The 72,089-nt window shown below is 42.0% G+C and overlaps 2 pseudogenes; both read left to right on the forward strand.

The window, feature by feature from the left end:
* Positions 1-50,474: 50,474 nt before the first annotated feature.
* On the forward strand, positions 50,475-55,256 carry LOC125538944 (annotated as a pseudogene).
* On the forward strand, positions 54,164-57,692 carry LOC125537362 (annotated as a pseudogene).
* Positions 57,693-72,089: the final 14,397 nt, after the last annotated feature.

Genomic DNA, 72,089 nt, shown 5'->3' on the forward strand with positions numbered 1-72,089 from the left:
TTGCCTGAAGAAGTTTGGAATGCAAGACTGCAAAGGTTACATGACGCCAATGCCAGCTAAACACCATCTAGTTCCCAACAACAATGGTAAAGAGTTCGATCAAAAGGTATACCGCTCCATGATTGGTTCTTTGCTTTATTTATGTGCATCTAGGCCAGATATCATGCTTAGTGTTTGCATGTGTGCCCGATTCCAAGTGGCACCAAAGGAATCACATCACTTAGCTGTGAAGCGAATTCTTCGATATTTGTCTCACACCCCAACACTAGGATTATGGTATCCAAAGGGCTTAGAGTTTGATCTAGTTGGATTCTCGGATGCTAATTATGCTGGTGACAAGGTGGATCGCAAGTCTACATCAGGCACATGTCACTTTCTGGGACGATCACTTGTATGTTGCTCTTCAAAGAAGCAGAACTGTGTATCTCTCTCCACTGCTGAATCTGAATACATTGCTGCTGGATCTTGCTGCGCTCAGCTTCTATGGATGAAGCAAACACTCAAAGACTATGGCATTCATCTGAAGCAAGTGCCACTCTACTGCGACGATGAAAGCGCCATCAAGATTGCTAACAACCCAGTTCAACACTCGAAGACAAAGCACATTGAAATTCGTCATCACTTTCTCAGAGATCATGTTATGAAGGAAGATATTGATATCATACACGTCAACACTGAAGAGCAACTGGTAGATATCTTCACAAAGCCCTTGGATGAGAAAAGGTTTTGCAAGTTACGGTGTGACCTAAATATCTTGGAATCCTCAAATGTCCTATGATCAGGCACACATCCTAACACTTATGCATGTTGATGACTTAGATGTGCAACACATGAAGTAAAGTATGTCTTCAATCAATGAAGACTTACATTCTGAGTGTGAATACATTAACATGGAATCTGACTTCGGAGCGCCACGATACTTGTGCGCCGTGTCTGGGTCCAATACTTCCTATACGGTGGGTGCCACCACCAAATTCTTCCCTTAGAAGTGTTTTTCTCATGGTGTTACATTTGCAAAGTCGTCGCATTTTGTTTGTCTTCAATGTTAACATGGCCTCATGTTTATCTTCAATATATTGATTTAGTTTCTGTCCTCTACAGCATTCACTTATAGCTATGTCTTCACGTTGAATCTTTTGAACTAAGTGAATGTGATCGGACCCTAACCTTTCTATGCTTCCGTCTTAAGTCTATCTATCCAAATCATATGCATTCTATTGAAACTGTCAAAACGTCTTCTCTGCGTCCTTGTTAGCAGAAGACACAGAGACAAACATTAATCCGTATTCAATGCTCACTCCTTTTTGCCTGAAACCTGGAGAAGTGGGAATGACCACCCGACAATCCAGGCGTGCGTGGGAACATGGAACAACCTCCAATGTGTTGCATGATCGCCACGTGTCCTTCATATGTGAACCGCCAGGGGCACCTGCGTAATAACGCTGTGCCGTACCTGTCTCTATAAATTCATGCCTCACCCCAGTCATTATCTCTTCTTCCACTCTCGCACAAACCCTAGCGCCACCGCTAGCACTCGACGACGCTGGCGACGAAGCGCTTAGCTGTCGCGACCTCACCGACGCCGTCCTCACGCCGGCCACGGACATCGTCTTCTCCGCCATCGCCGTAGGTGTCCTCCATCGCCAAGTTAGGGCACGGAAGATCGAACTGCTCGGCTTCCTCTCCCACTCCGTCTAGCAGTTCCTCGTGTGGTAAATAAAACCTCCTTTTTACAGTCTTTTTGATCCGATAGATTCATCCTTTTCAACCACAAGTGGTTTCTATTCCCACAAGTTGGATCTATCTCATTCTGCATCTCATAGCATGCCTAGTATGTTCACTTATGCTTCACAAAGTAGTTAGATTCCTCACTTGTACTTATTCGTGGATTCGTACAAATCTAGAACCAACTCTCTACATATGAGTGAATGTCTTCGCACTATGAGGTCAATGTCTTCTAAACTGATTTATCTTCAAAATCTTCTGAGAATGCATATGACCTCTTCCCCTTCCCTCGCACCTTTAATGCTGTCATAGGTACATGTCCGTGGGAGAATCCCTTGGTTCTCATAGTCTGCATTCATTTGCAGAGTTCTTACAACATCATATAAATTCTCTTGAAGCCAGTTCTTGTCTGACCAGTAGACGGAAGACTTTGACAGTGTTGAAGCCTTTCAGTCTAAACTTCATGGCAACAAAGAAATATGCAAGGAAGGGTGGCGGACAGCGCCGTGGAAACACCTCAAGAGATTTGCCTCCTGACCTCTATGAGCTGTACAAGACAGATCCAGAGGAGGACTACAATCAGCGGAAAACCCGAATCCAATGGATTCGAAGATATTGGGCAGAACAATGGTACAAGTACAGGTTCGTGACCCAGGAATATGCTGAGAAGAATGCCATCAAGCGACCCTGGGGAGACATCTTGTACAGAAACCTTCAACCCAGGTCCAGAGCTGAAGCCATTGAACAAGGCTTCTATCCTTGCATGGTCCGTGGACCACAGCCTGCAGATGCAGACCCATCTTCATTACTATGGTGCCGTGACGACAATCTGTTCACACGCAACTTCCAGTTTGCCAAGAACTCGGCCAAAGAAAACAAGAAGTCACGGGGATTAGACTTCAATCCAGGCCCCTCTGCTCCTCCTGCTGACGGCACACGCGAAGCTGAATCCAATCTGGTTGGGCCCTTCTATAACTTAGAAGGTCTCATCACACACATAAAGGTTCAAGGGGCAGTCGTGGATCAACCTGCAGACGACGCTGATTCTGACGAAGCGCCTGCACCACCGAAGCCAAAGAAGCTGAAGAAACCTAAAGCTTCGAAGCCTTCGATCCCCTGCACCAAAGGTTTCACGGGTGAAGCCTCTGGCCACTGCACCTCCTGAAGACAGTGTGCAGTCTGAAGATTTTTCACGCATCTCCAAGCCCGCCAAAGTGAAGAAGCCCATGCAACCCACTGGTCAAGCACTGACCCCTGCAGCTGTTTTGCAAAATGAAAATGACGCCATTGATCTGTCCAGTGATGATGATCTTGGCGATGACGTTCTTGAGCAGTTGATCAAGAGAAAGCAGGAGGCATAAATCTTCAATGACCTTCCTCTCTTTGATGTGGAAATCTTAAACAAGTTCATTGATGAGTGGTTCGACAGCCCAAATGTCAGCTTTGATGATCTTCAGCTTCCAATTGGCCTCAGCGTCGCCTTCCATGGAGCCATTGCTCCTGAGCTGGCTCTAGCTCAGAAAATTGTTGAGCTGAAGCATAAGATCGATTATGAAAAGGCTCAGTTCAAGGAGCACATGGCCAAGCTCAATGTTGAAGACATTCAAAACTTCAAGGTCATGATGCATGAGCTCAAGGAAGCCTTCCACAAGAAACGCGAAGAAGCCAAAGGTTCTCGTGAGCGCATGAAGGATCTTGCTGCCAAATGTGTTCAAGGATACAATGAAGCTAAAAAGCACAAGGCTTTGGGGCGACCAGGCATCGAACCCAGAATGGCTGCCAAGAAGAAGAAGAAGCCAGCTGTGGTAGAACCAGAAGCATCAAGGCAGGAAGAACCTCACATTGTCTTCCCAGCCAGTATGACAGGCTCGAAGCCTAAGGTCCCGACAGTGGCTTCAGAACTCAAGAAAACAAAGGCAGCTGAAGCCGAAGCCAGAAAACGCAAGACCAAAGCCACCACTGATGATGCTCCCCCAACCAAGAAACGAAAGACCAAGAAGAGATATCGGGCTGCTCCCACAGAGCCCCTTGAGGCCGAGCCAATCTCTGTGGCTCGTCCTGCGTCCGAACATCGAGAGTGCCAGTTGCTAGTTCATGAGCCTGCTTCCACAGAGGCTCCTGAAGTTGAAGACAATCCAGTTGTTGACCCCACCGCAGCTGAAGACATTGGTCCTCACGACAATGTTGAAGATGATGAAGTCCTTCCTCAGATCGAGCGCAATTTGGTATCATCGCCTGTGCTCACGCACAGCGAGCTCATCAGCATTGGTCGTCCTCTGACACCAACTGCTCAGGATGCATCATGGGCTGATCACCCACAACAACAAGACACCCCAAGTGCTCCCCAACCACAAGATGACGATGACTTTGAGGCCCAGCCGACTCCATCTCCACAAGCGTCACCGGCATTCCGCAGGCTTCGCAAAGGATCAAGGCCCCAAGTCCCTCCAACTGTGAACGTCTCTGAGTCTGAAGCCAAAACAGCTAAAGATATTCCGGCTGCATCAGCCGATGAAGAAGAAGAACCAAGAGTTGAAGTAGAAAGAGTTGCTACACCCGTCCCACCAAGATGTTGTTCTTGAGGAGAACATGTCCGACCCTCCAGCTCCTGAAGTGGAGGTTAACAATACTGAGGTGGCCACCAACATCAACACTGAAGCCAATGACGTTGTCATGGCTCAAGCTAATGTGGCGCCTGAAGCTAATGCGGTGCCAGAAGTGCATGCACCTGAAGCCACTGCAGCGCCCGAAGCCAATACTGAAGCACCTGAAGCCAATGTGGCCCCTGAATCCCATGTCAACAACAATGCCAATGCTCCTGTACCCCCTCCAAGACCTCATACAATTGAGCTGGCATTTGATCATGGTCAGCCTGTTATGGTCCGATGGCCCATTCTGGTTCCTCCACCTGCTGTGGGTCCACAATTTGACTATCGTGTCGAGCACAGACCTCATGTCCAGAAGCCCAAGCCAAGACTTCCAAGATTCCTAGGCACTGCAACCTCTCCTGGGGTCTTCAATGTAAATGGCTTCGTGGCACATAACACCTTCTTCAACAGCGCCAAGAACCCTTACACCAAACCTCGCATTTCATCGGACCGGTTCTGGAGCTATCAGCAGCGCAGCTACTATTCCTGCATCTTATACAATCAAGGGCGCATCTTTCCCCATATGTGTCTTGACACTGAAGCTCTAGCTGGCCTGCCCTGTCTAGAAGAAGCGTTGGATTGCTTCAGAGACGCAGGACTCCTGAAATTTGTCACAGACAAGGAACACTGGAATGAAGAGCTTCTGTTACAGTTCTATGCAACTCTTCACATTCGCGGCTACAACAGGGATCCAAAGACTTGGGTCCTTGAGTGGATGATAGGCAATGTCCATCATGAAGCCAAAGCTCTTGATATCATTGAGCTCACAGGCCTGCCCACTCCTGGTGAATATTGTGAACCAGGTTGTCAACAACACCAGAATGCTTTGGAGAGCATTTTTCAGAAGCCAGAACCCAACATGAGCCAAATGTTGAGCATGATGAAGCCTTTGCCTCACGACGCTGACTACCCATCTGCATTCTTTGTTGAAGACCTAGAGTATCTGCCTCGCACCATTTATCATATCATTAGAAAAACTCTATGGCCTGTCAAAGGACATTCATCTACAGCGAAGTTTGAAGGAGCAATGAAGACCTTGATTTTCTATATCTTCAATGGCATCAGCTTCAATGCTCAAGACTTTTTCAACAAACAATTGGCTGCATCTGGCTCCGACATTTTTGGGTTGAAGTTCTATGCTCCATGGATAATCTGTCTTATCAAGCTTCATTCTGCCATCAACTATCAGCCGTCTGCGCGCAATCATCTTGTATTTTTGCCAGAGGTTGATCTGTCTGTTGAAGCTAGCCTGCTAAGGATCCCATTTATCTTCACAATGCTGATCATCAAAGCTTCACCCAGCCCATTGAAGGAGTTCAGGCAGTCTCGCGTGTTTATCCCTGGGCTGGCAATACACGTGCCCCTCACGCTCAAACTGACGCCACTGGAAGCACCATTGCCCAAAGGCCTCGGAAGCGATCACGTGTTCTTAATGACCGAGAGCTTCTCGTCGCGCTTCATCAGAAACAGGACAAGCATCACACCTGGCTTAAGCGTCAGATGCAAAGCCTCTTGGTGGATGTCAATCACATTCGCAATCTTGCCACCAAGAATGCCTTTGTTACACATGAAACCTATCGGAGGTCTTGGAAGAGCTTAACATTGCTTAGTGCTGAAGCTGATCTGCAGGACGATGGCTTCACCGAAAGATTCAAGTTTGACTCAACTCCTCCATGGAATGCTCACTTGCGTTGGACTCCCTCACTTGAAGACTCTGACTATTTGTCCTCAACTGCGACAGTGAATGCCAGAGTCATCGATGATCAAGATGATGCAACTTCACCTCCTCCAACTTTAGCGCGTGTCGACACTGCACCAAGTTCTTATGCACCACCGGTCCTCAACGACGACCCTGCTGCCTCGCCTGCACCTCATGGGAACGAGTAGGCGCTCTATGTCTTCCAACCTTTTTGGTCCTTACTGACAAAAGGGGGAGAAGCATATGAGTTGATAGTCTTCAAGCGGGTCCATATGGGTGGTTGCTTTACCTTTTACTACTTTTGCCAAGTGCTTACAACTCTCACGTTTTGATCATTTGGTTCTTTGAGTTGTAACACTTAAACTCGATGGTCGTCTGCTACTTATTTGCTATTCTGTGATGCGATGATAAATTCCACATGTGCGATGATAACTTCTGCACATAGGTCATTTTGCAGACGTCCATTTTTCATTATGCATGTCATTATCTTCGTTATATCAAATCATGCATGATGAATTGTCATCATAAGTTGAAGAGGATCTCCACAAGTACAACATGCCATGTGCATTTGCATTCCAAAAGCAAATTACTTATATGCACATCTTCAGGGGGAGCCTTTGCCACTTATGAAGACAATAACCTATCCTTTACAATTTCACATATTTTATTCCCTGTTGAAAACTTCAACCAGTTTGTCATCAATCACCAAAAAGGGGGAGATTGTAAGTGCATCTAGTGCCACCCCTAGTTGGTTTTGGAGTATTGACGACAAACCTGGTTGAGGGACTAATGTGTTTGTGAGAATTGCAGGATAACACAGGTAGAAGTCCCTCATTGATTCGGTTTTCCTACCAGAGATGACCCCTAAAAATGTATGAAGACACTGAAGTCAAAGGTGGTATGCGAAGACATTCACATTGAAGACTATGACAAGAGAAGACATTGCGTGAAGACTATGGAGCGCGAAGACTTAGTTGTTTCGTCATTCTTTTTCTTCTTTGTTGAGTCATAGGAACCACCGTACTGTTAAGTGGGGTCCAAGTGAACCAGTCAGAATGACTGAAGTGATGCTTAACCAAAATCCTATGTCTTTGAGCGAAGACAATGGGAGCAAATCTTATCCAGAGCTGGATAAGTCAGCTTTGCTTGTAGCCCAAGTAAAGTTGACGTGTGTGTTTGAAATCTGACCATTGGAACACGTGTCAGTTCCTTAGTGACCCAGGGTCATTTCGGACAAATCAGGTCGGGTTGCCTAGTGGCTATAAATAGCCCACCCCCTACAACCATAAATGGTTGGCTGCTCAGAGTTAGTGTACGGCTTTTTTCGTTTGAGATCAACCCACCTTGAAGCCTTTGAGAGAGAATTCCTTGCGAGGACAAAGCCCTAAACACCCAGAGCCAAAGAGTGTTAGGCATCACTGAAGTCTTCCTGTCTGTGTGATCTGAAGACTTATTACACTTGAGGACTGTGAATCCTCCAGCCGGTTAGGCGTCGCGTTCTGAGCATCCAAGAATCATTGTGGATCGCTGGTGAACGAAGTCTGTGAAGGTTTGGAAGTCTACCTTGAAGACTTACCAGAGTGATTGGGCGAGGACTGGGTGTCCTTAGCTCAAGGAGAATAAGGTCAGGACACGGTCTTCTGAGTTGAATCTCAGCCTCCCTAATAAGACGTACAGTTGTCACAGCAACTGGAACTGGTCCAACAAATCATTGTCTTCAACGAGTCACTAGTTCCATTCTTCCCATCTCTTTATTTGCAGATTGGTCCTTGTGAAGTCATTGCCTGTTTGCATTATCTATTTGTCTTCACTGTGTGACTGCATGTTCTGTTTGGCTTCGTACTATCTTCCATCCTGATCTATACTGCCTAGCTGCTATTAGTCTTTGTGCCTTCATCTCATTGAATACTTGACTATGGCTTGCTTAGTGTAGTCTACCTTCCGCTGCATGGTAATAGGTTTGTTTGTTTCTATCGTTTGTCTTCGAAACTTCCATGGTTTGAAGACTTTCATAAAAATCGCCTATTCACCCCCCTCTAGTCGATCACTAGCACTTTCAATTGCAAGCAAGAATATCTCTAGTTGCTTCTTCACTCATAACATAACCTTCTGGTACCTTAGGCAATTCATATCTAGGAAGGCTAGTTCTAGCAGATGTTTCAGGTGTTTCAGTTTCAAGCTCATCATCAGATTCAACAACATCATGTTGTATAACTCTAGCAATTTGTCTATCAAGAAATTCACCAAGTGGCACATCATCATTATCAAGCAAGGTACTAGCATCATCATAAGCATCATTCATAGTAGAAGTAGCATCATCAATAACTTGCGGCATATCAGGATTAATAGCATGTGGTGGTGTTGCAAGTTTACTCATAACACAAGGTGAATCTAAAGCAGAACTGGATGGCAGTTCCTTACCTCCCTCGTCTTACAGGGATAAATCTTAGTCTTCAGATCTCTCAGATTCTTCATAGTGATAATATGATAATAATCCCAAGTGACTCAACAAATATAGCTATGCTCCTCGGCAACGGCGCCAGAAAAAGGTCTTGATAACCCACAAGTATAGGGGATCGCAACAATTTTCGAGGGTAAAGCATTTAACCCAAATTTATAGATTTGACACAAGGGGAGCCAAAGAATATTTGAAGGTATTAGCAGCTGAGTTGTCAATTCAACCACACCTGGAGATTAATTATCTGTAGCAATATGATCAGTAGCAAAGTAGTTTGATAGTTTTGATAATAGTGACAGCAGCAACGGTAACAGTAACAGTGATAGCAGTAATTTGTAGGAAGTGTAATACTGATGATAGAAATAGTAACACAGCAAGATCAATAAGGATAAATTCGTAGGCATTGGATCGGTGACTTGTTGGATGATATTCATCATGAGACAGTTATAACCTAGGGCGATACGTCACTAGCTCCAGTCCATCGATATAATGTAGGCATGCATTCCGTAAATAGTCATACATGCTCTATTAAAAAAACTTGCATGACATCTTTTGTCCTACCCTCCCGTGGCAGCGGGGTCCATATTGAAAACTAAGGGATATTAAGGCCTCCTTTTAATAGAGAACTGGAACAAGGCATTAACACATAGTGAATACATGAACTCCTCAAACTACGGTCATCATCGGGAGTGGGCCCGGTTGTTGTCACTCCGGGGTTGCCGGATCATAAACGTAGTAGGTGACTATAACTTGCAAGATCGGATCTAAAACATGGATATAATGATGAATTCATAAACGGATCAGATCTGAAATCATGGCACCCGGGCCCAAAGTGACAAGCATTAAGCATGGCAAAGTCATAGCAACATCAATCTAAGAACATAGTGGATACTAGGGATCAAGCCCTAACAAAACTAACTCGATTACAAGATGAATCTCATCCAACTCCTCACTGACCAGCGAGCCTACGAAGGAATTACTCACTCCTGGTGGGGAGCATCATGGAATTGGCGATGGACATAGGTTGGTGATGACGAAGATCGAAGACCGCCCTCTCCGGAGCCCCAAACGGACTCCAGATCTGCCCTCCCGGGGAAGAACAAGGCTTGGCGTCGTCTCCGTCTCGTGGATCGCGATAATTCTTTCTCCCTGATTTTTTCTGGAAATATGTGATTTTATAGTATCAGGGGGGTCGTCAGCGAGGCCACCAGGTGGGTACAACCCACCTGGGCGCGTCAGGAGAGGGGGGCGCGCCCTGGTGGGTTGTGCCCACCTAGGGGCCCCTCTCCGGTGGGTCTTGGCTCCATAAATTCTTATTACTGGTATAAAAAATCCTCAAAAAGTTTCGTTCCATTCCGAGAACTTTTATTTCTGCACAAAAACAACACTATGGTAGTTCTGTTGAAAACAACGTCAGTCCGGGGTTAGTTTCATTCAAATCATGCAAATTAGAGTCCAAAACAAGAGGAAAAGTGTGAGAAAAAGTAGATACGTTGGATACGTATCAGACGGCACATGAGGCGGCGGAGGAGGCGCGGGCGCCGATCAGCTTCCACGATGTTCTGGTGATCCAAGCCAGGCGAGTGGCATCATACGGATCGGGAACAACAACAACCCGCACGCCACCAGGTCCAAGGACAGAGCTACGCTGCCTACAGGAGGAACAGTGAACTCCAAGGACGGCGCGGCGCCATCCAAGACACCCACGCCGGCGCACACGCCACCACCATCTCAGGTCGTGCGTGACGAGCAGCACCACGACGCCGGCAGTTCCGGACGTTCCCACGGCAAAGCCCCTTGCACATCATTCTCAGGATGTGTAGGGAAACATCCATGCGAGCATGCTGGCGAAAATAGGCCACAACTGCAGGATCGTGATGGAGTTCCTTCTGGCTCTGTCAAGAGTAAGAGCTCCGCCCGATCTTTGCGCCACGCCATGCCAAATACACCTACAAAGGCCCTGGCATGAGCACAGTTGCTCCTAGACTCCCCCCTACGGCGGAAAAGATGCAGGAGTGGAGAGCTACCATATGGAGACTCCTTAGCTTCACCAATGATGACAAGCCACAGCAGGCGGGGCCCTCTCGCTAGCAGCCCACCGCACCAGTGTGTGTGATACGTCCATTTTGCATCATGCTTTTATATCGATATTTATTGCATTATGGGTTGTTATTACACATTATATCACAATACTTATGTCTATTCTCTCTTATTTTATAGGTTTACATAAAGAGGGAGAATGCCGGCAGCTGGGATTCTGGATTGGAAAAGGAGCAGATATTAGAGACCTATTCTGCACAACTCCAAAAGTCCTGAAACTTCATAGAGCATGTTTTTGGAATATAAAAAAATATTGGGTGAAGAAAGTACCAAAGGGAGCCACCACCAACCACAAGGGTGGAGGGCGCACGCCCCGACCTTGTGGGGCCCCTGGCAGGCCTCTGGCACCCATCTCTCGCTATATGGTGTGTTTTGACCTGGAAAATATCAGAGAAAAGCTTTTCAGATGAAGGGCCGCCGTCTCGAGGCGGAACCTGGGCAGAACCAATCTAGGGCTCCGGCGGAGCTGTTCTGCCAGGGGAAACATCCCTTCGGGAGGGGGAAATCGTCGCCATCGTCATCACCATCGATCCTCTCATCGAGTGGGGGTCAATCTCCATCAACATCTTCACCAGCACCATCTCCTCTCAAACCCTAGTTCATCTCTTGTATTCGATCTTGGTCCCAAAACCTCAGATTGGTACCTCTGGGTTGCTAGTAGTGTTGAGTACTCCTTGTAGTTGATGCTAGTTGGTTTATTCGGTGGAAGATTATATTTTAAGATCCTTAATGATAATTAATACTCCTCTGATCTTGATCATTAATATGTTTTGTGAGTAGTTATGTTTGTTCCTTAGGACATGGGAGAAGTCTTGTTATAAGTAATCATGTGAATTTGGTATTCATTCGATATTTTGATGAGATGTATGTTGTCTCTCCTCTAGTGGTGTTATGTGAACGTCGACTACATGACACTTCACCATTATTTGGGCCTAGGGGAAGGCATTGGTAAGTAATAAGTAGATGATGGGTTGCTAGAGTGACAGAAGCTTAAACCCTAGTTTATGTGTTGCTTCGTAGTTGCGGATGCTTGCGAGAGGGGTTAATCATAAGTGGGAGGATTGTCCAAGGAAGGGCAGCACCCAAGCACCAGTCCACCCACATATCAAATTATCAAAGTAACGAACGCGAATCATACGGGCATGATGAAAACTAGCTTGACAACAATTCCCATGTGTCCTCGGGAGCGCGTTGCTTTATATAAGAGTTCGTCCAGGCTTTTCCTTTGCTACAAAAAGGATTGGGCCACCTTGCTGCACCTTAGTTACTTTTGTTACTTGTTACCCGTTACGAATTATCTTATCACACAACTATCTATTACCGATAATTTAAGTGCTTGCAGAGAATACCTTGCTGAAAACCGCTTGTCATTTCCTTCTTCTCCTCATTGGGTTCGACACTCTTACTTATCGAAAGGACTACGATAGATCCCCTATACTTGTGGATCATCAAGACTCTTTTCTGGCGCCGTTGCCGGGGAGTGAAGCGCCTTTGGTAAGTGGAATTTGGTAAGGAAACATTTATATAATGTGATGAAATTTACTGTCACTTGTTACTATGGAAAATAATCCTCTGAGGGGTTTGTTCGGGGTATCTTCACCTCGACCGGAATCACAATTAGCTACCCCTCAACCTACTGCACCTACTAAAAATATTTATTATGAAATTCTTTCGGGTATGATAGAGAAACTGCTAGCTAATCCTTATGCAGGAGATGGAACATTACATCGCGATATGCACCTAATCTATGTGGATGAAGTTTGTGGGTTATTTATGTTTGCAGGTATCCCTGAGGATGTTGTCAAGAAGAAGGTCTTCCCTTTATCTTTGAAGGGAAGGGCATTGACATGGTATAGGCTATTGGATGATATTGGAACATGGAACTACAACCGATTGAAATTGGAATTTCATCTGAAGTTTTATCGTATGCATCTGGTTCATCATGATCGGAATTATATATATAATTTTTGGCCTCGTGAAGGATAAAGTATCGTTCAAGCTTGGGGGAGGCTTAAGTCAATGTTATATTCATGGCCCAATCATGAGCTCTCAAGAGAAATTATTATTCAAAAAATTTATACTCGGCTTTCTCATAATGATCGATCCATGCTCGATACTTCTTGTACTGGTTCCTATATGAAGAAGGATATTGAATTCAAATGGGATATATTGAAAATAATTAAACGCAGCTCTGAAGATTGGGAACTCGAAGAAGGTAAAGAGTCAGGTATAAACCTTAAGTTTGGTTGTGTTAAATCTTTTATTGGTACCTATGCTTTTCGTGATTTTAGCACTAAATATGGACTTGACTCTGAGATAGTAGCTTCTTTCTGAAGGAAATATGCCCTAGATGCAATAATAAAGTTATTATTTATTTCCTCATATCATGATAAATGTTTATTATTCATGCTAGAATTGTATTAACCGGAAACATAATACATATGTGAATACATAGACAAACATAGTGTCACTAGTATGCCTCTACTTGACTAGCTCATTGATCAAAGATGGTTGAGTTTCCCAATCATAGACATGAGTTGTCATTTGATCAACGGGATCACATCATTAGGATAATGATGTGATTGCTTTGATCGACATGAGATTATGCAACTCCCGAATACCGGAGGAACACTTTGTGTGCTACCAAACGTCACAACGTAACTGGGTGATTATAAAGGTGCTCTATAGGTGTCTCCAATGGTGTTCATGGAGTTGGCATAGATCAAGAATAGGATTTGTCACTCCGATTATCGGAGAGGTATCTCTGGGCCCTCTCGGTAATGCACATCACTATAAGCCTTGCAAGCAATGTGACTAATGCGTTAGTTATGGGATGATGCACTACGGAATGAGTAAAGAGACTTGCCAGTAACGAGATTGAGCTAGGTATTAAGATAACAACGATCGAATCTCGGGCAAGTAACTTACCGATGACAAAGGGAACAATGTATATTGTTATGCGGTTTGACCGATAAAGATCTTCATAGAATAGTAGGAACCAATATGAGCATCCAGGTTCCGCTATTGGTTATTGACCGGAGACGTGTCTCGGTCATGTCTACATAGTTCTCGAACCCGTAGGGTCCGCACGCTTAAAGTTCTGTGATGATCGGTATTATGAGTTTATAAGTTTTGATGTACCAAAGGTAGTTTGGAGTCCCGGATATGATCACGGACATGACGAGGAGTCTCAAAATGGTCGAGACATAAAGATTGATATATTGGAAGCCTACATTTGGACATCGAAAGAGTTCCGGGTGAAATCGGGATTTTACCGGAGTGCCGGAGGGGTTACCGGAACCCCCGAGGGTTAATGGGCCTTGTTGGGCCCTAGTGGAGAGAGCGAGGAGCCGGCCAGGGCATGCCGCGCCCCCCCTCCCCCTCTGGTCCGAATTGGACTAGGAAGGGGGGGGGCGGCGCCCCCCTTTCCTTCTCCTTCTCCCCTTCCTTTCCCCTCCTAGTAGGAGTAGGAAAGAGGGGAGTCGTACTCCTACTAGGAGGAGGACTCCTTCTCCTGGCGTGCCCTACAGGGTCGTCCGGCCTCCCCCCTTTGCTCCTTTATATACGGGGGCAGGGGGCACCCTAGAACACACAAGTTGATTATTGATCTCTCCCAGCCGTGTGCGGTGCCCCCTCCACCATAATCCACCTCGGTCATACCGTAGCGGTGCTTAGGCGAAGCCCTGCGACGGTAGTGCTACCTCTTGAGCTTGCGTTGGTTTTCCCCGAAGAGGAAGGGATGATGCACAAAGTAGCGTAAGTATTTCCCTCAGTTTTTGAGAACCAAGGTATCAATCCAGTAGGAGGCCATGCTCAAGTCCCTCGTACCTGCACAAAACGATAGCTACTCGCAACCAACGCGATTAGGGGTTGTCAATCCCTTCAGGTCACTTATGAGAGTGAGATCTGATAGATATAATATTTTTGGTATTTTTGGTATAAAGATGCAAAGTAAAAAGTAAAGCAAGATTAAAGTGATGGAGATTGATATGATGAGAATAGACCCGGGGGCCATAGGAGATGCAAAGTAAAAAGTAAAAAAAACAAATAAAGTGATGGAGATTAATAATGAGAAAGACCCGGGGCCAGGTTTCACTAGTGGCTTCTCGCATAAGTATTCTATGGTGGGTGAACAAAACTGGAGGAATTCAGAATTGAGCATATATGATATCTAGGTATGATCATGTATATAGGCATCATCCGAGACAAGTCGACCGACTTGCTCTACTACTTACTCCACTCATCGACCGCTATCCAGCGCATCTAGAGTATTAAGTTAAAAACAGAGTAACGCCTTAAGCAAGATGACATGATGTAGATATTCATGCTATGAAAAACCCCATCTTGATCCTCAAGTAATACGTGCCTTGCTCCCTTCTGTCACTGGGAAAGGACCGCAAGATCGAACCCAAAGCTAAGCAATTCTCATGGCAAGAACAAAATCTAGTGCCAAACCAAACGTAATTTGAAGAGACTTGCAAAGATAACCAAATATAATTTCAGAGAAGATTCAAATATTATTCATAGATAGACTTGATCATAAACCCACAATTCATCGGTCTCAACAAACACACCGCAAAAAGAAGATTACATCGAATAGATCTCCAAGAGAGGGGGAGAACTTTGTATTGAGATCCAAAAAGAGAGAAGAAGCCATCTAGCTACTAACTATGGACCCGAAGGTCTGAGGTAAACTACTCACACTTCATCGGAGAGGTTATGATGATGTAGAAGCCCTCCATGATGACTGGCCCTCTCCGGCGGAGCTCCGGAAAGGCCCCAAGATGGGATCTCGTGGATACAGAAAGTTGCGGCGGTGGAATTAGGTTTTTGGCCCCGTCTCTGATCGTTTGGGGGTACGTATTGTATATATAGGAGGAAGAAGTACGTCGGCGGAGCATCGAGGGGCCCACGAGGTAGGGGGGCGCGCCCTTGGGGGGGCGCCCCCCACCCTCGTGACGCCTCTCTGATGCCTTGGCGTAGGGTCCAAGTCTCCTGGATCACGTTCGGTGAGAAAATCACGTTCCCGAAGGTTTTATTCCGTTTGGACTCCATTTGATATTCCGTTTCTTCGAAACACTGAAATAGGCAAAAAACAACAATTCTGGGCTGGGCCTCCGGTTAATAGGTTAATTCCGTTTGGACTCCGTTTGATATTCCGTTTCTTCGAAACACTGAAATAGGCAAAAAACAACAATTTTGGGCTGGGCCTCCGGTTAATAGGTTAGTCCCAAAAATAATATAAAAGTGGAAAATAAAGCCCAATATAGTCCAAAACAGTAGATAATATAGCATGGAGCAATCAAAAATTATAGATACGTTGGAGACGTATCAGGCATCCCCAAGCTTAATTCTTGCTCGTCCTCGAGTAGGTAAATGATAAAAATAGAATTTTTGATGCGGAGTGCTACTTGGCATAATTTCAATGCAAATCTTCTTAATTGTGATATGAATATTGAGATTCGAAAGATTCAAGACAAAAGTTTGTATTGACATAAAAATAATAATACTTCAAGCATACTAACAAAGCAATTATGTCTTCTCAAAATAACATGGCCAAAGAAAGTTATCCCTACAAAATCATATAGTCTGGCTATGCTCTATCTTCACCACACAAAGTATTTAAATCATGCACAACCCCGATGACAAGACAAGCAATTGTTTCATACTCTAACTTTTTCAAAACTTTTTGAATCTTCACGCAATACATGAGCGTGAGCCATGGATATAGCACTATTGGTGGAATAGAATGGTGGTTGTGGAGAAGACAAAAAGGAGAAGATAGTCTCACATCAACTAGGCGTATTAACGGGCTATGGAGATGCCCATAAATAGATATCATTGTGAGTGAGTAGGGATTGCCATGCAACGGATGCATTAGAGCTATAAGTATATGAAAGCTCAAAAAGAAACTAAGTGGGTGTGCATCCAACTTGCTTGCTCATGAAAACCTAGGGCAATTTGAGGAAGCCCATCATTGGAATATACAAGCCAAGTTCTATAATGTAAAATTCCCACTAGTATATGAAAGTGATAACATGAGAGACTCTCTACTATGAAGATCATGGTGCTACTTTGAGGCACAAGTGTGGTAAAAGGATAGTAACATTGTCCCTTCTCTCTTTTTCTCTCATTTTTATTTTTATTTTTATTTGGGCCTTTTCTCTTTTTTATGGCCTCTTTTTATTTGGGCTTCTTTGGCCTCTCTTTTTTAATTTTATTTTTCGTCCGGAGTCTCATCCCGACTTATGGGGGAATCATAGTCTCCATCATTCTTTCCTCACTGGGACAATGCTCTAATAATGATGATCATCACACTTTTATTTTTCTTACAACTCGACAATTACAACTCGAAACTTAGAACAAAATATGACTCTATATGAATGCCTCCGGCGGTGTACCGGGATATGCAATATGACAATGATGGAGTGTGTCATAATAAACGGTGGAAAGTTGCATGGCAATATATCTCGGAATGGCTATGGAAATGCCATAATAGGTAGGTATGGTGGCTGTTTTGAGGAAGGTATATGGTAGGTGTATGATACCAGCGAAAAGTGCGCGGTATTAGAGAGGCTAGCAAAGGTGGAAGGGTGAGAGTGCGTATAATCCATGGACTCAACATTAGTCATAAAGAACTCATATACTTATTACAAAAATCTAGAATTTATCAAAGCAAAGTATTACGCGCATGCTCCTAGGGGGATAGATTGGTAGGAAAAGACCATTGCTCGTCCCCGACCGCCACTCATAAGGAAGACAATCAATAAATAAATCATGCTCCGACTTCATCACATAACGGTTCACCATACGTGCATGCTACAGGAATCACAAACTTTAACACAAGTATTATTTAAATTCACAACTGCTCAACTAGCATGACTTAAATATTATCACCTCCATATCTCAAAACAATTATCATGCTTCAATCTTTTCTTAGTATTCAGCACACTCAAAAGAAAGTTTCACAAATCTTGAATACCAAGCATATTATTGTTAAGCAAATTACCATGCTATTAAGAGACTCTCAAAATAATTTAAGTGAAGCATGAGAGATCAATAGTTTCTTTAAAAAAAATCCACCATCGTGCTCTAAAAGATCTAAGTGAAGCACATAGAGCAAAATTATAACGCTCAAAAGATATAAGTGAAGCACATAAGCAAAACTACTTAGCTCAAAAGATATAAGTGAAGCACATAGAGTATTCTATCAAATTTTAATTCATGTATGGCTCTCTCAAAAGGTGTGTACAGCAAGGATGACTATGGAATACTAAGACACAAAGACACAAATAATACAAGACGCTCCAAGCAAAACACATATCATGTTGGTGAATAAAAATATAGCTCCAAGTAAATTACCGATGGAAGTGGACGAAAGAGGGGATGCCTTCCGGGGCATCCCCAAGCTTTAAATTTTTGGTGTCCTTGGATTATATTGGGGGTGCCATGGGCATACCCAAGCTTAGGCTCTTTCCACTCCTTGTTCCATAATCCATCAAAAGAATTCACCCAAAACTTGAAAACTTCACAACACAAAACTTAAAGTAGAAAACTCGTGAGCTCCGTTAGCGAAAGAAAACAAAAGACCACTTCAAGGTACTGTAATGAACTCATTATTTATTTATATTGGTGTTAAACCTACTGTATTCCAACTTCTCTATGGATTATAAACTATTTTACTGACCATAGATTCGTCAAAATAAGCAAACAACACACGAAAAACAGAATCTGTCAAAAACAGAACAGACTATAGTAATATGTAGATAGCACAAGATCTGGAACCCCAAAAATTCTTAAATAAATTTCTGGACATGAGGAATTTATCTATTAACCATCTTCAAAAATAATTAACTAAATATCACTCTTCAAATAAAAATGACAGCAGTTCTCGTGAGTGCTAAAGTTTCTGTTTTTTACAGCAAGTTCAACAAGACTTTCCCCAAGTCTTCCCAACGGTTCTAATTGGCACAAACACTAATTAAACACAAAAAACACAACCAAAACAGAGGCTAGATAATTTATTTATTACTAAGCAGGAGCAAAAAGCAAGGAATAAAAATAAAATTGGGTTGCCTCCCAACAAGCGCTATCGTTTAACGCCCCTAGCTAGGCATAAAAGCGAGGATAGATCTAGGTATTGCCATCTTCGGTAGGCAATCCATAAGTGGCTCTCATGATAGTTTCATATGGTAATTTTATTTTCTTTCTTGTAAAGTGTTCCATGCCCTTTTTTAATGGAAATTGAAATCTAATATTCCCTTCCTTCATATCAATAATCGCACCAACCGTTCTAAGGAAAGGTCTACCAAGAATAATAGGGCAAGAAGGATTGCAATCTATATCAAGAACAATGAAATCTACGGGCACATAATTTCTATTTGCAACAATAAGAACATCATTAATCCTTACCATAGGTTTCTTAATAGTGGAACCCGCAAGATGCAAGTTTAGAGAGCAATCATCAAAATTACGGAAATCTAGCAAATCACACAAAGTCTTGGGAATAGTAGAGACACTAGCACCCAAATCACACAAAGCATAAAACTCATGACCTTTAATTTTAATTTTAGTAGTTGGTTACCACTCATCATAGAGTTTTCTAGGGACAGAAACTTTCAACTCAAGTTTTTCTTCATAAGATTGCATCAAGGCATCAACAATATGTTCGGTGAAGGCTTTATGTTGACTATAAGCATGTGGAGAATTTAGCACAGATTGCAACAAGGAAATACAATCAATTAAAGAGCAACTTTCATAATTAAATTCCTTGAAATCCAATATAGTGGGTTTAGCAACATCTAGATTTTTATTTCTTTCAATCCCACTTTCATCAATTTCATCATAAAGATCTAAATACTCCGAATTTTTAGAACGCCTTCTAGGTAAAGGAAGATCATATTCAGTTTCATCAAGATTCATATTGCAAAACAAAGATTTAATAGGTGACACATCAATAACTTTTAGATCTTCATCTTGATTTTCATAGGAATTGGAAGAACACACTTTAATAAAGGCATCTTTGGAAGCACGCATCCTATCGGTTCTTTGCTTGCACTCATCAATGGAAATTCTCATGGCTTTGAGAGACTCATTGATATCATGCTTAGGAGGAATATATCTAAGCTTTAAAGAATCAATCTGAAGAGAAATTCTATCAACGTTCCGAGCCAAATCATCAACTTTAAGCAATTTCTCTTCAAGCAAAGCATTAAAATTCTTTTGCGAATTCATAAACTCTTTAACACTATTCTCAAATTCAGAGGGCATCTTATTATAATTTCCATAAGAGTTGTTGTAGGAATTCCCATAATTATTAGAAGGATTACTAGGATATGGCCTAGGATTAAAATTCCCTCTATAAGCGTTGTTACCAAAATTATTCCTACCAACAAAATTCACATCCATAGATTCATTGTTATTCTCAATCAAAGTAGACAAAGGCATATCATTAGGATCAGAAGAAACACTCTTAGTAGCAAATAATTTCATAAGTTCATCCATCTTTCCACTCAAAACATTGATTTCTTCTATCGCATGTACTTTTTTATTAGAAGATCTTTCAGTATGCCATTGAGAATAATTAACCATAATATTATCTAGGAGTTTAGTAGCATCTCCTAAAGTGATTTTCATAAAAGTGCCTCCCGCGGCCGAATCTAAAAGATTTCTAGAAGCAAAATTCAATCCGGCATAAATTTTTGTATAATCATCCACAAATTCAAACCATGAGTAGGGCAATTACGTATCATTAATTTCATTCTCTCCCAAGCTTGTGCAAAATGTTCATGATCAAGTTGCTTAAAGTTCATAATACCGTTTCTAAGAGAGATGATCTTAGCGGGAGGGAAATACTTAGAGATAAAAGCATCTTTGCACTTGTTCCAAGAATCAATACTATTTTTAGGCAAAGACAAAAACCAAGCTTTAGCACGATCTCTAAGCGAAAAAGGAAATAGCTTCAATTTAACGACATCATTATCGACATCTTTTTTCTTTTGCATATCACATAAATCAACAAAGCTATTCAGATGAGTAGCAGCATCTTCACTAGGAAGGCTGGCGAATTGATCTTTCATAACAAGATTCAACAAAGCAGTATTAATTTCACAAGATTCAGCATCGGTAAGAGGAGCAATCAGAGTGCTAAGGAAATCATTATTATTGGTATTGGTGAAGTCACACAATTTGGTAGTATCTTGAGCCATCGCGATAAATAAGCAATCTAACACACGAGCAAACAAAAAAGGCAAGCGGGCAAAAGAGGCAAATAGAGAGGGAGGATAGAGAGAGAGAGAGGGCGAATAAAACGGCAAGGGTGAAGTGGGGGAGAGGAAAACGAGAGGCAAATGGAAAATAATGTAATGCGAGAGATAGGTATTGTGATGGGTACTTGGTATGTTGACTTTTTGCGTAGACTCCCCGGCAATGGCGCCAGAAATCCTTCTTGCTACCTCTTGAGCTTGCGTTGGTTTTCCCCGAAGAGGAAGGGATGATGCAGCAAAGTAACGTAAGTATTTCCCTCAGTTTTTGAGAACCAAGCTATCAACACAGTAGGAGGCCACGCTCAAGTCCCTCGTACCTGCACAAAACGATAGCTACTCGCAACCAACGCGATTAGGGGTTGTCAATCCCTTCACGGTCACTTACGAGAGTGAGGTCTGATAGATATAATATTTTTGGTATAAAGATGCAAAGTAAAAAGTAAAGCAAGATTAAAGTGATGGAGATTGATATGATGAGAATAGACCCGGGGGCCATAGGTTTCACTAGTGGCTTCTCTCAAGAGCATAAGTATTCTACGGTGGGTGAACAAATTACTGTTGAGCAATTGACAGAATTGAGCATAGTTATGAGAATATCTAGGCATGATCATGTATATAGGCATCACGTCCGTGACAAGTAGACCGAAACGATTCTGCATCTACTACTATTACTCCACTCATCGACCGCTATCCAGCATGCATCTAGAGTATTAAGTTAAAAACAGAGTAACACCTTAAGCAAGATGACATGATGTAGAGAGATAAATTCATGCAATATGAAATAAACCCCATCTTGTTATCCTCGATGGCAGCGATACAATACGTGCCTTGCTGCCCCTTCTGTCACTGGGGAAGGACACCACAAGATCGAACCCAAAGCTAAGCACTTCACCCATGGCAAGAACTACCAATCTAGTTGGCCAAACCAAACGGATAATTCGAAGAGACTTGCAAAGATAACCAACCATACATAAAATAATTCAGAGAAGATTCAAATATTATTCATAGATAGACTTGATCATAAACCCACAATTCATCGGTCTCAACAAACACACCGCAAAAAGAAGATTACATCGAATAGATCTCCACAAGAGAGGGGAGAACTTTGTATTGAGATCCAAAAAGAGAGAAGAAGCCATCTAGCTACTAACTATGGACCCGAAGGTCTGAGGTAAACTACTCACACTTCATCGGAGAGGTTATGATGATGTAGAAGCCCTCCATGATGACGGCCCTCTCCGGCGGAGCTCCGAAACAGGCCCCAAGATGGGATCTCGTGGATACAGAAAGTTGCGGCGGTGGAATTAGGTTTTTGGCTCCGTCTCTGATCGTTTGGGGGTACTTATGTATATATAGGAGGAAGAAGTACGTCGGTGGAGCATCGAGGGGCCCACGAGGCAGGGGGGCGCGCCCTAGGGGGGGCGCCCCCCACCCTCGTGACTGCCTCTCTGATGCCTTGGCGTAGGGTCCAAGTCTCCTGGATCACGTTCAGTGAGAAAATCACGTTCCCGAAGGTTTCGTTCTGTTTGGACTCCATTTGATATTCCGTTTCTTCGAAACACTGAAATAGGCAAAAAACAACAATTCTGGGCTGGGCCTCCGGTTAATAGGTTTGTCCAAAAAATAATATAAAAGTGGAAAATAAAGACCAATATAGTCCAAAACAGTAGATAATATAGCTTGGAGCAATCAAAAATTATAGATATGTTGGAGACGTATCAGGTAGCTTCATCAACATCGTCACCACGCCATCGTGCTAACAAAACTCTCCCTCGAGCTCTACTGGATCGTGAGTTCGCGGGACGTCACCGAGCTGAATCTGTGCTGAACACGGAGGTGTCGTACGTTCGGTACTGAGGATCGGTTGATCGTGAAGACGTACGACTACATCAGCCGCGTTGTCATAATGCTTTCGCTTAACGATCTACGAGGGTACGTGGACGACACTCTCCCCTCTTGTTGCTATGCATCATCATGATCTTGCGTGTACGTAGGATTTTTTTTGAAATTACTACGTTCCCTAACAGTGGCATCCGAGCCATGTTTATGCGTAGATGTTATATGCACGAGTAGAACACAAGTGAGTTGTGGCGATACAAGTCATACTGCTTACCAACATGTCATACTTTGGTTCGACAGTATTGTTGGATGAAGCGGCCCGGACCGACATTACGCGTACGCTTACGCGAGACTGGTTCTACCGACGTGCTTTGCACACAGGTGGCTGGTGGGTGTCAGTTTCTCCAACTTTAGTTGAACCAAGTGTGGCTATGCCCGGTCCTTGAGAAGGTTAAAACAACACTAACTTGACGAACTATCGTTGTGGTTTTGATGCGTAGGTAAGAACGGTTCTTGCTCAGCCCGTAGCAGCCACGTAAAACTTGCAACAACAAAGTAGAGGACGTCTAACTTGTTTTTGCAGGGCATGTTGTGATGTGATATGGTCAAGACATGATGTTATATTTATTGTATGAGATGATCATGTTTTTTAACGGAGTTATCGGCAACTGGCAGGAGCCATATGGTTGTCGCTTTATTGTATGCAATGCAATCGCCCTGTAATTGCTTTACTTTATCACTAAGCGGTAGCGGTAGTCGTAGAAGCAATAGTTGGCGAGACGACAATGATGCTACGATGGAGATCAAGGTGTCGCGCCGGTGACGATGGTGATCATAACGGTGCTTTGAAGATGGAGATCAAAGGCACAAAAGTGATGATGGCCATATCATATCACTTATATTGATTGCATGTGACGTTTATCCTTTATGCATCTTATTCCGCTTTGTTTGACGGTGGCATTATAAGATGATCTCTCACTAAATTTCAAGGTATAAGTGTTCTCCCTGAGTATGCACCATCGCCAAAGTTCGTTGTGTCGAGACACCACGTGATGATCGGGTGTGATAAGCTTAACGTTCATCTACAACGGGTGTAAGACAGTTTTACACATGCAGAATACTCAGGTTAAACTTGACGAGCCTAGCATATGCAGATATGGCCTCAGAACACTGAGACCAAAAGGTTGGGCGTGAATCATATAGTAGATATGATCAACATAGTGATGTTCACCATTGAAAACTACTCCATCTCACGTGATGATCGGTTATGGTTTAGTTGATATGGATCATGTAATCACTTAGATAATTAGAGGGATGTCTATCTAAGTGGGAGTTCTTAAGTAATATGATTAATTGAACTTAAATTTATCATGAACTCAGTACTTGATAGTATTTTGCTTATCTATGTTGTTGTAGATAGATAGCCCGTGCTGTTGTTCCATTGAATTTTAATGCGTTCCTTGAGAAAGCAAAGTTGAAAGATGATGGTAGCAATTACACGGACTAGGTCCGTAACTTCAGGATTATCCTCATTGCTGCACAGAAGAATTACGTCCTGTAAGCACCGCTAGGTGCCAGGCCTGCTGCAGATGCTGCTGATGACGTTAAGAACGTCTGGCAGAGTAAAGCTGATGACTACTCGATAGTTCAGTGTGCCATGCTTTACGGCTTAGAACCGGGACTTCAATGACGTTTTGAATGTCATGGAGCATATGAGATGTTCGAGGAGTTGAAGTTAATATTTCAAGCAAATGCCCGGATTGAGAGATATGAAGTCTCCAATAAGTTCTACAGCTGCAAGATGGAGGAGAATAGTTCTGTCAGTGAACATGTACTCAGAATGTCTGGGTATCATGACCACTTGACTCAACTCGGAGTTAATCTTCCTGTTGATAGTGTCATTGAGAGAGTTCTTCAATCACTGCCACCAAGCTACAAGAGGTTCGTGATGAACTATAATATGCAAGGGATGAATAAGACAATTCCCGAGCTCTTCGCAATGCTAAAGGCGACGGAGGTAGAAATCAAGAAGGAGCATCAAGTGTTGATGGTCAACAAGACCACTAGTTTCAAGAAAAAGGGTAACCAGAAGAAGAAGGGGAACTTCAAAAAGAACGGCAAACAAGCTGCTGCTCAGGAGAAGAAACCCAAGTCTGGACCTAAGCCTGAGATTGAGTGCTTCTACCACAAACAGACTGGACACTAGAAGCAGAACTACCCCAAGTATTTGGCGGATAAGAAGGATGGCAAGGTGAACAAAGGTATATGTGATATACATGTTATTGATGTGTACCTTACTAGAGCTGACAGTAGCACCTGGGTATTTGATACTGGTTCTGTTGCTAATATTTGCAACTCAAAACAGAGACTACGGATTAAGTGAAGACTAGCTATGGACGAGGTGACGATGCGCATGGGAAATGGTTCCAAAGTCGATGTGATCGTTGTCGGCACGCTACCTCTACATCTACCTTCGGGATTAGTTTTAGACCTGAATAATTATTATTTGGTGCCAGCATTAAGAATGAACATTATATCTGGATCTTGTTTGATGCGAGACGGTTATTCATTTAAATCTGAGAATAATGGTTGTTCTATTTATATGAGTAATATCCTTTATGGTCATGCACCCTTGAAGAGTGGTCTATTTGTGTTGAATCTCGATAGTAGTGATACACATATTCATAAGGTTGAAGCCAAAAGATGCAGAGTTGATAATGATAGTGCAACTTATTTGTGGCACTGCCGTTTGGGTCATATTGGTGTAAAGCGCATGAAGAAACTCCATACTGATGGACTTCTGTAATCACTTATTATGAATCACTTGGTACTTGCGAACTATGCCTCATGGGCAAGATGACTAAACCGTTGTTCTCCGGAACAATGGAGCGAGCAAAAGATTTATTAGAAATCATACATACTGATGTATGTGGTCTGATGAATATTGAGGCTCACGGCGGGTATCGTTATTTTCTCACCTTCACAGATGATTTGAGCAGATATGGGTATATCTGCTTAATGAAACATAAGTCTGAAACATTTGAAAAGTTCAAAGAATTCCAGAGTGAAGTGGAAAATCATCGTAACAAGAAAATAAAGTTTCTATGATCTGATCGTGGAGGAGAATATTTGAGTTACGAGTTTGGTCTACATTTAAAACAATGCGGAATGGTTTCGCAACTCACGCCACCCGAAACACCACAACGTAATGGTGTGTCCGAACGTCGTAATCGTACTCTACTAGATATGGTGCGATCTATGATGTCTCTTACTGATTTACCGCTATCGTTTTGGGGTTATGCTTTAGAGACGGCTGCATTCATGTTAAATAGGGCACCATCTAAAGCCGTTGAGACGACGCCTTATGAACTGTGGTTTGGCAAGAAACCAAAGTTGTCGTTTCTTAAAGTTTGGGGTTGCGATGCTTATGTGAAAAAACTTCAACCTGATAAGCTTGAACCTGAATCGGAGAAATGTGTCTTCATAGGATACCCAAAGGAGACTGTTGGGTACACCTTCTATCACAGATCCGAAGGCAAAACATTCGTTGCTAAGAATGGACCCTTTCTAGAGAAGGAGTTTCTCTCGAAAAAAGTGAGTGGGGGGAAAGTAGAACTTGATGAGGTAACTGTACCTGCTCCCTTATTGGAAAGTAGTTCATGATACGTCTCCAACGTATCTATAATTTTTGATTATTCCATGCTATATTATATCCTGTTTTGGACATTATTGGGCTTTATTATACACTTTTATATTATTTTTGGGACTATCCTATTAACCGGAGGGCCAACTCAGAATTAATATTTTTTGTCTATTTCAGAGTTTCGCAGAAAAAGAATATCAAACGGAGTCCAAACGGAATGAAACCTTCGGGAACGTGATTTTCGGAACGAACATGATCCAGAGGACTTGGACCCTACATCAAGAAAGCAACCAGGAGGGCACGAGGTAGGGGGGCGCGCCTACCCCCCAGGCACGCCCTCCACCCTCATGGGGCCCACGTTGCTCCACCGATGTACTTCTTCCTCCTATATATACCTACGTACCCCCAAATTACCAGATACGGAGCCAAAACCCTAATTCCACCGCCGTAACTTTCTGTATCCGTGAGATCCCATCTTGGGGCCTTTTCCGGAGCTCCGCCGGAGGGGGCATCAATCACGGAGGGCTTCTACATCAACACCATAGCCTCTCCGATGAAGAGTGAGTAGTTTACTTCAGACCTTCGGGTCCATAGTTATTAGCTAGATGGCTTCTTCTCTCTTTTGGGATCTCAATACAAAGTTCTCCCCCTCTCTTGTGGAGGTCTATTCGATGTAATCTTCTTTTGTGGTGTGTTTGTTGAGACCGATGAATTATGGGTTTATGATCAAGTTTATCTATGAACAATATTTGAATCTTTTCTGAATTATTTTATGTATGATTGGTTATCTTTGCAAGTCTCTTTGAATTATCAGTTTGGTTTGGCCTACTAGATTGATCTTTCTTGCAATGGGAGAAGTGCTTAGCTTTGGTTTCAATCTTGTGGTGTCCTTTCCCAGTGACAGTAGGGGCAGCAAGGCATGTATTGTATTGTTGCCATCGAGGATAACAAGATAGGGTTTATTTCATATTGCATGAGTTTATCCCTCTACATCATGTCATCTTGCTTAAAGCGTTACTCTGTTCTTTTGAACTTAATACTCTAGATGCATGCTGGATAGCGGTCGATGTGTGGAGTAATAGTAGTAGATGCAGGCAGGAGTCGGTCTACTTGTCTTGGACGTGATGCCTATATACATGATCATACCTAGATATTCTCATAACTATGCTCAATTCTGTCAATTGCTCAACAGTAATTTGTTTAACCACCGTAATACTTATGCTCTCGAGAGAAGCCACTAGTGAAACCTATGGCCCCGTGTCTATTTTCCATCATATTAATCTTCTGTCAACAAGCTATTTCCTTTTCTGTTTATTTTGCTTTCTTTACTTTGCATCTTTATCATAAAAATACCAAAAATATTATCTTAGCATATCTATTAGATCTCACTTTCGTAAGTGACCGTGAAGGGATTGACAACCCCTTTATTGCGTTGGTTGCGAGGATTTTATTTGTTTGTGTAGGTGCGAGGGACTCGTGCGTGGCCTCCTACTGGATTGATACCTTGGTTCTCAAAAACTGAGGGAAATACTTACGCTACTTTGCTGCATCACCCTTTCCTCTTCAAGGGAAAACCAACGCAGTGCTCAAGAGGTAGCAAGAAGGATTTCTGGCGCCGTTGCCGGGGAGTCTACGCAAAAGTCAACATACCAAGTACCCATCACAAACCCTTATCTCCCGCATTACATTATTTGCCATTTGCCTCTCGTTTTCCTCTCCCCCACTTCACCCTTGCCGTTTTATTCGCCCCCTCTTTCCGTCCGCCTTCCTCCTTCTTTTTGCCCCTTGCACTTTCTGCCGTTATGTCTGAAATTGGGGAAGTTATTGTCGATATGGACAATAATAATATCATGGAAAATTCTGATGCTCCTGCTAAAGAACCCCCTATCTTACATACAAAAAAATTCCGAATTGGTAGTGGTAATATTATTGGAAAAGGAGCTATCCAAGATTTCTTTACTTGTGCCGATGCTTTGCCTTCTATGGGTAGTTCTATTCTTTATAGAAGTATTAGTCTTGCGGACACTATCGCCATGCTTGTAGTTGAACGTGAAAGACAATTTATGCACATGCATCCTTCCATACAAAGGATTTTCCTAGAATTTTCTAAGCATTCTTCTGTTAAGCGTGCCGCTACTATATTTTTGGCTCATGAGTTTAGATTTATAATAAAAGAGGCCAAAGAAATATTTGCACATTATAGGGTGGACGCTGGTCGTCCTCCCATAGAGGCTATCCTTTTTGATCAAGAAGAAATAATGCGTTTTCAATCTCTAGACTTTGTTGCTTTCAATGAAAATCTTAGAAAAAGGGTTCCTACCAATGTTCTAGTTGATAGAATTTCTGAACTTAATAATGATTTGGCTATTCGAAATAATGAGCTAGGATATTCTATCGAGTATAGGCTCACAAAGTTCTGTCAAAAGATTGCTTATAATGATGAATTGGTTGTGCAATACGAAGGGCCAAAGGAGGAACCTATACCTCCTAAAGTTGATCTTGGGGACTTTGGTCCCATTAAATTTAGACCTTTTGATTACTTTTGCTTGCCTCAAAGAAAACTTGCTGCCGAACGTAGAGAATATGAAATGAGTTTTAATGATCTATCCTATTATTATGGCGATACCTAGATCTATCCTTGCTTTTATGCCTAGCTAGGGGCGTTAAACGATAGCGCTTGTTGGGAGGCAAACCAATTTTATTTTTATTCCTTGCTTTTTGCTCCTGTTTAGTAATAAATAATTTATCTAGCCTCTATTTTGGTTTTTTGTGTGTGTTTAATTAGTGTTTGTGCCAAGTAGAACCGTTGGGAAGACTTGGGGAAAGTCTTTTTGATCTTGCTGTAAAAAACATAAACTTTAGCGCTCACGAGAATTGCTGCCATTTTTATTTGGAAAGTGATATTTAGTTAATTATTTTTGCAGATGATTAATAGATAAATTCCTCACGTCCAGTAATTTATTTTAGAATTTTTTGGGTTCCAGAACTTGCGTTAGCTACAGATTACTACAGACTGTTCTGTTTTTGATAGATTCTGTTTTTCGTGTGTTGTTTGCTTATTTTGATGAATCTATGGCTAGTAAAATAGTTTATAAACCATAGAGAAGTTGGAATACAGTAGGTTTAATACCAATATAAATGAATAATGAGTTCATTACAGTACCTTGAAGTGGTGTTTTGTTTTCTTTCGCTAACGGAGCTCACGAGATTTTCTACTTTAAGTTTTGTGCTGTGAAGTTTTCAAGTTTTGGGTGAAAGATTTGATGGATTATGGAACAAGGAGTGGCAAGAGCCTAAGCTTGGGGATGCCCATGTCACCCCAAGATAATCTAAGGACACCTAAAAGCCCAAGCTTGGGGATGCCCCGGAAGGCATCCCGTCTTTCGTCTACTTCCATTGGTAACTTTACTTGGAGCTATATTTTTATTTACCACATGATATGTGTTTTTCTTGGAGCGTCTTGTATTATTTGAGTCTTTATTTTTTAGTTTTCCACAATCATCTTTGCTGTACACACCTTTTGAGAGAGACACACATGATTCGGAAATTGTTAGAATACTCTATGTGCTTCACTTATATCTTTTGAGCTATATAGTTTTTGCTCTAGTACTTCACTTATATCTTTTAGAGCACGGTGGTGGATTTGTTTTATAGAAAAAATTGTTCTCTCATGCTTCACATAGATTATTTTGAGAGTCCTACAAAACAGCATGGTAATTTGCTTTAATTATGTTAGGCATTCAATATTAATAAAAAAATTCTTATGAGTGTGTTGAATACTATGAGAAGTTTGATACTTGATAATTGTTTTGAGATATGGAGATGGTGATATTAGAGTCATGCTAGTTGAGTAGTTGTGAATTTGAGAAATGCTTCTGTTAAATTTTGTGATTCCCGTAGCATGCACGTATGGTGAACCGTTATGTGAAGAAGTAGGAGCATGAATTATTTATTGATTGTCTTCCTTATGAGTGGCGGTCGGGGATGAGCGATGGTCTTTTCCTACCAATCTATCCCCCTAGGAGCATGTGCGTTGCTTTGATAACTACTAGATTTTTGCAATAAGTATGTGAGTTCTTTATGACTAATGTTGAGTCGATGGATTATACGCACTCTCACCCTTCCACCATTGCTAGCCTCTCTAATACCGTGCACCTTTCGCCGATATCATACACCCACCATATACCTTCCTCAAAACAGCCACCATACCTACCTATCATGGCATTTCCATAGCCATTCCGAGATATATTTCCATGCAACTTTCCACTGTTCCGTTTACTATGACACGCTCGATCATTGTCATATTGTTTTGCATGATAATTTAGTTGATATTGTATTTGTGGCAAAGCCACCGTTCATAATTCTTTCATACATGTCACTCATGCATCATTGCACATCCCGGTACACCGCCGGAGGCATTCACATAGAGTCATATTTTGTTCTAAGTATTGAGTTGTAATTGTTGAGTTGTAAGTAAATAAAAGTGTGATGGTCATCATTTTTAGAGCATTGTCCCCAGTGAAGGATGATGGAGACTATGATTCCCCCACAAGTCGGGATGAGACTCCAGACTAAAAAAAAGAGGCCATAAAAAAAGAGAAAAGGCCCAAATAAAAAAAAATTGAGAAAAAGAGAGAAGGGACAATGCTACTATCCTTTTACCACACTTGTGCTTCAAAGTAGCACCATGATCTTCATGATAGAGAGTCTCCTATGATATCACTTTCATATACTAGTGGGAATTTTTCATTATAGAACTTGGCATGTATATTCCAATGATGGGCTTCCTCAAAATGCCGTAGGTCTTCGTGAGCAAGCGAGTTGGATGCACACCCACTTAGTTCCTTTTGTTGAGCTTTCATATACTTATAGCTCTAGTGCATCCGTTGCATGTCAATCCCTACTCACTCACATTGATATCTATTAATGGGCATCTCCATAGCCCGTTGATACGCCTAGTTGATGTGAGACTATCTTCTCCCTTTTTGTCTTCTCCACAACCACCATTCTATTCCACATATAGTGCTATGTTCATGGCTCACGCTCATGTATTGCGTGAAGATTGAAAAAGTTTGAGAACACCAAAAGTATGAAACAATTGCTTGGCTTGTCATCGGGGTTGTGCATGATTTAAATACTTTGTGTGGTGAAGATGGAGCATAGCCAGACTATATGATTTTGTAGGGATAACTTTCTTTGGCCATGCTATTTTGAAGAGACATATAATTGCTTAGTTAGTATGCTTGAAGTATTATTATTTCTATGTCAATATTGAACTTTTGTGTTGAATCTTTCGGATCTGAATATTCATACCACAATTAAGAGAATTACATTGAAATTATGCCAAATAGCATTCCACATCAAAAAATCTGTTTTTATCATTTACCTACTCGAGGACGAGCATGATTTATGCTTGGGGTTGCTTGATACGTCTCCAACGTATCTATAATTTTTTATTGTTCCATGCTATATTATATCCTGTTTTGGACATTATTGGGCTTTATTATACACTTTTATATTATATTTGGGACTAACCTATTAACCGGAGGCCCAACCCAGAATTGTTGTTTTTTTGCCTATTTCAGAGTTTCGCAGAAAAAGAATATCAAACGGAGTCCAAACGGAATGAAACCTTCGGGAACGTGATTTTTGGAACGAACATGATCCAGAGGACTTGGACCCTGCATCAAGAAAGCAACCAGGAGGGCACGAGGTAGGGGGTGCGCCTACCCCCCCAGGCGCGCCCTCCACCCTCGTGGGGCCCATGTTGCTCCACCGACGTACTTCTTCCTCCTATATATACCTACGTACCCCCAAACTACCAGATACGGAGCCAAAACCCTAATTCCACTGCCGTAACTTTATGTATCCGTGAGATCCCATCTTGGGGCCTTTTCCGGAGCTCCGCCGGAGGGGGCATCGATCACAGAGGGCTTCTACATCAACACCATAGCCTCTCCGATGAAGAGTGAGTAGTTTACTTCAGACCTTCGGGTCCATAGTTATTAGCTAGATGGCTTCTTCTCTCTTTTTGGATTTCAATACAAAGTTCTCCCCCTCTCTTGTGGAGATCTATTCGATGTAATCTTCTTTTGTGGTGTGTTTGTTGAGACCGATGAATTATGGGTTTATGATCAAGTTTATCTATGAACAATATTTGAATCTTCTCTGATTTCTTTTATGTATGATTGGTTATCTTTGCAAGTCTCTTCGAATTATCAGTTTGGTTTGGCCTACTAGATTGATCTTTCTTGCAATGGGAGAAGTGCTTAGCTTTGGGTTCAATCTTGCGGTGTCCTTTCCCAGTGACAGTAGGGGCAGCAAGGCACGTATTGTATTGTTGCCATCGAGGATAACAAGATGGGGTTTATTTCATATTGCATGAGTTTATCCCTCTACATCATGTCATCTTTCTTAAAGCGTTACTCTGTTCTTTTGAACTTAATACTCTAGATGCATGCTGGATAGCGGTCGATGTGTGGAGTAATAGTAGTAGATGCAGGCAGGAGTCGGTCTACTTGTCTTGGACGTGATGCCTATATACATGATCATACCTAGATATTCTCATAACTATGCTCAATTCTGTCAATTGCTCAAAAGTAGTTTCTTTACCCACCGTAATACTTATGCTCTCGAGAGAAGCCACTAGTGAAACCTATGGCCCCCGGGTCTATTTTCCATCATATTAATCTTCTGTCAACAAGCTATTTCCTTTTCCGTTTATTTTCTTTCTTTACTTTGCATATTTATCATAAAAATATCAAAAATATTATCTTATCATATCTATCAGATCTCACTTTCGTAAGTGACCGTGAAGGGATTGACAACACCTTTATTGCGTTGGTTGCGAGGATTTTATTTGTTTGTGTAGGTGCTAGGGACTCGTGCGTGGCCTCCTACTGGATTGATACCTTGGTTCTCAAAAACTGAGGGAAATACTTACGCTACTTTGCTGCATCACCCTTTCCCCTTCAAGGGAAAACCAACGCAGTGCTCAAGAGGTAGCGGTTCATCACAGAAATCGGTTCTTGTGACACCTACACCAATTAGTGAGGAAGCTAATGATAATGATCATGAAACTTTAGATCAAGTTACAGCCGAACCTCGTAGGTCAAGCAGAGTAAGATCCGCACCAGAGTGGTACGGTAACCCTGTTCTAGAAGTCATGTTACTTGACCATGATGAACCTACGAACTATGAAGAAGCGATGGTGAGCCCAGATTTCGCAAAATGGCATGAGGCCATGAAATCTGAGATGGGATCCATGTATGAGAACAAAGTATGGACTTTGGTAGACTTGCCCGATAATCGGCAAGCCATCGAGAATAAATGGATCTTCAAGAAGAAGACTGACGCGGACGGTAATGTTATTGTCTACAAAGCTTGACTTGTTGCAAAAGGTTTTCGACAAGTTCAAGGAGTGGACTACGATGAGACATTCTCACCCGTAGCGATGCTTAAGTCTGTCCAAATCATGTTAGCAATTGCCGCATTTTATGATTATGAAATTTGGCAAATGGATGTCAAAACTGCATTCCTGAACGGATTTCTGAAAGAAGAGTTGTATATGATGCAACCAGACGGTTTTGTCGATCCAAAGGGAGCTAACAAAGTGTGCAAGCTCCAGCGATCCATTTATGGACTGGTGCAAGCCTCTCGGAGTTGGAATAAATGTTTTGATAGTGTGACCAAAGCATATGGTTTTATATAGACTTTTGGAGAAGCCTGTATTTACAAGAAAGTGAGTGGGAGCTCTGTAGCATTTCTAATATTATATGTGGATGACATATTGCTGATTGGAAATGACATAGAATTTCTGGATAGCATAAAAGGATACTTGAATAAGAGTTTTCCAATGAAAGACCTCGGAGAAGCTGCTTATATATTGGGCATCAAGATCTATAGAGATAGATCAATTGGACTTTCACAAAGCACATACCTTGATAAAGTTTTGAAAAAGTTCAAAATGGATCAAGCAAAGAAAGGTGATACGTCTCCAACGTATCTATAATTTTTGATTGCTCCATGCTATATTATCTACTGTTTTGGACATTATTGGGCTTTATTATCCACTTTTATATTATTTTTGGGACTAACCTATTAACCGGAGGCCCAGCCCAGAATTGCTGTTTTTTGCCTGTTTTAGGGTTTCGAAGAAAAGGAATATCAAACGGAGTCCAAACGGAATGAAACCTTCGGGAACGTGATTTTCTCAACGAACAAGACCCAGGAGACTTGGACCCTACGTCAAGACACAAAAGAGGAGGCCACGAGGTAGGGGGGCGCCTACCCCCCCCCCCCAGGCGCGCCCTCCACCCTCGTGGGCCCCCTGTTGCTCCACCGACGTACTCCTTCCTCCTATATATACCTACGTACCCCCAAACGATCAGATACGGAGCCAAAACCCTAATTCCACCGCCGCAACTTTCTGTATCCACGAGATCCCATCTTGGGGCCTGTTCCGGAGCTCCGCCGGAGGGGGCATCGATCACGGAGGGCTTCTACATCAACACCATAGCCCTCCGATGAAGTGTGAGTAGTTCACCTCGGACCTACGGGTCCATAGTTAGTAGCTAGATGGCTTCTTCTCTCTTTTTGGATCTCAATACAATGTTCTCCCCCTCTCTTGTGGAGACTATTCGATGTAATCTTCTTTTTGCGGTGTGTTTGTTGAGACCGATGAATTGTGGGTTTATGATCAAGTCTATCTATGAACAATATTTGAATCTTCTCTGAATTCTTTTATGTATGATTGGTTATCTTTGCAAGTCTCTTCGAATTATCAGTTTGGTTTGGCCTACTAGATTGATCTTTCTTGCAATGGGAGAAGTGCTTAGCTTTGGGTTCAATCTTGCGGTGTCCTTTCCCAGTGACAGTAGGGCAGCAAGGCACATATTGTATTGTTGCCATCGAGGATAACAAGATGGGGTTTTCATCATATTGCATGAGTCTATCCCTCTACATCATGTCATCTTGCTTAAGGCGTTACTCTGTTTTTAACTTAATACTCTAGATGCATGCTGGATAGCGGTTGATGAGTGGAGTAATAGTAGTAGATGCAGGCAGGAGTCGGTCTACTTGTCTCGGACGTGATGCCTATATACATGATCATACCTAGATATTCTCATAACTATGCTCAATTATGTCAATTGCTCAACAATAATTTGTTCACCCATCGTAGAATACTTATGCTCTCGAGAGAAACCAGTAGTGAAACCTATGGCCCCGGGTATATCTTCATCATATTAATCTTCTTGCATTACTTAGTTATTTCCTTTGCTTATTTCCTTTGCTTTTATTTTACTTTGCATATTTATCACAAAAATACCAAAAATATTATCTTATCATATCTATCAGATCTCACTCTCGTAAGTGGCCGTGTAGGGATTGACAACCCCTTATCGTGTTGGTTGCGAGGATTTATTTGTTTTGTGCAAGTGCGAGGGACTCGCGCGTAGCCTCCTACTGGATTGATACCTTGGTTCTCAAAAACTGAGGGAAATACTTACGCTACTTTGCTGCATCATCCCTTCCTCTTCGAGGAAAACCAATGCAATGCTCAAGAGGTAGCAAGAAGGATTTCTGGCACCGTTGTCGGGGAGGTCTACGCAAAAGTCAATATACCAAGTACCCATCACATACCCTTATCTCCCGCATTACATTATTTTCCATTTGCCTCTCGTTTTCCTATCCCCCACTTCACCCTCGCCGTTTTTTTGCCCTCTCTCTCTATCCTCCCTCTCTTTCTCTATTTGCCTCTTTTGCTCGCTTGCTTTTTATTTGCTTGTGTGTTAGTTTGCTTGTTTGTCAAGATGGCTCTACCTAAATTTGGTGACCTTCACCTTAAAAGGTTAGAAGAGATCGAAAGCAATGTCAGGAGTTTTATGGTTTTGCAATTTGAACATAATAGTTTCTTCAGAAATGAGCTTAAGGAACAGAAAAGTTTTATGAGTTTTATGAATAAAGAGCTTGATGATATGTCTAAAGAATTCAATGGTTTAAGATCCCAGATTGCTCATCTTGAGAAATTGACTGCTGAAATTTCGGATAGGCAGGCTACCTTAGTTAATAGGATGGCCGCTAAACCGGATTGCTATGAAAATAAAGATGAAGATCTAAAAGTTATTGATGTGTCCCCTATTAAATCTTTGTTTTGCAATATGAATCTTGATAATGATGGGACTGAATATGATCCACTTTTACCTAGAAGGCGTTCCAAGAATTCGAATTTTTTTGATCTTCATGCTAAAATTGATAAAAGTGGGATTGAAGAAATTAAAACCCTAGATGTTGCTAAACCCACTATTATGGATTTCAAGGAATTTAACTATAAAAATTGCTCTTTGATTGATTGTATTTCCTTGTTGCAATCCGTGCTAAATTCTCCTCACGCTTATAGTCAAAATAAAGCGTTTACTAAACATATCGTTGATGCCTTGATGCAATCTTATGAAGAAAAACTTGAATTGGAAGTTTCTATCCCTAGAAAAGTTTATGATGAGTGGGAACCAACTATTAAAATTAAAATTAAAGATCAACAATGGTATGCTTTATGTGATTTGGGTGCTAGTGTTTCCACGATTCCAAAGACTTTGTGTGATTTGTTAGGTTTCCGTGATTTTGATGATTGCTCTTTAAACTTGCACCTTGCGAATTACACTATTAAGAAACCTATGGGAAGAATTAATGATGTTCTTATTGTTGCAAATAGAATTATGTGCCCGTATATTTTATTGTTCTTGACATAGATTGCAATCCTTCATGTCCTATTATTCTTGGTAGACCTTTCCTTAGAACGATTGGTGCAATTATTGATATGAAGGAAGAAAATATTAGATTCCAATTTCCATTAAGGAAAGGTATGGAACACTTTCCTAGAAAGAAAATTAAAATACCTTATGAATCTATTATGAGAGCCACTTATGGATTGCCTACCAAAGATGGCAATACCTAGATCTATCCTTGCTTGTTATGCCTAGCTAGGGGCGTTAAACAATAGCGCTTGTTGGGAGGCAACCCAATTATATTTTTATTCCTTGCTTTTTTCTCCTGTTTGGTAATAAATTTTTTATCTAGACTCTGTTTTGTTTGTGTTTTTTGTGTTTAATTAGTGTTTGTGCCAAGTAGAACCGTTGGGAAGACTTGGGGAAAGTCATGTTACACTTGCTGTAAAAAACAGAAACTTTAGCGCTCACGAGAACTGCTTCCATTTTTATTTGAAAAGTGATATTTAGTTAATTATTTTTGAATATGATTAATAGATAAATTCCTCACGTCCATAAATTTATTTTAGAATTTTTGGGGTTCCAGATCTTGCTCTAGCTGTAGATTACTACAGACTGTTCTGTTTTTGACAGATTCTGTTTTTCGTGTGTTGTTTGCTTATTTTGATGAATTTATGGCTAGTAAAATAGTTTATAAACCATAGAGAAGTTTGAATACAGTAGGTTTAACACCAATATAAATAAAGAATGAGTTCATTAAAGTACCTTGAAGTGGTCTTTTGTTTTCTTTCGCTAACGGAGCTCACGAGATTTTCTACTTTGAGTTTTGTGTTGTGAAGTTTTCAAGTTTTGGGTAAAGATTTGATGGATTACGGAACAAGGAGTGGCAAGAGCCTAAGCTTGGGGATGCCCATGGCAACCCCAAGATAATCTAAGGACACCTAAAAGCCAAAGCTTGGGTATGCCTCGGAAGGCATCCCCTCTTTCGTCTACTTCTATCGGTAACTTTACTTGGAGCTATATTTTTATTCGCCACATGATATGTGTTTTGCTTGGAGCGTCTTGTATGATTTGATTCTTTACTTTTTAGTTCACCACAATCATCCTTGCTGTACACACCTTTTGAGAGAGCCATACATGATTTGGAATTTGTCAGGATACTCTATGTGCTTCGCTTATATCTTTTGAGTTATATAGTTTTTCTCTAGTACTTCACTTATATCTTTTAGAGCACGGTGGTGGATTTGTTTTATAGAAACTATTGATATCTCATGCTTCACTTAGATTATTTTTAGAGTCTTAAATAGCATGGTAATTTACTTAAAATCCTATTATTCTAGGTATTCAAGATTAGTAAAATTTTCTTATGAGTGTTTTGAATACTAAGAGAAGTTTGATGCTTGATGATTGTTTTGAGATATGGAGGTAATAATATCAAATTCATGCTAGTTGAGTACTTGTGAAATTGAGAAATGCTTGTGTTAAAGTTTGCAAGTCCCGTAGCATGCACATATGGTAAACGTTATGTAACAAATTTGAAACATGAGGTGTTATTTGATTGTCCTCCTTATGAGTGGCGGTCGGGGACGAGCGATGGTCTTTTCCTACCAATCTATCCCCCTAGGAGCATGCGCGTAGTGCTGAGGTTTTTGATGACTTGCAGATTTTTGCAATAAGTATGTGAGTTCTTTATGACTAATGTTGAGTCCATGGATTATACGCACTCTCACCCTTCCATCCTTGCTAGCCTCTTCGGTACCGTGCATTGCCCTTTCTCACATTGAGAGTTGGCGCAAACTTCGCCGGTGCATCCAAACCCCGTGATATGATACGCTCTTTCACACATAAACCTCCTTATATCTTCCTCAAAACAGCCACCATACCTACCTATTATGGCATTTCCATAGCCATTCCACAATATATTGCCATGCAACTTTCCACCATTCCTTTTATCATGACACATTCATTATTGTCATATTGCTTAGCATGATCATGTAGTTGACATAGTATTTGTGGCAAAGCCACCATTCATAATTGTTTCATACATGTCACTCTTGGTCCATTGCATATCCCGGTACACCGCCGGAGGCATTCATATAGAGTCATTTTTTGTTCTAGTATCGAGTTGTAATCATTGAGTTGTAAATAAATAGAAGTGTGATGATCATCATTTTCCTGAGCATTGTCCCAAGTGAGAAATTATATAAAAAAGAGAAAGGCCATATATGTAATAAAAAAGGAGAAAGGCCAAATAAAAAAATGAGAGAAAAAGAGAGAAAGGACAATGTTACTATCCTTTGCCACACTTGTGCTTCAAAGTAGCACCGTAATCTTCATGATAGAGAGTCTCTTGTTCTGTCACTTTCATATACTAGTGGGAATTTTCATTATAGAACTTGGCTTCTATATTCCAACAATGGGCTTCCTCAAGTGCCCTAGGTCTTCATGAGCAAGCAAGTTGGATGCACACCCACTTAGTTTCTTTTGTTGAGCTTTCATACATCTATAGCTCTAGTGCATCCGTTGCATGGCAATCCCTATTCCTTGCATTAACATCAATCGGTGGGCATCTCCATAGCCCATTGATTAGCCTCGTTGATGTGAGACTTTCTCCTTTTTGTCTTCTCCACATAACCCCCTCTCATTATATTCTATTCCACCCATAGTGCTATGTCCATGGCTCGCGCTCATATATTGCGTGAAAGTTTATAGGTTTGAGATTACTAAAGTATGAAACAATTGCTTGGCTTGTCATCGAGGTTGTGCATGATGAGAGCATTCTTGTGTGACTAAAATGGAACATGACTAAACTATATGATTTTGTAGGGATGAACTTTCTTTGGCCATGTTTTTTTGAGAAGACATAATTGCTTTGTTAGTATGCTTGAAGTATTATTATTTCTATGTCAATATGAACTTTTGTCTTGAATCTTTCAAATCTGAATATTCATACCACAATTAAGAAGAATAACATTAAAATTATGCCAAGTAGCACTCCGCATCAAAAATTCTGTTTTTATCATTTACCTACTCGAGGACGAGCAGGAATTAAGCTTGGGGATGCTTGATACGTCTCCAACGTATCTATAATTTTTGATTGCTCCATGCTATATAATCTACTCTTTTGGACATTATAGGGCTTTATTATCCACTTTTATATTATTTTTGGGACTAACCTATTAACCGGAGGCCTAGCCCAGAATTGCTGTTTTTTGCCTGTTTTAGGGTTTCGAAGAAAAGGAATATCAAACGGAGTCCAAACGGAATGAAACCTTCGGGAACGTGATTTTCCCAATGAACAAGACCCAGGAGACTTGGACCCTACGTCAAGACACAAAAGAGGAGGCCACGAGGTAGGGGGCGCGCCTACCCCCCAGGCGCGCCCTCCACCCTCGTGGGCCCCCTGTTGCTCCACCGACGTACTCCTTCCTCCTATATATACCTACATACCCCCAAACGATCAGATACGGAGCCAAAACCCTAATTCCACCACCGCAACTTTCTGTATCCCCGAGATCCCATATTGGGACCTGTTCCGGAGCTCCGCCGGAGGGGGCATCCATCACGGAGGGCTTCTACATCAACACCATTGCCCCTCCGATGAAGTGTGAGTAGTTCACCTCAGAGGCTCAGACCTACGGGTCCATAGTTAGTAGCTAGATGGCTTCTTCTCTCTTGTTGGATCTCAATACAATGTTCTCCCCCTCTCTTGTGGAGAACTATTCGATGTAATCTTATTTTTGCGGTGTGTTTGTTGAGACCGATGAATTGTGGGTTTATGATCAAGTCTATCTATGAACAATATTTGAATCTTCTCTGAATTCTTTTATGTATGATTGGTTATCTTTGCAAGTCTCTTCGAATTATCAGTTTGGTTTGGCGTACTAGATTGATCTTTCTTGCAATGGGAGAAGTGCTTAGCTTTGGGTTCAATCTTGCGGTGTCCTTTCCTAGTGACAGTAGGGGAAGCAAGGAACGTATTGTATTGTTGCCATCTAGGCTAAAAAGATGGGGTTTTCATCATATTGCATGAGTTTATCCCTCTACATCATGTCATCTTGCTTAAGGTGTTACTCTATTTTCATGAACTTAATACTCTAGATGAATGCAGGATAGCGGTCGATGAGTGGAGTAATAGTAGTAGATGCAGGCAGGAGTCGGTCTACTTGTCTCGGACGTGATGCCTATATACATGATCAAACCTAGATATTCTCATAACTATGCTCAATTCTGTCAATTGCTCATCAGTAATTTGTTCACCCACCGTAGAATACTTATGCTCTCGAGAGAAGCCACTAGTGAAACCTATGGCCCCCGGGTCTATCTTCATCATATTAATCTTACATTACTTAGTTATTTCCTTTGCTTTTATTTTACTTTGCATCTTTATCACAAAAATACAAAAAATATTATCTTATCATATCTATCAGATCTCACTCTCGTAAGTGGCCGTGTAGGGATTGACAACCCCTTATCGCGTTGGTTGCGAGGATTTATTTGTTTTGTGCAGGTGCGAGGGACTCGCGCGTAGCCTCCTACTGGATTGATACCTTGGTTCTCAAAAACCAAGGGAAATACTTACGCTACTTTGCTGCATCATCCCTTCCTCTTCGGGGAAAACCAACGCAGTGCTCAAAGAGGTAGCAAAAGGGTTCTTGCTTGTGTTACAAGCTGTGAAGTTGAGTAAGACACAATGCCCGACCACTTCAGAAGATAGAGAGAAAATGAAAACTGTTCCCTATGCTTCAGCCATAGGCTCTATCATGTTGTAACATCCCAAATTTTCAATTTGGAATGTTATACACTAGATCATCATTGCATATAATATTTTATTGCATTTTGGTTGATCCAAAAATTTCACGCAACTCAAGGACCCTCGAAGAGAGTTGGGGATTTCGTTATTTTCATATTTGAGTTTTCCTCAAATTTTGAAAATAGGATCATTTGATTTTATTTATTTTATCTTCAATTATTTCTATCACAAAAATATGAGAGAGGGAATAAAATGACTTTCCTGAAATAAAGAAATATTGAGGATTTAATTATAAAATCAAATAAGATTTTATTTTGGTTTTATTTGCTATTTTATTTGAATTTAGGAAAAATGCGCGTTTTTAAAATTGAATTTAGGCCCCAAATAAATGTTCATCCTGTGCGGCTTGATTTTAGAAGCCGGGGAAAATTTATTTCGGGATTTTTGGAATCCGTTTAGTATTCCTTTTGTTTTTTTCTAAGCATAGTTATTTAAAAAAACGCGAACCGATCTTGGGCCGTGTCCGGCCAGGACTCCACCTGACCGGGGCTTTATATAGCGCGACCTCGGGCCGAACCAGCCCAAAGCCGCCGCCGGCCCAAACCCTAAGCCGCCGCCGCCGCCCGCCGCCGACGAGGTCAAAGCCGCCGCCGCTGCCGGTTTTTCTCGAAAAACCGTTCGGTTTATTTTCAGTTGTTTTAGATTCATTTTTTTAGATAGATCGGTTTTTTTCTCGGTTTAGTTAATAGGGAGCGTTCGCTCGTTCGTTCGTTTTAACGAACGCGTTCATCGTTTAGATCCAGATAACGAACGTTTGTTCGTTAATCTGTTCGTCGTTTTTCTTTTTCTCGGATTAAATCCGCGATTTTTCTGATCACGATTTCTGATCCGATTTTCGTTCTAGTATAACTTTTCGCTCGTTTATCGGAATCAGGCGATTCAAGCGCCTGGAGTTTTGTCTCGAAACCCTCTTTCCGTTTAACCAACTCAAACAAGTTTTTGCCTCTGTAAAATTTGACCTAGATCCATAATAGTGAATGAAGCCTGTTTATTTTGCCGTTTGTCTTTCGTCGCTTCATTCGATTTGATTCTTTTTGCCAACCGGAGTTCTTAAGTTGAACTTTCTGGTTAGATCTCTTATTTGAGTTTTACTTGTGCATTAGTCGAGTACTTATTGTATGCTTGTTTGTTTGCGATAGAGTACCCGGAGTGCGCCGCTTGCTACTTTGAATCGCTAGGTTTTGCGGATCATCAGCAAGGCAAGTAACACTTTGATCATACTTCCTACTACCCAGTTTTTATTGCATTATATCAACCCTCACACATTGCATGATTAGGATCTAATCAAATTGTGGGTTTGGGAAGTAGATGAGGTAGCACCTATTACCTGTTTATATTCAAACCTTTGGGAGTTACTTCTACGTTTGCTTATTATGCCATGCTATGCTAGTAGACGTGGATTGGGTGAGTGTATCCATGACAGATGTGAGATTGTTAAATTAATGGTTTATCTAAGGTGGCAACTTAAACACACATCTGGGTGGATTGAGGCACCTGGGCATTCCAGCGATTGCCTGCTTTTCTTTTTGGACCGCCACCAAGGCTCAAAGGGATCATGAGATTATTTCATGCTAGAAACTTCCGTGTGCAGCCACAAGCTACTATGGGCTCTAGCATAGTTGACTAAGTCGTGCGAACTCTTACAGTGGTAGACTAGCAGATGTAGGGGATGTAGATTGGTACGGCCTACCCGTTCATAAGGTGCAAGCGCTTCTGAAAGACTATGTCTCGGTCATCCGTTTCTCAAACATCATGTAGTGCGAGAATTCCAACGAAGAAGATCGAGTCTTGTGGGAAAAAGTGCGCAAACCTCTGCAGAGTGTATAAACTAATCATGGTTAGCCGTGTCCCCGGTTATGGACATCTTGAGTATTTAGTACTTGGATTATCATGTGAATCTCATCATGTTACTCTAATTAATTTTGTTGGGTTTTAATGATGTTATTAATTGGGATTGAGAATGCTGTCAACCATTATCAATGTTCAACAACCACCATGATAGTTAATTAAAATGTATTCCTTTGCAGTAGGGAAAAATTGACTTTATGCAAAACTGTAACCATAGAGCTTTCCACCAGCCAAATATGCATGTAGTATAGTTTTATCCTTTCATTGCTCTCTATGTGTTACATTGCCAGCATATTCCATGTGCTGGCCCGTTTTTGGGCTGCAATCGTTCATTTTGCAGACTTTTCAGACGATGAGTAAGGTGCTTTTAGGTTGTGGTTCTATACTCAGTGATGCCGTTGGAGTTGATGGACTCACTTATCTTCCAAGCCTTCCGCTGTTATCGTTGTTAGATGGCCTTAAGCCATATTTATTGTAATAAGATCTCTTTTGAGACACTCGATATAATAAGTGTGTGATTGCTACTCTGTTATAAATCCTTCAAGTACTGTGTGGTGTCAGCATTACTGATCCAGGGATGACACCGGAGCACAGAGATTGGACCGTTTGAGGTCTGGTCGCTACAAGATGGTATCAGAGCACACGCTGACTGTAGGACACGTCCACTAAGGTAAAGCCCTAGATCACTACCCACTCTCCTCATTCTAACTCCTCATTTTTTCTACTCTTTTAGGATGGCAGATGCAAGGAACAAGTTCACGCAACCGGATGAAGATACACCCTTTGGACGTCACTTGAAGGAAGTCACTAGATATCTGAACATAGTAGTACCAAGCTTCACCGGAACCTACAACGCCACTTTACCTGAATAGGAGCACTGGATGATTCAAGTTCAAGTTCTAAGAAGGACGTTCATGCCAGTCACCGAGCCCATAGAGTTTTCCTTTGATGCACCAAACTGGAGTCTAGGAAGAGCATGGCAGCTCACATCACCATGGGACACATTGGAGAAGTTTACCGCAATGATCTCAAGGATACTATCTACCAGATTTGTGGGCGCCGAGATGAGCACTAGGAGATGATCAGTACCAGGAAGGATAGATCAACTGCAGCTTTTATCCAGGAGCTAAACCAACACATTCGACGCCAGGAGAACCAGATGTGCGCCAACATGATAGATTTGAAGAAGGCGAGGACAAGAATCAAGGAACTGGAGGAAGAACTCAAGGCTACACGTGAAGATTATGAAGAGGAAATCGAAGTACTAGTGGATAAGAATGCCGACCTAACAATGAAGATCGAAATATTTATGGGAGGCCCTACACCAGTAGAGGAAGACGAAGAACCCAAAGAGATTCGCCTGGAAGATTACATCATCATCGACGACACCGACTCGGATCCAGATGATAGCGACGATGACTATGTTGATGAAGCTGGAGCAGATATCATGGAGTCTGCAACGGAAGAATATTTCTAGTAGACCACCTCATCAGTACTAGTAGTCCACCATGTAAATATAGTAGTCCGAGCACTTTTGCGATAGTTAGATCGATTGTATGCCCTTGTTTGATTGAATGAAGTGAATTGTTTGCTTTTGCATCATGTTCATATGGGTAGTGTTATCTCTCTAGACCCCTCTCTATTCTTAGATCTCATCTTTTCTAAAAACCCTCAGATGCCTCCGAGACGTGACCCCGGATTTACCTTCCCACCGGAGCTCACTCAGTTGATCCAGCAGCAGAACACATTGATGCAGTTGCTAGTCCAGAATCAGAATCAGGGGAACAACAACAACAACCCACCACCACCACCTATTGACCACTTATCCCGTTTTCTTAGGCTGAATCCGCCGGTGTTTTCCAGTAGCACCGAGCCGATAGTAGCAGATGATTGGCTCCGCAGGACAACAAGGGAGTTGACCACGGCAGGATGCACAGATGCGGAAAAGGTGAAGTTTGCCGCCCATCAACTTGACGGACCCGCAGCATCATGGTGGGAGAATTTCACAGCCACTTTCCCTATCGATACTATCACATGGGACCAGTTTCAACAGGCTTTCCATACTGCCCATGTTTCAGCAGGAGCTATGGCCATGAAGAAGCGTGAGTTTCGCAACTTGCGCCAAGGAGGACGGACAGTTGGCCAGTATGTGGAGGACTTTAGTAAGCTAGCATTTTATGCCCCAGATGACGTTGCTACGGATGCAGCTAAGCAGGAGAAGTTTCTGGAAGGACTGAATGATGAGTTGAGCATGCAGTTGATAGTAGCAACCTTCAACAACTACCAGGAGTTGGTAGATCGTGCTCTTATGATTGAAGGGGAGCAACAACAGATTGAGCATCGCAAGAGGAAGTATGGACAAGGGAAGTACAACTCAGGAGCTCAGCAGAAGCCACATTTTACCCCTAGACCGGGAGGACATTTTCAGCATACCCATGGAGGAGGTAGCTCACACAATCATAATGGCCCTAAGAATGGTAATGGGAATGGAGGAAGCAATGGCCAGAACCGTACCAACCCATCAACCCCAGCCAAGAGAGACCTGAGCCAAGTCACCTGTTTCAAGTGCCAGAAGACCGGACATTATGCCAATGAATGTCCTGAAGCCCAGAATGGAAATGGCAACGGAAGCTCTGGGAAGAAGCCGAACCCTTTCAACAGGGGACAGGTGAACCACATTAACGTGGAGGAGGTTGAAGAGCAGCCCGATGCAGTAATCGGTAAGTTTTTGGTTAAGTCATTTACTGCACTCGTTGTTTTTGATACTGGTGCATCGCATTCATACATCTCAAGGGGATTTGTGGATAAGTATGAATTGCCAACCCAAGACCTTAGGTCACCCATGTTAGTAACCTCACCTGGAGCAGAATATATGGCTAGTCTATGGTGTGATCGATTACCATTGAGGATTTGTAATTACGTATTTCCCTCAGACCTAATAGTATTGGAATCTCAAGGATTGGATGTGATATTAGGCATGGATTGGTTATCGAAGTATGAAGGGAATATTGAATGCGCTAGTAAGTCAATTTTGCTTACAATGCCAGAAGGAAGAAGGATCAAGTATGTATCCCAGCATGTGCCTAAAAGGACTCAAGTAAATTCCCTAACAGGAGTTGTGCAGGAGGAAGTACCAGTAGTGAAGGATTTCCCTGATGTATTTCCAGAGGAGTTGCCAGGCATGCCACCGGATAGAGATATTGAGTTTTTGATTGAGCTTTTGCCAGGCACATGGCCAATATCTAAGAGACCATACAGGATGCCCGCAAAGGATTTGGAGGAGATTAAGAAGCAGATTAGGGAGTTACTTGATAAGGGATATATTCGCCCAAGTTCTTCACGTTGGGGATCGCCGGTACTTCTAGTGGAGAAGAAGGATGGATCGTTAAGGATGGTTGTTGATTATCGAGAATTGAATGAAGTAACCATCAAGAACAAGTACCCACTACCGATGATCAATGATCTGTTTGATCGATTGCAAGGAGCTAATGTATTTTCCAAGATCGATCTGCGATCAGGATACCATCAGTTGAAGATTCAAGAACAGGATATACCTAAGACAACTTTTACCACCAGGTATGGGCTGTACGAGTATACCGTTATGTCATTTGGTCTGACTAACGCACCTGCATATTTTATGAACATGATGAACAAAGTGTTTATGGAGTTTTTGGATAAGTTCATCATAGTGTTCATTGATGATATCCTAGTTTACTCGAAGAATGAAGAGGAGCATAAGGAGCATTTGCGTTTGGTACTTGGAAAGCTCAGAGAACATCAGTTATATGCCAAGTTTAGCAAATGTGAGTTTTGGTCGAAGGAAGTTGGATTCCTCGGACACGTTATATCTGGAGAAGGTATAGCAGTAGATCCCACCAAGGTTGACACTGTGACAAATTGGGAAGCCCCAACAACAGTTGGAGAGATCCGGAGTTTTCTTGGACTTGCAGGATACTACCGGAGATTCATTGAAAATTTCTCGAAGATTGTGAAGCCTATGACGGAGTTGTTGAAGAAGGATACCAAATTCAAATGGACTGAAGAGTGTGAGGCCGGTTTCCAGGAGTTGAAGAAATGTCTGGTTACATCACCAGTGTTGATTTTGCCAGATCAGACCAAGGATTATGAGGTGTATTGCGATGCTTCACGACGAGGACTTGGATCAGTGCTTATGCATGAAGGAAGAGTTGTTTCATATGCCTCACGACAGCTTAAGCCTCATGAGTTGAATTATGCTACGCATGATTTGGAGTTAGCAGCCGTAGTGCACACGTTGAAGACTTGGAGACATTTTCTCATTGGAAATCATTGTGAGGTGTACACGGATCACAAGAGCCTGAAGTACATTTTCACTCAGAAGGAGTTAAATCTCAGGCAGAGGATATGGTTGGAACTCATCAAGGATTATGATATGAGATTGCATTATCACCCCGGAAAGGCTAATGTAGTAGCCGATGCACTGAGTCGTAAAAGCCATGTCAACACCTTAATGATGGGAGATTTACCAAGAGAGTTAGCCGAGAATCTTCGTGAGCTATGTTTGGAGATAGTTCCGAGAGGCTATGTAGTAGCATTGGAGATTCAGTCTACTTTGATGGATAAAATAAGAGAAGCTCAAAGGACTAACAAGGAGATCGTTTCTATTAAGGAGAAAATGAGCAAAGGAAAAGCTAAAGGATTTCATGAGGATGAGCACGATACCTTATGGTTTGAAGACCGTGTTTATGTGCCCAATGACCCGGAGATCAGGAAGTTGATTCTGCAAGAGGCCCATGATTCACCATATTCGATTCACCTAGGAAATACCAAGATGTATCTGGATTTGAAGGATATTTTTTGGTGGACCCGAATGAAGAAGGATATTACAGAGTATGTAGCAGTTTGTGATGTATGTCAAAGAATAAAGGAAGAGCATCAGAAGCCAGCAGGATTGCTACAGCCATTGCCGATACTCGGATGGAAGTGGGATAAGTTAGGCATGGATTTTATTACAGGATTGCCTAGAACTCGTTCAGGCTATGACTCGATTTGGGTTGTAGTCGATCGTTTGACAAAGGTAGCTCATTTCATTCCAGTGAAGACTACCTATACTAGTGCCAAGTTGGCAAAGATATACATGACCAGGATCGTATGTCTGCACGGAGTTCCAAGGAGCATTGTATCAGATAGAGGAACCCAATTTACCTCAAAATTCTGGAATCAGTTGCATGAAACCTTGGGTACCAGGCTAGAGTTCAGTACAACTTTCCATCCCCAGACAGATGGACAGACCAAGAGAGTCAATCAGATTTTGGAGGATATGCTAAGAGCTTGTGCGCTAGATTATGGATCTAGTTGGGACGATAATTTGCCGTATGCAGAGTTCTCTTATAACAACAGTTATCAATCCAGTTTGAAGATGGCCCCTTTCGAAGCCTTGTACGGAAGGAGGTGCAGGACCCCATTGTCGTGGAATGAAGTTGGAGACCGTCAGTTGTTTGGACCGGATCTGATTAAGGAGTCTGAATAGAAAGTGAAATTGATTCGCGATAGGCTCAAGGTAGCCCAGTCCAGGCAGAAGAGCTATGCAGATTCTAAACGCAAGGAGACAGTTTACGAAGTAGGAGACAGAGTTTATCTTCGAGTATCTCCACTTCGAGGAGTTAAGCGCTTTGGAGTTAAGGGAAAGTTAGCACCACGTTTTGTAGGACCATACAAGGTTTTGGAGCGTATGGGAGAAGTATCTTATAAGTTGAAATTGCCCGAAGGATTGTCAGGAGTTCACGACGTGTTCCACGTTTCCCAGTTGAAGAAGTAACACGCGGAGATGGCTGATATACCGCTGAGAGATACAGTGCCGCTGGAAGTGATTCAATTGGACAGTGATTTGACCTATGAGGAGAAACCAGTTAAGATTCTTGAGAATGCTAGCCGAGTCACCCGCAGCAAGGTTATTAAGTTTTGCAAAGTTCAGTGGAGCCACCACACGGAGGATGAAGCCACCTGGGAACGAGAGGAAGAATTGCTGAAAGACCACCCTCACCTATTTTCTAGCCAACCCGAATCTCGAGGGTGAGATTCATCTTAAGGGGGTAGGTTTGTAACATCCCAAATTTTCAATTTGGAATGTTATACACTAGATCACTATTGCATATCATATTTTATTGCATTTTGGTTGATCCAGAAATTTCACGCAACTCAAGGACCCTCAGAGAGAGTTGGGGATTTCGTTATTTTCATATTTGAGTTTTCCTTAAATTTTGAAAATAGGATCATTTGATTTTATTTATTTTATCTTCAATTATTTCTATCATAAAAATATGAGAGGGAATAAAATGACTTTCCCAAAATAAATAAATATTGATGATTTAATTATAAAATCAAATAAGATTTTATTTTGGTTTTATTTGCTATTTTATTTGAATTTAGAAAAAATGCGCGTTTTTCAAAATTGCATTTAGGCCTGTTCATCCTGTGCGGCTTGATTTTAGAAGCCGGGGAAAATTTATTTCGGGATTTTTGGAGTCCGTTTAGTATTCCTTTTGTTTTTTTTCTGAGCGTAATTATCTCTCCCTAATAATAAAGCACGGATTGACTCTGTGGGTTCACCGTCACAATACGCTTTCTTCTCATGTCATAATACGCTTTTACGATTTATAGGAACAAAATCGCAATATAAACGAGGTGGTACTAATTTGGGATCGCGGTTTTAGGTATTCAACCCGCACTCACGTCCCTAAGTGAATTAACGATTCGCCATAGAAAAAAAGTCCCGAACAGGTGCTGCATCGCCCCCACCGCTTCGCCTCGATTGGCACCGGCGTAGGCCACCCCGCCGCTCGACCTCGCCTCGCAACGGAGGCGACCACCACCATCCTCCCCGTCCCTCCCCTCCCCCAACCCGATATAGATGCCTAACCCGTGGGAACGGGCAGGCGGCCGGCAGGCGATGCGAGGCGCGGTGTCAGCGCGAGGAAGACAGGCAGATCCGGGCGCGGCGTCGGTCGATCTGGCGGCTGGTGCGGCGGCTTGTTCTGGTGCCAGCGGCGTCCTGCTCATCCAGAGAAGGAAAGAGAAGGGCCCGAGGGAGAGAGGAAACATAGGAAGAAAGGAGAAGGAGTATGACGATCAAGATTCAGGGAGAAGAAGAACGGTGGAAGAAGGATGGCTGGCCTCCTCGGCGCATGCCATACAATCTAAAGGTCTGACCATGTTGCTTTTCTTCCATCTTCTAATACAATCACAAATCAGCAATCAGCAAAGAGGGAGCTGTAGGATCAGTGTCTACCCTTTTCTGCAGCTCAATCATGGTGTTGTTTGTGGCTTCCACTCTCATACTAATTGATTAGGTGCTCTAACAGGTTCATATCAGACAAGGCAACCACAAAAGTACATCCATGATAATCTCATGGGTGACAACAGTCAGAACCTGGATCGAGCACTATGTTTTACGGGACTTCATAAGATAATCTCAATTGTTCTGCAAAGGGAAAGCATTCACGGTATACGTTCTACAAATATACCTCGGGATACATTCATCATTGTACAATCAAGAACCTGAAGGTTACCGACACGTCAAACATTTGATGCTTATGTTTTATGAAGGCTGGAATCTTGATTCAAGGCTTAATTATGACTTTTCTTGCAGTTTGACACAAAGTATTACTATGCCGTTGGAACTAAAGAGACGCTGAAAAAGATTTGGTTTAGGACCCCTCCGAAAAGTGGCCCAGATGTGCCATATACATTTGGTCTGATAGGTATTGTCAAATTTACTCAGAATATAACTTGCATGGTCATGTCTGAATTCCAACATAATTTTACTATTGTAGTTTATGAGTAATATTACTGAGAATTTTACTATTGTGTTTAGGTGATCTCAGTCAGAGTTTCGACTCCAATGTCACGCTCGCTCATTATGAGTCCAATTCAAAAGCCCAGACAGTGCTTTTCGTCGGGACCTGACAAATGCCGATAATTGCCCATATCATGATAAATTGATAATACAAGGTGGGATATGTGGGCAAGATTTGTACGGCGGAATCTCGCATACCAGCCTTGGATCTGGACAGCTGGAAACCATGAGATAGATTTTGCTCCTGAACTTTTAAGGATAGTTGTCTCTGATACTTTATTCACATTTCTTATGTCTCAATGGATGCTTTTACAGTTCAAGTAGAAGTACCAAATAGAAAACAATTCAGTGGATTTATGTTATACGCATTTTAATGCTCATTGAATTAGACTGTGCTCCATTCAGAGTTTCATTTGATTAGTCATATTGCTTAAAAACAATATCAACATATTTGCAGGGCGAAACAAAGCCATTCAAGCCATACAGTAGCAGGTATCCCACACCCTATAAGGCTTCTGGTAGCACATCAGTACCTTACTGCTATTCCATCAAAAGAGCCTCAACCTATATCATTGTCCTGGCCTCATACTCTGCATACAGTATGTTACGTTCTTCTAACTCCTAATCTGAAGACAACTTGCATTGGCAGGTATACATATGTAGTAGATGGGTACATAATTAACTGAGATACAAGTATGAAGTGCTGCAGTTGCAGCAGTGGATCGTCCCTGCAGAGCAGCAACACTCTAGCCAGCTGCAGCCCACTGAATCCAAACTTGTTCGCACACACGAGGAAGATGAGCATGAGGGAAATGTGGTTTCAGAACTGAGCGTGTTGGGCGGCGGTGCGGCATAAGCTCGAATAATGGTTTGCTAATTAATTTACATCATGTGGAGTCGCAAGACTCCTCCTATTGCTTTGGGTGACACATGGGTACGCCAACTCCTATTGCTTTGGGTGAGAAAACTCATTCTCTAGGTGACAAATGTATGTCTACAGATTTTCTTTAATCGTATAAAGAAGTCACGGCTAGGTGTTTCCTTTCTTTTTGCCCAGATACAATTTTTTTAGGCTTTGGGTGAGCTGGGAAAAATATAGAATGAGTGTTGTATGGGTTGATTTCAGCATAGGTATATTAGCTTATTTAAATTCCTAATTCAATGCATATTCCTAATGGTATTGTACTAATTGATAGATGGTATTTTATAATTTTGATTGATGCATTCCTGCAATTCTACTCAATGCGTACCAAAAATTTCTGTTCAAATTTGTTCCTAGAGATGGTAGCTAAAATAAATGACATGATAATCTAAAAAATTGATAAGAATGGTGCTCTATTATTCTCTACCTTAAACATAGGTTCTAGGCAAGCAAATCAATACAGTAAAATGTGTGTTTAATTAAGAGTAAGAGTGCTACCATCTAAAAAAGATTAAAATTGCTACTAAGTTCATACAAGATTATGGTTATTACCAAGTACACACCACAGTTCTTTTGGTGGTTCACTGCAATCCATCCCTTTGTTACAAACCAGCGCCACCTATGAATATCCGAAGGATATATAGGTAACTGGTTTGCCTGAGCAAGCGAGTAGCAGTACATGAATATTGATTCAGCAACTGTGAGTTATTCCCATTCAAAATCAGTGTATAAGCTTTTATATGCCATCACATGTGGAAATTGGCTTCAACTAACATTGTTAAGTTCTTGCTCGGTGACCTTTGCATGCTCTTGAACAGGTATAGGATACACACTGGCAAGGAAGCTTCCCAAGGCTGGCGGTAATGTGTTGAAAAAATGCCTTATATTAAGTTACAGAGATAGTATCACATAACCTACTCGGTTTAGGTACCAACTCTTCTAGATCATTGATTAATCAAAGATGTTTTTCATGGTTTTTCTAAATAACAACAAATTAAATGTTTCTGTGGACACTTTCAGAAAGAATGGAATGGACAATATGCAAGTAACAATAACAATTTAGTCTTTTTTTGACACACAATATATCTCTACAGCTGAATGCTTGAAAAGGGAATTTGGAGAGCAACATTTGTGGGTAACTACTGCTGAGCTACTTGGTTCTTAAATTGTCATTGAACTTTTATTCACAAACAATCATGTTTGCCAGTTCAAAATAGTACAGTGCAACACATTTGGTTCCATAGTCCCTGTTCAATGACGCCTCTGGTTCATGGTCGGGTGATGCGTTAAGGATCCCTGAGCTTCTGTGGATCTCACGCTGCCGACGGAGCCCCACATCCCCTAGGACCCGACTCCCACCACAAGGGCTCGATTCCTCTCATTATCCCTACTCATGGCAGTTGACATGCTCTCCTATCTTTAGTTGGCGGCAGCTACTCATCCACTATTCAAAACTAAATTTTGCCGATCTAATGTGTGTTGGTTGAGTTGTTTTCTGAAGAGTTGTGTTTGTTTGCATTCGCTCTATGTGCAGCTGCAGCACAATCAGGTCAGGGTGCTAGAATAGTAAAAAGCTCAAGTGATTGAAAAAAGATGACACATGGTGATTGGATGAGCTTCGCCTGCATGCCCCTGCTGCATCCCCATGTCTCCAAGTGCAGGTATTGGCTTCATGCAGTTCTATTTTTGCATACAGGTACATACTGGACCACAACTTTGTCTATTAGGATGAATTCTTGTACCTAATTTACTACTGTTAGCTGCATGGATAATGTGCTCATATAGTTTTGGAGATCATGGGGATCATATGATTACTTGTAGGGGACTAAGGGCAGAGAGGATTGCCGATCCTTGCCTGCATATACATGCACCATGGATGTGTGCCATATGGCATGATGCACAACATGCCATTGAGACCACCGGATCGTTGCTCAGTACATCTGGTACATACACACAAACCTCCCTCCACTGTAGTGTCACTGCTGTTTGTTTCGTCTCTCAACTACGACACTTTGTACCACAAGAGCACATCAGTAGCTTCAGGATAGGGGGGGCAATCCTATTATCCTTTCATGAGTGATGACCCACTACTTTCGCCTTTTTGAAACCAAACATTACACAAATTGATCCTGTGGCATGTAATACTGTTATCTTGTATTAACAAATCTAGCGTCAGTTCTGATGATACAAACAAAATAAACATAGATGCTGATAAGCTTAATCAATTCAACAGTTTATCATGGATTATAAAGCTTTCTTTTCCTTCATCTTTTATACTTTCTTTGGTTTGTCATGGATTAGTTGCAAAAACTTGTGAAATACAATTCATTGTTTGTCTTTATAGTTGGCATGTGATATATTTTCTCAAGTTCATGACTGTGATGCGCACAACTAACATATGATTCACATATTGTTCCCTTTGGTCTTTACATTAGCAAAGTTTCTCCCTGGCTTTCTTTAAAGTTCTATTTTGGGCATCCATGCATTTTCTCTTTGGTCAGTTTAATCAATTTACCCTTTTTCTGGAAACAGATAAATGTTGTACCTCTTGAACATGTCATCGCAGGAGTTCTCTTCTTTATTGTATTTATGTTTATTTTTGAAGAAATTTCGTTCAGTGGTTATGTTGTATCTTAATTATGCTATAATATTTGAAAGCACCAAATAGTATGATGTAATCCTCTAAGCATGGTTGACATACTTGCTTTGTCATATTTACTATCATAAATTTCTTTCAATGGGATCTCTGGAAATACTGTTTTCTATGTGTTCCCATTGGTGCCTGAATAATTTGTCACTCTTTCAATGGGATATATTTGTTGCTAATGGTCATTTATAAAGATTTATAAAGCATCCATCTGTGAATGAATTTCTGAATATTACCATAATGTGAATGATAATGGTGGAACACTTAGATTGTGGTTCAACTATTGTATGGCAGTTCCATATTGTGTATTTGCGTATGCCTAGCCAACCTTGGTTCATGGCAACTGACATTTATTCCGAAGCGTAACTTTAGAAATTAGAAGCATCATCTTGTTTCAGAAGGTAAAGAAAGAAGGCGTGGTGATACTTCTTCTCCTCCCGTTGCAACGCACGGACATTTTTCCTATTATTTTTTTAATAATAAAGCACGGATTGACTCCGTAGGTTCACCGTCACAATACGCTTCTTCCTGTGACTTTACGCTTTCAGTTTGAATTTAAAACATATTCAAGGTGGTACTAATATTTCATGCGGCTCCCTGTATGTCAAAAGCATCGCGCAACTTGGGCTTCTTCCCGTGATTTTTTTTTAATTTTAAAAAATTGGTCGCAACTGGGATTTGATCCCTGGTCTACTGGATGTGTGCAAACGCATCAGACCACTCAGGCTGGGCTCGTGAGTGTGGTTAGCTAGGCGCAACAGGATGGTTTGCCAACTCATGTGATCAAAACATTCCTGCTTTAGATAGAAGAACTTATTTCCTGTTACTTAGCTCGGCACATAATGGCAGCCATCACAGAAAAGGAAGTTGGGGGCACATGAGATGTACTGACCACTCCTTAGTCCCAAGAACGGGAGTAACAATGTTTCTCAAGTTCTGCTGCTGTATTGTACTCAAAGTCTATTCATCTAACTGCCTTGCCAATCATTTGCTATTAACTCTCAAACATCAGATATCTTTTTCATATCCTCAAACATCGGAAATATTTCTTCGCAGCTTCCTTCTGCCCCTCCCCTCCACCCTTTTCGGATAGGTTTTTTTGTGAATACCCTTTCCAGATAGCTATGTCCCACCATCTACATCAGAACAAGAGAAAGGGGCAGATGATCTGTTAGCCACAGAGACATTGCTTCCTGCAATTGACCATATTATCGATCAAGGGCCAGTAAAAATATAGAGATTTCAATGAGATTTTGCCGCTGACCAAGTAAACTGTGTTTTTCGTGAGCTGGGACCATGAAAATATGATTTAACGGTAAAAAAGTAAGTCAACAATGTTGTCTGATGTGCATGAGGATTTGGTAGACGTTTGACATAAGAATATATCTGCCTTCAAGCCTGATTTTTGTGCCTTGCATGTTGCTTTCTTTTAGTATATTTTTTCTCCCGTTGCAACGCATGGGCATTTTTGCTAGTCTCCCTAATATATATATATATATATATATATATATATATTATATATAAGAGGAAAGCGTATTGTGACGGTGAATCCACGGAGTCAATCCGTGCTTTATTATATATAAAAAAATATTATATAATACGCTTTTACAATTTGTATAGACAAAATCGTAATATAAATGAGGTGGTACTAATTTCGTCCATCCCTTAAAATTCCATAGGTTGCCGTTGTTTTACGTACAGCCCACCAAACCCGAACCGCCGGTACGTGTGTGAAAAGAAAAAACCAGCCACCCGCCTGCACAGCGGAGCCTCGCCATAGATCGTGCACGCCATAAGAGCTCGCCCAGCTCCGAGCGCTTCCTCGGCGCATTCCTCCCCCGCGCGGCCGCCGACGACCAACCCGCCTCGGCGGCCTTCGAGCTTGACGTGGACGACCTCTTCGGTTCTCCCGAGCGGCCGCGGCCGCAGCCGCGACGCCGGCCCTTGCTCATCTCCTCCATCTGCGCCGCAAACCCTAGCCCCCTGCGCCGCCCGCCGGGGGCCATCCTCGAGGCCCTCCCCGAGCGCCTCGGGCCTCTCTCGCCGCCCCCGTCTGCTTCATTCGTCTCGACATCCCCCGCGTCTCCGGCGATGGCCCTTCCACGCATGATCCCCGCCATCCCCCGCCCGGTGCCGTCGCCGGCGATGCACATGCCGCAGTGCGCGCCGATGAATGTGCCAGCGGCGCGGATGCGGCGACCGACGGTCGAGGCGTTCGCAACTTCACGAGTGAAGCAGATGAGGACGACTACGACGTGGAGATGTTGTCGCCGCACGAGATGGTGGCGCGCTCGCCGGCGTGGGAGTCGCCCATGACGACCTTCTGGGTGTTGGAGGGCGCTGGACACACGCTCCCATGACGACCTTCTGGGTGCTGGAGGACGCTGGACACACGCTCAAGGGGAGGCACCTCCGCCAGGTACGCAATGCCGTGTGGTGGAAGACCGGCCTGCTCGATTGATCCATTGCGTTTGCATTTGGTAGCTGCCTACAGCTATTGAATTTGTGTGTTTGAATTATTTTGAACATTACGCATGATCAAGTGGCTACACCTGTAGAATTTGTGTTGTATTACTCACCATTATGGCATTACTCTTATTTATGAACTATGTATTTGAGCTCTCAGGAGACATTGAACTATTTGGTATGGATTAAGATAATTGTGCTTTTATGGATGTTTCTGTGTTAATTTACCCCAAGAGATATGATTTATCGATCCTTAGTATGGTTACATTCCAAAAGTATGTAGTTTGAACATCGGACGATGTAAACTTGGGCATATTTTGAGATATTGTGGTGTAGATTACTTTGCACTGCACCTATGGAGTTGGATTCTTTACTGGAGCTTGTTAGCCACTGCAGCTTCGTTTGGTGAAGACGATAGTTTTGCAGTTCCTTTTAGCGATGTTATTCTGCAAAGTATCCATTGTTTATCGTATTTGAGACGCGCATAGGACGTGGAAATGGATCATCGGAGCAATATTGTTCAGGTGTTATAAATTTTACTGCACTTGATGGTGATGTTCAGTATTCAGGTCTGAGTTAAATATGCTCTGCGTGCTGCTTAGCTGAAGGTGTGTGCTCGAATTTTCATTCTGATGTTTACCTGGATAATTAAATTATTTTAGGAAGTTTATAGTTTAATCATAAAATTTAGAGTACTAAGATACTAGACTATGTCAGAGATGCATAATCAGTCAGTGTCTAATTTTGGTCTAAACCCAGGTTTAAATACTGTTCAGAATATAGTCAAACACTATCTTTTATGTATGCCAGAGCATCAGGTCAATGGAGCTGTGATTCAGGATTCCCAAAAGAAATCGACGGCTTAGCTGTCGAAATAGTTAAAACAAACAGAAAATTATGCTTAATGGGGCTCCATGATCCCCCACTTGTTTCTATTATTAAGGAAAATTTGTTACCTTTCCCAGCTGTATAAACTAGAGATTGGTCGCGAGCATATCTGAAATCTTGTCTTGATGGAAAACTGGCAATGATGTGTTGAGGATCTTCTTCGTACTACTACTATACAGGAGTTGTCAGTCTATTCCATATCTAGAACATATGGCCCAACCAATAGAGCAACTGAGCAATGGGAATCCACCCTGCTGTGACGTGAGGTGATGTTCTTCTTAGTGACGGCTTGATTCTTCCTAGGAATTTTTTTCTTTCTACTGTACCTCTTTATAACAAAATCTGTCTGCGAGGTGGTACTAAAAAACCGTTTCGTTTGTTGGTGACAATTGTTTCCCAGTGTAGTCGATCTTGGGCTGGACGTGATGGATCTTGGGCTGGACGTGATGGATCCTACCTGATCGATCAATTTCCCTCAAAAAAGAAAACCTGATCGTTGGATGAATCGTACAGACTCGACCGCAACGTATTACATATACAACGACCTACCTGTCCGATCAATCTTTGGCGGCGCCTCCACAAGCGGCGAGGAGACTCGGCGGAAGCACGTGAGCGCGCTGAAGAGATAGCAGGCCATCGACACAGCGTTCGCCTCACCGGAGCAGTGGCGGCTGTTCTCCTTGCCGTCCATCTTCGACGGCAATACTATCTCTACGTCATCAGTGTATTCAGTATTCAGTCAACTCGGCGCCGGCCCGCCATGCCCGCCGTGGTGGAGGCGCAGGGCTTCTGCCTGCTCGACAATCGAGGCAGGAGCAGTTTGACCACGATAGAGCTCAGAAAGAGATGGGGAAAGAGAGAGGAGCTCATCACGAATAGGAAAAATAGACAACAGCAGAGGAGGAGCACGGATGCTCGCCTTGCTCACCTGGATCGAGGACGGCGGGCTTCAAGGTTCGAGCGAATCCTCACCCAGCTCACCGGGAAAGAAACCAGTGACTTTGGCGTTGTCCGCCCCTTTGGACGTGTTCCAGCTTCAACGGATTCTCCCTCAGATCGAGGCCAGGGGCTTCGGTGCCGTCCGGATGTGACTTCCTCGTGGGTGCTCTGGAGCTACGACGAGTGCATGGGCAAGGATCAAGTCTAGAGCGGCCGCGCATGGAGGCTTGATAGGGTTCCGAACAGAGGACGACATGGAGCTCGTTACAGCGACGTCATGCCTGGCCGTGCCGCCTGGATCGGTCGCACTGGTGGTCACGCTCCAGCCGGATGGCCAGGCACCAAGAGCCCAGGCGCCCAGCTACGTACGTACTAGGGACTTCGTCCAAGCGGTGATACATGTACTACCTGACGAACAATCTATATATCAAACTTGACTCCGCTTAAAAGAACAGTTATGATCGGCAGTTCTGCAAATCGATTCCGTATTTATTTATTCATTCTGATTTTCCACCACCAGAACGTTGACAATTTTGGGCCCTCCGTAGGCATGAATCCATCTTACCAATGTTACCAGTTCTTGTGTCCTCATGGTCTACCAGTTCTTGTGTCTTCCTGGTATATAAACTTTATACCCTGGAAACTTCATAATTTATGTATGTCTAGCTTTATTACATATGTTTGATATTTTTTTTGATGTGGCCAAACCAAAAAAGGAAGAAAGAGGCGACAATGTCTTTTTCTCGGCAGGATCAGGCGTTGAAGGACAGCTTGGTGGGCAGCTTGTTGCCAGGATCACAGGCTGCTTCGTGGTTGATGGTGCCGGTTCTGAGGACAATACTTCTAATGTTTTTTTTCCTTTGTGGGTAGACAATATATACTCGTTGTGATTTTTTTTTGGAAAAGCTTAATGCACATCAGAAACAATATAATCACAAATTCATCCATGACATATGCCTCCTTTTGTCTCAGTGACTAACAATTTAAAATGGTTGCATATTATGTTCAATAGTCATTCATACACACATATTATTTTTGTCTGATATTTCTTATTCACACAAACTTTTGTATATACATTATAAATATATAAAGTGCTATCTAATGCAGATGCATAAGTTGAGCCCGCCAAGCCTGGAGATACAAGTATATGTTTATTCATATAAAATAATTTTATAGAGAGTGAGCTCCCAAATTGGAAAAGCTTGGTCATATGGGCTATGTGACGTTCAAGTTATTACTTTCGTAATAATATTGCATAATGATACATTTAGTTTTGTTTGAATCCGCGCACATATCTATTGTGGATGAAATTTAATCTGGTTATGTATATGTAGCTCACTTGCGTGGATCAATTTATTGGAAGCTAATTAAATATATAATCAAGATGATGATGGATTTTCTTTTTAAGAATGGTCATGTTTTGAGTACTTTTAATATTGCCTTTTCCATTTGTGAAGTTGTTTGAGTTTTTTCTTTCAAGTTTTCTAAATGTATATTTATTATTTTTATAAATCCAATGCAGATGCATAGGTTAAGCCCACCAAGCCCAGCTAGGATTGGTTGGAGATACAAGTATATGTTTAGTCATAGAAAATAATTGAATACAGAGTGAGCTCCCGAATTGGAACAGTTTGGTCATATGGGCTATGTTATGTTCAAGTTGTTACTTTCGGTAATACTATTTCATAATGATACATTTAGTTTTGTCTGAATCCGCAAACATACATGAGCTTTACACATGTCTGTTGCGGATGAAATTTAATCTCGTTACGTATATGTAGCTCACTTGCATTGATCAATTTATTTGAAGTTAAATATATAATCAAGACAATGATAGATTTTTTTTAAGAACGTCATTGGTACTTTTGAGTACTTTTAATATTGTTTTTCCATTTGTAAAGTTGCTTGAGTTTTTTCAAGCTTTTTAAATACATATTCATTATTTTTATACCCGATGCAACGCACGGGCAATTTTCCTAGTCTATCCCTAATCTATCCCTAATAATAAAGCACGGATTGACTCCATGGGTTCACTGTCACAATACGCTTTTTTCCCGTGAATTTACGCTTTCAGTTTGATTTAAAACATATACGCGAGGTGGTACTAAAGCGTTAATAATAAAAATAAGAAAAGGCCAACCTAAATCCCGACACATCCACCCCCACCTACCCCATCGTCTTCCTGCCCCGATCCCAGCCCACTAGCCGCTCCTAGCCAATTGCCCCACCCGCGCCTCCTCGCTGCTGTGCTGCCGGCGATGTGCGGCGCTCCCGGCCACATGCCGCTAGCCTCTTCCCGGCCACGCGCCCCGGTGACTCCTCCCTACTCCACTCCCCTTGAGTCGCGCCGCCCCAGACCACGTTGGGACTGGGACACGTCACCTCCCAGCTCCGTCCCAGTGACCAGCGCAACTCCTCCTCCATGTGGCCTATTGGTAAGAGCTCTGGCTGCTCCTTTGATTCGTTGTTCTGCCCAACCATTAGAGATTTGTTTTTGCATCAAATTGTAGGACATCTGTTTGATACAATGTCCACAAGAATATTCATGTGTAACGCACGGTGCAGCCCCACCTCTCTCTCTCTCTCTCATACATCATGCTCTACTTGCAAGTTTGTGTTAGCCACCTATTTTGTTAATATGCTTTTCAAGGCTTACAAATATTTTGTCAGATTTCTCACATATTGTATGAGGGCTTTAGTGAATAATTTATAAAAGAGTGGAATCACAATCTAGAAGGCCAATTTATATAGAGGCAATGATCTACTGAACGTTGCTAATAATGATGCTACAGTTTTTCGGAATAAACCGGAAACTATAGGAACAATATAGTAGTGGTGAAATTTTGGATAGAGTGATAAACAACTTTTGTACTTTTCTTATTCAGATTAAAGGGAGATCACCCCCAGCTACTTAACAAAAAAATAAAATATATATACATGCTACAAATAAGGTCAAATCCTTGGGTGGGTTCAAATATTTTGTCATGAGAAGTCCATATGTTCAGTTTTGGGAAAGTATACCTCCCGCTGAAAGAGCAGGGGAAAGACCGTTTCATTTACGCCAAGGTCACCCTGATGCTGATCACCAGTGGGGCGTTGGCAGTAGTATGCCGCCTGGCCGGCCGCCTCTGCAACTACATGGTTAAGGAGATAGGCGAGGTCGAGCCTGAGATCCATAGCATGCATGACTCCGTGGACATGGCAGCGGCCATGGCCCGATAGCGGTGTTGATTTCTATGTGTAGGTTTTTTCTGGTAGTGACACCTATGAAGAAGGTTAGGTGATCCATACGGGCAGGGATGCTACTGAGTTGGAAGAGTAGCCAACATAACACCAACCATAACATGTGCTTCTTACTTTGTGTATGGCTTGCTGTCAAAACACCAAACATAACATGTGCTTGGTTAGTTTAGTCAAGCCATTAGTTGTCTATAATGTATGAAATTGCAATGTTCTCATGTGTGTTATGATGTTTAAAGTATACTACTTCTCTGTTTTCTTGGAAAAAAGTATACTGCTTCTCTTAAGAAGGTGGAGCCAACGAGGCATCACATAACTGCGTTTGATGCATTCTTCAGGTCGAGGGTCTGATAATGGACATAACACAGCTACTGGAGAGGAGATTAAAATATGGAAGATAGCAACAGAGGGGGAAGCTGAGGCTGGTAGATCCATTGAGCAAGAGTCCCAGACCCAGGTGTGTTTATAATTGAGTTGTTTGTAAGACCAATGCTGCATGGATGGTTGAACTCAGAGTCTCTGTAGTTATTTAGCTAAAGGTGTGCATGAGTTTGAGCTATATATTATTTTTGTGTTTTTAACTTTAGAACCATGAAAGTTGTCCCTTTTTTATAAATAACTTCATGTGGAGAAATATTGTTTTTGAGGGAAACAAGGTCAAGAATTCGCATTAGTGGTTGGCAGTGGTAATATAATAAGTTCGCATTTTATACTAGCTAGCAAGACTTCACAGAACCGCTGCCTCAAACTTCAGAGAAGATGGGCATGAATGAATGTTTTGGTTGCAACTCCAACAACACGTGCATCATATTTCTGTGCATCCAGTAGCTTATGCAGCCCATAATTAGTTTCCGGCAGATTGATGATTGGGATAAGTACATAGAATGCCCCTGTATAAGTGCGTACAGAATGACGATTGGGAGTTTTCTGAAGGTTAGAATTCCAGCATATTAGTATCTTCATTTTCCAACAGACTAAAAGGATATAAGTTTTGGTTGTGCGCCCATTTGTGTGTGCACGTGGGTAAAAGATCTTTGGAGATTTTCGGTTTTTTAGATCTCTCATGCACCTTGAGCTAGCAATCCAATCTACAATGTCACTTTTCGTATGAACAAGGCTCAAAAGAAAATATTTTGAATACTGTCCTGACATTCTTGTGAATCTGCACCTCAAAGTTTTAATTTTTGCAGCAAACAATGCAGAGAAACAAGAGTAACAAGTACGAAGTAATAGATCATATAAATGTATGGTGGTGACTGATCAGTCATGGTCCAAGAACGATAGGGAAATTAAAACTAAGCAACACATGCCCGCATAATAGTAGAACCAGAGCAAGAGAAGAATGTTGACTAGCAGGTCGACAATGACGCCTGCTAAGGGAGCATCCATACGTGCATCCTTTTGCCACTGCCGAAGCCCCATATCCTCAAGCTTGATAGTCTCGTGTGCCATCCTCGACGACGTCCTCGCCATGGCCCCCAAGCCTCGCAACTACGTCGCCAACTGCCACCAAAACTGAGCACGTTGGCAAACCAGGATGAGGACAACCCATACCGCACCCGAGGTAGTACTTTGAGTCATGCCTACAAACAAGTTTCTTTCTACGAAAACAAAACTTTTGTTTCTGGGCAGCATGTTCCTCCCAGGCATCAACACTGTGCAACCTTGAAGCAAAGGATGAGGTAGCTAGCTCCCTTACTGTTGTTTTATTTGATTCTCCTAAGGCATTCCATACATAATTGTAACCCTGCCTAAGCTTCCTAGAAATACATATGTCTCGCTAGGAAGTTTGGATATGTTCTAACTCTTCTCAGTTAGGATTAGCTAGATATATTCTAACTGTTCTCAGTTTGGATATGCTCTAACTCTTCACAATGAGGAGTATATATTGATCTTAGAAATTTGTCAGTGATGTAATGTTTTGTGTACAAGCCGATTCGTCTTTTTGGTGACATCAGGTTTTTAGTAGATGAAGGAGAAAGTCCGCGCCAAGAAGACCATTCTGATGGATTCAAGAGAATCAAGAGTGAAGCATCAAGATATGATAAATATGTCGATGACAAATATGCCTACCGAGATACTGAGTGGTTTCAGATATCTTTGGTTGATTTGGATTTGCTCACATAGAAAAAGGATGGCCACATATATATGGTAGTTACTTCCATGTCACAAAGGTGTTCTTCAGTAGGTACTGCACAATCACGTTGAACTTTCACAACAATCACATTCTCAGTGTTGTTGTCATATCATATATCTCTATAGTGTTTGATCACAATTTAGACAATTGATCTGATGTTGCTCATCTTTCAGTATAATATCTTCTTTTTCTAGATTTACATTTCCATTCTGCAGGAGGACCTATGCTTTAGCATGTTGATTTCGTTTTAATTTTCATGTTGCTATATACTTTTGTCCTAGCCTAAGGACCTTGGCGATTCAAGAGTTGTAGGACATGATACATACTGTCAGTGTTAGTAGGAATTGTGGGCGTTAGCCCCCTGTTGAGTATTGCATATTTAGTACGTGCAAGTCTGCTAAGGGGCCTCGAGATATGCTTACTTATGGTGCTAGGTCTTTTTTTTCCCGTTGCAACGCACATGCCTTTTTTCTAGTTATTATTATTATTATATTTTATTATTTTTAATAATAAATCACGGATTGACTCAGGCTGGGCTCGTGAGTGTGGTTAGCTAGGCGTCTCGCTGTTTAAGAATAGAATGCGATGTGTGCGTACTTGGGCCGAGACAATGGGCACGGGCGTGCTGGGCCGGCCGACTGCCCATTGCGAGCAGGCTGGAGGCTGTTTTTCATATTTGTTTATTTATTAAATAGTCCCACATTGCTATTTTACATAATTTTTTACCAGTTTGTATACGTTCTTAGGTTGTCAAATATCAAGGAGCTGCTTCGGAAATTATGCAAAGAATATGGCATGAATAAGATTTGTGGTTAGCGAAACAAATGACGGGAAGAGCAATAGCTATTATGCATAATTATAAGCCGGCGTGAGCGTGAGAAATAAAGAAGGAAGGAGTTAGACAGTAATTACAGATTTTTTTGAAGGAGGTGCGGGAATCAATGGCAGGCGTGTAGTGCCCTGCTTTATATCTTATGAATAAAAATGATGTGGCATCTTTTTCCTACATGATCCTCACTAAATTAAGGCCATTCTTTCTTTCATTGCAACATACAACGTGTCATGTTTTCCTTGCACTTATAATCCTTACTAAATTTGCGCCAAATTTATAACGAACATTATGTTTGTGCCGCTAAATTTATGTCAATTGTTTCTACCGTTGTAACCCACGGGCATATATACTGTTTTTTTATATTTATATAAATGGAGGTATAATCTTATTGGTGCTCCCATTTCGTATGTCCATGGCATTTCTTCATACTGAGCTAGACTATTCTACCGATCGTCTGTCCTGGGCCACTTGGCCTCTGCCCCATTTGTTCGCGTAACGTTGCACCAATAGAAAATACAGTGCCATCCCAACCTATCCGTGTGACCCGGCCCAACAAATCAAACCCACCATCCCATTTAGGAGATGAGGCAAAAAATAGTTGACCATGACTGGAATCAAACTCGCAACGTCCACAGTTTTTTATGTTGATCGTGTTAGCCCGCAAAAAACGGTGTTGATTATTTTAAAGCACATATCGTCGTCGGCTCCCATCACTTTAAGTTCCATAAGAACATCCAAATCTATGCGTATGACGGAGAAATGGATGATCACTAGCCTGAGTATTTCTGATTTTTAAGTGTAGCATGTGAGCAATTTTATTTGATTTCAATTAATAATGTTGGATGTACACTATTTATAATCATTACATGTATTATGTTATGTTATCAATAACTTGATTTCAAGGCCGCAATTCACAGTTCTATTATCCGTTGCAACGCACGGGTCTTTTGCTAGTTAAAAAAAACGCGAACCGACCTTGGGCCGTGTTCGGGCAGGACTCCGCCTGGCCGGGGCTTTATATAGCGTGACCTCGGGCCGAACCAGCCCAAAGCCGCTGCCGCCCCAAACCCTAAGCCGCCGCCACCGCCCGCCGCCGCCGACGAGGTCAAAGCCGCCGCCGATTTTTCTCGAAAAACCATTCGGTTTATTTTCGGTTTTTTAGATTCGTTTTTTCAGATAGATCGGTTTTTTTCTCGGTTTAGTTAATTAGCGAGCGTTCGCTCGTTCGTTCGTTTTAACGAACGCGTTCAACATTTAGATCCAGATAACGAACGTTCGTTTGTTAATCTGTTCATTGTTTTTCTTTTTCTCGGATTAAATCCGCGATTTTTCTGATCTCGATTTCTGATCCGATTTTCGTTTTAGTATAACATTTCGCTCGTTTATCGGAATCAGGCAATTCAAGCGCCTGGAGTTTCGTCTCGAAACCCTCTTTCCGTTTAACCAACTCAAACAAGTTTTTGTCTCTGTAAAATTTGACCTAGACCCAGAAGAGTAAACGAAGCCTGTTTCTTTTGCCGTTTGTCTTTCGTCGCTTCGTTTGATTTGATTCTTTTTGCCAACCGGAGTTCTTAAGTTGAACTTTTTGGTTAGATCTTTTATTTGAGTTTTACCTGTGCATTAGTCGAGTACTTATTGTATGCTTGTTTGTTTGTGGTAGAGTACCCGGAGTGCGCCGCTTGCTACTTCGAATCGCTAGGTTTCGCGGATCATCAGCAAGGCAAGTAACACTTTGATCATACTTCCTACTACCCAGTTTTTATTGCATTAGATGAACCCTCACACATTGCATGATTAGGATCTAATCAAATTGTGGGTTTGGGAAGTAGATGAGGTAGCACCTATTACCTGTTTATATTCAAACCTTTGGGAGTTACTTCTACGTTTGCTTATTATGCCATGCTATGCTAGTAGACGTGGATTGGGTGAGTGTATCCATGACAGATGTGAGATTGTTAAATTAATGGTTTATCTAAGGTGGCAACTTAAACACACATCTGGTTGGATTGAGGCACCTGGGCATTCCAGCGATTGCTTGTTTTTCTTTTTGGAACGCCACTCAGGCTCAAAGGGATCATGAGATTATTTCATGCTAGAAACTTCCGTGTGCCACAAGCTACTATGGGCTTTAGCATAGTTGACTAAGTCATGCGAACTCTTACAGTGGTAGACTAGCAGATGTAGGGGATGTAGGTTGGTACGATCTACCCGTTCGTAAGGTGCAAGCGCTTCTAAAAGACTATGTATCGGTCATCCGTTTCTCAAACATCATGTAGTGCGATAATTCCAACGAAGGAGATCGAGTCTTGTGGGGAAAAGTGCGCAAACCTCTGCAGAGTGTATAAACTAATCATGGTTAGCCGTGTCCCCGGTTATGGACATCTTGAGTATCTAGTACTTGGATTATCATGTGAATCTCATCATGTTACTCTAATTAATTTTGTTGGGTTTTAATGATGTTATTAATTGGGATTGAGAATGCTGTCAACCATTCTCAATGTTCAACAACCACCATGATAGTTAATTAAAATGTATTCGTTTGCAGTAGGGAAAAAATGGCTTTACGCAAAACTGTAACCATAGAGCTTTCCACCAGCCAAATATGCATGTAGTATAGTTTTATCCTTTCATTGCTCTCTATGTGTTACATTGCCAGCATATTCCATGTGCTGACCCGTTTTCGGGCTACAACGTTCATGTTGCAGACTTTTCAAATGACGAGTAAGGTGCTTTGAGGTCGTGGTTCTATACTCAGTGATGCCGTTGGAGTTGATGGACTCACTTATCTTCCAAGCCTTCCGCTGTTATCGTTGTTAGATGGCCTTAAGCCATATTTATTGTAATAAGATCTCTTTTGAGACACTCGATGTAATAAGTGTGTGATTGCTACTCTATTATAAATCCTTCAAGTACTGTGTGGTGTCAGCATTACTGATCCAGGGATGACACCGGAGCACAGAGATTGGACCGTTTAAGGTCTGGTCGCTACACATGTATGCAATGCTGTGTACCAGACCAGATGTGTGCCTTGCTATTAGTTTAGCAGGGAGGTACCAAAGTAATCCAGGAGTGGATCACTGGACAGCGGTCAAGAACATCCTGAAATACTTGAAAAGGACTAAGGATATGTTTCTCGTTTATGGAGGTGACAAAGAGCTCGTCGTAAATGGTTACGTCGATGCAAGCTTTGACACTGATCCGGACGATTCTAAATCACAAACTGGATACATGTTTATATTGAACGGTGGAGCTGTAAGTTGGAGCAGTTCTAAACAAAGTGTCGTGGCGGGATCTACATGTGAAGCGGAGTACATAGCTGCTTCAGAAGCAGCAAATGAAGGAGTCTGGATGAAGGAGTTCATATCCTATCTAGGTGTCATACCTAGTGCATCGGGACCAATGAAAATCTTTTGTGACAATACTGGTGCAATTGCTTTGGCAAAGGAATCCAGATTTCACAAGAGAACCAAGCACATCAAAAGACGCTTCAATTCCACGCAGGATCAAGTCCAGGTGGGAGACATAGAGATTTGCAAGATACATATGGATCTGAATGTTTCAGACCCATTGACTAAGCTTCTTCCACGAGCAAAACATGATCAGCACCAAGACTCCATGGGTGTTAGAATCATTACTATGTAATCTAGATTATTGACTCTAGTGCAAGTGGGAGACTGAAGGAAATATGCCCTAGAGGCAATAATAAAGTTATTATTTATTTCTTCATATCATGATAAATGTTTATTATTCATGCTAGAATTGTATTAATTGGAAACATAATACATGTGTGAATACATAGACAAACATAGTGTCACTAGTATGCCTCTACTTGACTAGCTCGTTGATCAAAGATGGTTGAGTTTCCCAGCCATAGACATGAGTTGTCATTTGATCAATGGGATCACATCATTAGGAGAATGATGTGATTGACTTGACCCATTCCGTTAGCTTAGCACTTGATCGTTTAGTTTACTGCTATTGCTTTCTTCATGACTTATACATGTTCCTATGACTGTGAGATTATGCAACTCCCGAATACCGAAGGAACACTTTGTGTGCTACCTGTGATTATAAAGGTGCTCTACAGGTGTCTCCGATGGTGTTCGTGGAGTTGGCATAGATCAAGAATAGGATTTGTCACTCCGACTATCGGAGAGGTATCTCTGGGCCCTCTCGGTAATGCACATCACTATAATCCTTGCAAGCAATGTGACTAATGAGTTAGTTACAGAATGATGCACTACGGAACGAGTAAAGAGACTTGCCGGTAACGAGATTGAGCTAGGTATTAAGATATCGACGATCGAATCTCGGGCAAGTAACTTAACGATGACAAAGGGAACAACGTATATTGTTATGCAGTTTGACCGATAAAGATCTTCGTAGAATATGTAGGAACCAATATGAGCATCCAGGTTCCACTATTGGTTATTAACCAGAGACGTGTCTCGGTCATGTCTACATAGTTCTCGGACCCGTAGGGTCCGCACGCTTAAAGTTCTGTGACGATCGGTATTATGAGTTTATATGTTTTGATGTACCGAAGGTAGTTTGGAGTCCCAGATATGATCACGGACATGACGAGGAGTCTCGGAATGGCCGAGACATAAAGATTGATATATTGGAAGCCTACATTTGGACATCGGAAGAGTTCCGGTGAAATCGGGATTTTACGGGAGTGTCGGAGGGGTTACCGGAACCTCCCGGGGGTTAATGGGCCTTGTTGGGCCCTAGTGGAGAGAGAGAGGGGCCGGCCAGGGCAGGTCACGCGCCCCCTCCCCCTCTGGTCTGAATTGGACTAGGAAGGGGGGGCTTTCCTTCTCCTTCTCCCCCTTCCTCTCCCCCTCCTAGTAGGAGTAGGAAAGAGGGGAGCCCTACTCCTACTAGGAGGAGGACTCCTCCTCCTGGCGCGCCCTACAGGGACGGACAACCTCCCCCCTTTGCTACTGTATATACGGGGGCAGGGGGGCACCCTAGAACACACAAGTTGATCATTGATCTCTCCCAGCCGTGTGCGGTGCCCCCCTCCACCATAATCCACCTCGGTCATACCGTAGCAGTGCTTAGGCGAAGCCCTGCGAAGGTAGCTTCATCAACATCGTCAGCACGCCGTCGTGCTGACGGAACTCTCCCTCGAGCTCTACTGGATCATGAGTTCGCGGGACGTCACCGAGCTGAACATGTGCTGAACGCGGAGGTGTCGTACGTTTGGTACTGAGGATCGGTTGATCGTGAAGACTTACGACTACATCAACCGCGTTTTCATAACACTTCCGCTTAATGGTCTACGAGGGTACATGGATGACACTCTCCCCTCTCGTTGCTATGCATCACCATAATCTTGCGTGTGCGTAGGATTTTTTTTAAATTACTACGTTCCCCAACACTTTCTGTGAATCTTTTGCTACTCATGTTGATCTCCCTAAGGAGAAGTGGTTTAAATAACATCCTCCCATTGAAGTTAAATTAGTAGAACCTATTAAAGTTGAAGAAGAAACTATTACTTATAATGTTGATCTTATTGTTCCTACTGCTTATATTGAGAAACCACCTTTTCCTGTTAGAATAAAGGATCATGCTAAAGCTTCAACTGTGGTTCGTAAGAGTTATACTAGAACACCTACACCCCCTGAAAAAATTAAAGTTGAGCCTAGTATTGCTATGGTTAAGGATCTCTTGGTCGATAATATTCATGGGCATGTTATTTATTTCTGTGATGAAGCTGCTAGAATTGCTAAACCCGATACTAAAGATAAACATAGACCTGTTGTTGGCATGCCTGTTGTTTCTGTTAAAATCGGAGATCATTATTATCATGGCTTATGTGATGTGGGTGCTAGTGTAAGTGCAATTCCTTTTTCCTTATATGAAGAAATTATGAATGATATTGCACTCGCTGAGATAGAAGATATTGATGTTACTATTAAGCTTGCCAATAGAGATACTATATCACCAATCGGGATTGTTAGAGATGTTGAAGTCTTGTGTGGGAAAATTAAATACCCTACTGATTTTCTTGTTCTTGGTTCCCCACAAGATGACTTTTGTCCCATCATATTTGGTAGACCTTTCTTGAATACTGTTAATGGTAAGATAGACTGCAAACAAGATATTGTTTCTATTGGTTTAGGGGATATGTCTCATGATTTTAATTTCTCTAAATTTCATAGACAACCCCATGATAAAGAACTGCCTAGTAATGATGAAATTATTGGTATTGCTTCTATTGTCGTACCTCCTATAGATCCCTTAGAACAATATTTGCTAGACCATGAAAATGACATGTTTATGAATGAAAGAAGGGAAATAGATGAAGTATTCTTTAATCAAGGGCCTATTTTGAAACACAATTTGCCTGTTGAAATCCTTGGGGATCCTCCTCCACCTAAGGGTGATCCCGTGTTTGAGCTTAAACAATTACC

This window comes from Triticum urartu, chromosome 2, assembly GCF_003073215.2.
Source record: "Triticum urartu cultivar G1812 chromosome 2, Tu2.1, whole genome shotgun sequence".
Classification (NCBI taxonomy): domain Eukaryota; kingdom Viridiplantae; phylum Streptophyta; class Magnoliopsida; order Poales; family Poaceae; genus Triticum; species Triticum urartu.